This window comes from Anomaloglossus baeobatrachus, chromosome 10, assembly GCF_048569485.1.
Source record: "Anomaloglossus baeobatrachus isolate aAnoBae1 chromosome 10, aAnoBae1.hap1, whole genome shotgun sequence".
Lineage (NCBI taxonomy): Eukaryota > Metazoa > Chordata > Amphibia > Anura > Aromobatidae > Anomaloglossus > Anomaloglossus baeobatrachus.
This window is the reverse complement of record NC_134362.1, coordinates 212,670,271-212,742,359: the sequence shown is the minus strand read 5'-3', so window position 1 is coordinate 212,742,359 and position 72,089 is coordinate 212,670,271. Positions and strand designations below refer to the sequence as shown.

Genomic DNA, 72,089 nt, shown 5'->3' with positions numbered 1-72,089 from the left:
CTCCCGACACTCTCCAAAACACAACAAGAATCCCTGACAAAACCGTTTTCTCGTGCTGAGGTTCAGTCCACCCTGTCCAAATGCCCCCTGGGAAGAGCACCAGGCCCGGACGGCCTACCAACCATTTATTATAAAAAAAAATTTGATATCTTGGGGGATCACATCCTGGCAACATGCAATGCTTTACTTCTCGGTGATCCTATTCCCAAACAAGCCCTGGAAGCCCACATATCATTAATACATAAGGAGGGGAAAGACCCGGAAAGCTGTGGAAGCTATAGGCCCATCTCACTTCTGAATGTGGACCTAAAAATCTACGCTAGCTTAATCACTAACCGGGTTGTGGAAATCCTCCCTGACCTCATATCTCCGGAGCAATCCGGATTTATACGGGGAAGAGAAGGGAAAGATAATGCGCTACGCTTACTTCATCTAATGCAATATGCTAGGGCCCAGAACTTGCCCCTTGTGCTTTTGGGAACGGATGCTGAGAAGGCATTCGATAGGGTGGACTGGACCTTCTTGCGGGGCACATTGGAAGCTTTTCACTTTCCTCCGACTGTCATACATGCAATACTACAGATGTACACATCCCCTACAGCCAGAATCAAAATAAACAACACGCTGACCGACCCCTTCGATATTAGGAATGGAACCAGGCAGAGTTGCCCCTTGTCCCCCCTACTCTTTGTCATGGTAATGGAGCCATTAATATGCTCCATCCAACGAAACCAGGAAATTGAGGGGATTAACCTACAGGGGACTCACCACAAGTCCGCCGCCTTTGCTGATGACTTGTTGGTAGTAATGTCCAGACCGGAAAGGGGCTTCCCTGCCTTCATGAACACACTAGAAGAATACAGCCAATGGTCCAACTTCAAAATCAATCTCTCCAAATCTGAAGCGCTGAGTCTAAACATCCCGGGCAATGTCACTAAACTTCTTCAGCAGTCGTTCCCATTCAGGTGGCCAAAAAGCCACATTACCTATCTCGGCATCAAAATAGGGAAAGCCCCCAAATCCCTTTTTGACCTGAATTACAAGCCTCTCCTTCCCAAACTTACCACGCAAATAGCCTCTTGGAAAGCACCTTTTATCTCTTGGATAGGCCGGAAAAATCTAATCAAAAGCATCATAGTCCCAAAACTCATATACCTCTTTCAAATGTTACCTATACCAGTCCCCAAATCATTCCTTTCTCAATGTAATTCTTTAATTTCCAATTACATCTGGAACAAACAAAAACCAAGAATCAATTTTCACACTCTGAGCCTCCCAAAGGACAAAGGGGGTATGGGACTCCCCAATATATCCACATGCTATAAAGCCGCCGTCATCTCTAGAGCAGTAGACTGGGTCAGACGCCCTCCGAATAAGTTATGGACGACAATAGAGGAACACCTGGCCCCCACCCTCTTACTCGCTCCCTCCTGTCAGGGAAATAAAAGAACCTTTACCAACGAACTGACTAGAACACTTCTGGACAATTGGAGCCATAACGTGGAGCTCCTGGCCCCCCCTCTCTCCCCACTAACCCTAATCTCCGATATTCTAGACTCCAGCCTGAATCTTGCCAACACCGCGAAATCCACGCACCTGAGTAATGCTAAGATCCCAGCAACGGATCTCTTGGAGGACGGCTCTCTGGTCTCGAGGCAGGAGATGGGTGAGATCCCCCTCCTCTCTAAACTCACATTTCTCCATTACATGAAAATAAAACATACAATCCAACCACTACTGTCACATTCCAACCTCGCCAGACCCCTAACCACATTTGAATCCTATTGCTCGCAAACAAGGTCTCCCAAAAAAATCCTATCTCGCCTATATAACACTCTACTTACAAAAGAATTAGCAGTAAAGAGAGCATACATACTGAAATGGGAAAAAGATCTGAGCACCACATTTACCGACGCTCAAACGAGCCAAATCTACGGGGCCTCGCACGGACCATCATGTTGTGTGAGGGTCCAAGAGAATTCTTTCAAAGTAGTTGCGAGATGGTACATAGTCCCTACCACGGTTGGCACATGGAACCCCGCCTCTTCGGATCTCTGCTGGAGATGCGAGGGGGACAAGGGACGTATCTCCACATATGGTGGACGTGCCCTCGCCTCCAGATATTCTGGAAGACAGCAACCCAGCTGATCTCTGACCTTACAAGCAAACAGGGGGACCCAGAACCCATGCATCTGCTACTAAATTTCCCACTGTGGCCTAATGATAAGGCTAACTCGAGACTAGTGTCATTTGTGAGCTCAGCCTGTAAACTGCTGATTGCCCAACTGTGGCGCACAACTATGATACCCACCATCTCGCAGCTACTACTGAAAATTGACCAATTATACTACGCGGAAGAGCTCTCAGCCCTCTCACGACAGAATATGTTCTCCTTTATGCAAGTTTGGAATGCCTGGAAGGACTACAAGTCCAAACCCCCTTTTCTGGCAGCTATTGCGCAGAGGATGCCATAAAGGACTCTAAGTCATCTCCTCCCCCCCATTAGGGGACTGAACGAGCTGATGACTTAGCACCGATTATATGGACATATGATGAGTGGACCCTAGACCAACACCCTCTTCCTACTCCACCTCCCCCCGTCTCTTCCCCCTTTCTCCAATCTCTTGCACCCCCTATCTCTCTTACTAAAACTGAGTTTCAAGTGTTAAAAGGCTTCTCTCAGGAATCTCAGTGACACCCCCCCCCTTTTTCTATTTTCTAGTTTCTCTTATTTGTTTTTTTTTTTTTGAATAAGTAAAAGGATAAAGAAGGGAATTTTGTTACTTACCGTAAATTCCTTTTCTTCTAGCTCCTATTGGGAGACCCAGACGATTGGGTGTATAGCACTGCCTCCGGAGGCCACACAAAGCAATTACACTAAAAAGTGTAAGGCCCCTCCCCTTCTGGCTATACACCCCCAGTGGGATCACTGGCTCACCAGTTTTAGTGCAAAAGCAAGAAGGAGGAAAGCCAATAACTGGTTTAAACAAATTCACTCCGAAGTAACGTCGGAGAACTGAAAACCATTCAACATGAACAACATGTGTACCCGAAAAACAACCAAAAATCCCGAAGGACAACAGGGCGGGTGCTGGGTCTCCCAATAGGAGCTAGAAGAAAAGGAATTTACGGTAAGTAACAAAATTCCCTTCTTCTTCGGCGCTCCATTGGGAGACCCAGACGATTGGGACGTCCAAAAGCTGTCCCTGGGTGGGTAAAGAAATACCTCATGTTAGAGCTGCAACGACAGCCCTCCCCTACGGGGAGGCAACTGCCGCCTGCAGGACTCTTCTACCTAGGCTGGCGTCCGCCGAAGCATAGGTATGCACCTGATAATGTTTGGTGAAAGTGTGCAGACTCGACCAGGTAGCTGCCTGGCACACCTGTTGAGCCGTAGCCTGGTGTCGTAATGCCCAGGACGCACCCACGGCTCTGGTAGAATGGGCCTTCAGCCCTGATGGAACCGGAAGCCCAGCAGAACGGTAGGCTTCAAGAATTGGTTCTTTGATCCATCGAGCCAGGGTGGCTTTGGAAGCCTGCGACCCTTTGCGCTTACCAGCGACAAGGACAAAGAGTGCATCCGAGCGGCGCAGGGGCGCCGTGCGGGAAATGTAGATTCTGAGTGCTCTCACCAGATCCAACAAATGTAAATCCTTTTCATACCGATGAACTGCATGAGGACAAAACGAAGGCAAAGAGATATCCTGATTAAGATGAAAAGAGGATACCACCTTCGGGAGAAACTCCTGAATGGGGCGCAGCACTACCTTGTCCTGGTGGAACACCAGGAAAGGAGCCTTGGATGACAGCGCTGCTAGTTCGGACACTCTCCGAAGAGACGTGACCGCTACCAGAAAGGCCACTTTCTGTGAGAGTCGAGAAAGTGACACATCCCTCAGAGGCTCGAAGGGCGGCTTCTGGAGAGCAACAAGGACCTTGTTTAGATCCCACGGATCTAACGGCCGCCTGTACGGAGGTACGATATGACAAACCCCCTGCAGGAACGTGCGCACCTGAGAAAGTCGTGCTAGACGCTTCTGAAAAAACACGGATAGTGCCGAGACTTGCCCTTTAAGGGAGCCGAGCGACAAGCCCTTTTCCAACCCAGATTGCGGGAAGGAAAGAAAGACAGGTAACGCGAATGGCCAGGGGGATACTCCTTGTGCAGAGCACCAGGATAAGAAAATCTTCCACGTTCTGTGGTAGATCTTAGCTGAAGTGGACTTCCTAGCCTGTCTCATGGTGGCCACGACCCCTTGGGATAATCCTGAAGACGCTAGGATCCAGGACTCAATGGCCACACAGTCAGGTTCAGGGCCGCAGAATTCTGATGGAAAAACGGCCCTTGGGACAGTAAGTCTGGACGGTCTGGTAGTGCCCACGGTTGGCCGACCGTGAGATGCCACAGATCCGGGTACCACGACCTCCTCGGCCAGTCTGGGGCGACGAGTATGACGCGGCCGCAATCGGATCTGATCTTGCGTAACACTCTGGGCAAAAGTGCCAGAGGTGGAAACACATAAGGGAGCCGGAACTGCGACCAATCTTGCACTAAGGCGTCTGCCGCCAGAGCTCTTTGATCGCGAGACCGCGCTATGAAGGTCGGGACCTTGTTGTTGTGCCGAGACGCCATTAGGTCGACGTCCGGCACCCCCCAGCGGCGGCAGATTTCCTGAAACACGTCCGGGTGAAGGGACCATTCCCCTGCGTCCATGCCCTGGCGACTGAGGAAGTCTGCTTCCCAGTTTTCTACGCCCGGGATGTGGACTTCTGATATGGTGGATGCTCTTTCCTCTACCCACATCAGAATCCGCCTGACTTCCTGGAAGGCTTGCCGACTGCGTGTCCCTCCTTGGTGGTTGATGTATGCCACCGCTGTGGAGTTGTCCGACTGAATTCGGATCTGTTTTCCTTCCAGCCACTGCTGGAAGGCTAATAGGGCAAGATACACTGCCCTGATCTCCAGAACATTGATCTGAAGGGTGGACTCCTGCTGAGTCCACGTCCCTTGAGCCCTGTGGTGGAGAAAAACTGCTCCCCACCCTGACAGACTCGCGTCTGTCGTGACCACTGCCCAGGATGGGGGCAGGAATGATCTTCCCTGCGATAATGAGGTGGGAAGAAGCCACCATTGCAGAGAGTCCTTGGCCGTCTGGGAAAGGGAGACTTTCCTGTCTAGGGAAGTTGTCTTCCCGTCCCATTGGCGGAGAATGTCCCATTGAAGTGGACGCAGATGAAACTGCGCGAACGGGACTGCCTCCATTGCCGCCACCATCTTCCCTAGGAAGTGCATGAGGCGCCTTAAGGGGTGCGACTGACCCTGAAGGAGAGACTGCACCCCTGTCTGTAGAGACCGCTGCTTGTCCAGCGGAAGCTTCACTATCGCTGAGAGAGTATGAAACTCCATGCCAAGATACGTTAGTGATTGGGTCGGTGACAGATTTGACTTTGAAAAGTTGATGATCCACCCGAAAGTCTGGAGAGTCTCCAGCGCAACATTCAGGCTGTGTTGGCATGCCTCTTGAGAGGGTGCTTTGACAAGTAGATCGTCCAAGTAAGGGATCACCGAGTGTCCCTGAGAGTGCAAGACTGCTACCACTGCCGCCATGACCTTGGTGAAAACCCGTGGGGCTGTCGCCAGACCAAATGGCAGAGCTACGAACTGGAGATGGTCGTCTCCTATCACGAAACGTAGAAAACGTTGGTGCTCTGTAGCAATCGGCACGTGGAGATAAGCATCTTTGATGTCTATTGATGCAAGGAAATCTCCTTGAGACATTGAGGCAATGACAGAGCGGAGGGATTCCATCCGGAACCGCCTGGCGTTCACATGCTTGTTGAGCAGCTTTAGGTCCAGAACAGGACGGAACGAGCCGTCCTTTTTTGGAACCACGAAGAGATTGGAGTAAAAACCTTGCCCTTGTTCCTGCAGAGGAACAGGGATCACCACTCCTTCTGCTCTTAGTGAGCACACCGCCTGCAGAAGGGCATTTGCTCGGTCGGGATGTGGGGAGGTTCTGAAGAACCGAGGCGGAGGATGAGAACTGAATTCTATCCTGTACCCGTGAGACAAAATGTCTGCTACCCACCGGTCTTTGACCTGTGGCAGCCAAATGTCGCAAAAGCGGGAGAGCCTGCCACCGACCGAGGATGCGGAGGGATGAGGCCGAAAGTCATGAGGCAGCCGCCTTGGAAGCGGTTCCTCCGGTTGTTTTCTTGGGGCGTGAATGAGCCCGCCAGGAATCTGAGCTCCTTTGCTCCTTCTGAGTCCCTTTGGACGAGGAGAATTGGGTCTTGCTGGAGCCTCGAAAGGACCGAAACCTCGACTGCCACTTCCTCTGTTGAGGTTTGCTCGATCTGGGCTGGGGTAAGGAGGAGTCCTTACCCTTGGACTGTTTAATGATCTCAGCCAATTGCTCACCAAACAGTCTGTCTCCAGATAGTGGCAAGCTGGTTAAACATTTCTTGGAAGCAGAATCTGCTTTCCATTCCTTTAACCACAAGGCTCTGCGCAAAACCACAGAGTTGGCAGACGCCATTGAGGTACGGCTCGTAGAGTCCAGGACAGCGTTGATAGCGTAAGTCGCAAACGCAGACATTTGCGAGGTTAGGGACTCCACTTGCGGCACTGCTGGACGTATGATAGAGTCCACCTGTGCCAGGCCAGCTGAAATAGCTTGGAGTGCCCACACGGCCGCGAATGCTGGAGCAAACGACGCGCCGATAGCTTCATAGACAGACTTTAACCAAAGGTCCATCTGTCTGTCATTGGCATCTTTAAGTGAAGCCCCATCTTCCACTGCAACTATGGATCTAGCCGCAAGCCTGGAGATTGGGGGATCCACCTTTGGACACTGGGTCCAGCGTTTGACCACGTCAGGGGGAAAGGGATAACGTGTATCCTTAAGACGTTTGGAGAAACGCTTATCTGGATAAGCATGGTGTTTCTGGACTGATTCTCTGAAGTCAGCGTGGTCCAGAAAAGTACTCAATTTACGCTTGGGATACCTGAAATGGAACTTCTCCTGCTGTGCAGCTGCCTCTTCTGCAGAAGGGGCTGGGGGAGAAATATCCAACAGTCTATTGATGGCCGCTATAAGGTTATTTACCATGGCGTCACCATCAGGAGTATCCAGATTGAGAGCGGTGTCAGGATTAGATTCCTGATCACCCACCTCTGTCTCCTCATACAGAGCCTCGTCTCGCTGAGACCCTGACCAGTGTGATGACGGCGAGGGTCTTTCCCAGCGAGCTCGCTTAGGCTGCCTGGGACTGTCATCCGAGTCAGAGTCTTCAGCCTGAGATGCCTGGGACCCCCTTGAAGTACGGATTAGTTCCAACTGAGGGGGACCGGGGAGCATAGACACAGCAGTGTCCATGGTCTGAGAAACTGGCCTGGATTGCAAGGTTTCCAGGATTTTTGTCATAGTCACAGACATCTTATCAGCAAAAACTGCAAAGTCTGTCCCCGTCACCGGGGCAGGGTTCACAGGCGTCTCTGCCTGGGCCACTACTACCATAGACTCTGGCTGCCGAAGTGGCACAGGGATTGAACATTGCACACAATGGGGGTCATTGGAACCTGCCGGTAGATCAGCCCCACATGCGGCACAAGCAGTGCGTACCGCCTGTGCCTTGGCACCCTTGCGTTTTGCGGATGACATGTTGTTGTCTCCTCAGAGCAATGAGGGTATAAGCCAAGAAGCGACTGTACAGTGCAATATATATATATATGGTACAGGGAAAAAATGCACCAAATAACACTGTGGCACTAGTGGGGCCAGCACTTATGTGCAGCTTACCGCCCGCATAAACGCGGGTGTGTGGTCGCCAGAGTCCCTTGTCTGAGTCCCCCAGAGCCTGTGTCCGTTCTCCAGCCAGACTGCATGTAGGAATGGCTGCCGGCGTCCTGTGGAGAGGGGCGGGCCCTGGGCGTGTTGAGACCAAGAGCGGGAAACTTGCGTCCCCACTGTGCCCAGTGAGAGGGCTGGAGTATGTAAATAAGACTCCAGCCCTCGGCGCTGGCTATAGAACAGCGTCTCTCCCTTTCCCTGATTGACAGGGTGGGGGCGGGAACGAACCGTAACTAGGCCGCAAAAGCCGGGGACTAGATTTATGAGCGCTGCCGCCGTAAAAGCGCGGGCAGCGCGAGTCCCCGGCGCACTACAAGTCCCAGCGGCGCCGCCGCTCCCGGAGCGGCCGGCGCGGTAGTTCCCAAGACATAAAATCACTCAGCTAAGCTGCAGTGACTCTAACCCGAGCGCGCAGCGCTAGTGCCCCCGGCGCACTAGCACACCCAGCAAGCCTGGAGTGTGCGTGGCCTGTCTGTGCGGGGACACAGAGTACCTGAACGTTGCAGGGCCTTGTCCCTGACTGTACTCAGCTCCTCCAGCAGGGTCTCTGGGTCTGTGGATGGAGCTCGGCCTCAGGGTTTGGGGGCCGGTAAGATCCCACTTCACCCAGAGCCCTGAGGGGGGATGGGGAAGGAAAACAGCATGTGGGCTCCCGCCTCCGTACCCGCAATGGGTACCTCAACCTTACAAACCGCAAGTGGGGTGAGAAGGGAGCATGCTGGGGACCCCATATGGGCCCTCTTTTCTTCCATCCGACATAGTCAGCAGCTGCTGCTGACTAAACAGTGGAGCTATGCGTGGATGTCTGACCTCCTTCACACAAAGCAGAAAACTGGTGAGCCAGTGATCCCACTGGGGGTGTATAGCCAGAAGGGGAGGGGCCTTACACTTTTTAGTGTAATGCTTTGTGTGGCCTCCGGAGGCAGTGCTATACACCCAATCGTCTGGGTCTCCCAATGGAGCGCCGAAGAAACTGTTTTTTATAATATTTCGAGGGCAAGGTATGGTCTCGCTCGCCTTCCATCCCTCGCCTGATATAATGACTATCAATCGACTTGAGACGCCACCCCACAGACGACATCAGACCTGGAAGGCGGTTCAATGCAAATTAGTGTAATAGCGACACTAGATCTGTCTATGCTCTCTGATATTTGTATTCAATAAACAAAACAGACCCTCCCCCGCTGTCCACAGAGCTGTGCCCCTTCCCGACCCTCCCCCGCTGTCCACAGAGCTGTGCCCCTTCCCGACCCTCCCCCGCTGTCCACAGAGCTGTGCCCCTTCCCGACCCTCCCCCGCTGTCCACAGAGCTGTGCCCCTTCCCGACCCTCCCCCGCTGTCCACAGAGCTGTGCCCCTTCCCGACCCTCCCCTGCTGTCCACAGAGCTGTGCCCCTCCTTCCCGACCCTCCCCCGCTGTCCACAGAGCTGTGACCCTCCTTCCCGACCCTCCCCCGCTGTCCACAGAGCTGTGACCCTCCTTCCCGACCCTCCCCCGCTGTCCACAGAGCTGTGCCCCTTCCCGACCCTCCCCCGCTGTCCACAGAGCTGTGCCCCTTCCCGACCCTCCCCCGCTGTCCACAGAGCTGTGCCCCTTCCCGACCCTCCCCCGCTGTCCACAGCACTATGTTCCCTCCTACCCCTCTGTCACAAACCACCGGGGGGGTCACTCAGAAATCCCCCGCGCTGGCTACCAGTACGTCACAATCGGGGGGTAACAAGTGGGGGTCACCCCTACTTTATACCTCCCGACCGACAGACAGAGCACGTGACGCGCTCTCTAGCGCCCCTCTTATAGTCAGGCCAATTATGGAATTGCCCGACAATAAGCAAGGAGGCCGCTATACTACTTATGCCGATTATTGAAGGGTCCCCGGTGAGAGTAGGGTATATCTTCCCCCGACCTCCGCGGGCGGAATATATAAAATCTCCCCGAATCTCACTGGCCTCCCCACAATAATCCTTGGCACAAACTCGCTGCCACCAACCGCTTCACGGTAACTATTAGCCGAACACACAGACGTGGGATTCAAGATCGAGATAACAGAACAGCCCAAGATTAATTATATAATTTAATCAGCCTAAAGCCACACTAGAAACTACAATATATACAATAGGGAATCTACAGAATATACATATGTCAGAGTACAGTTACAAGCAAAGCATGGGTTACAAACAGGCATACACAGTTCCAGCAGTTACCTTGTTGCGTCTGGCCACAGGGGGGCGCTGTAGACCAGGTTTCCAGGAACTCCCACAGATGTTTCCTACACGTGCCCCCAGCGAGAAGAACGCTGGAAAATGGCCGAAGTAGGGTTATCAACCTGGGCAGATCCAGGTCCCCTCCTACCTTAGTGACCTCACAGGGAAGCACTGCCACTCCCCCTGCATGGATCAGAATTATCCAGCAAAGGGGATTTTGGCTATAACTTTGCCTGGGAGCGTCGTAGGCAGACGCCAATGCTCTCATTGTGACAGTTATGAATTTAGCTACAGAACGAGGGGACTCATGACCTGTCTGCCAGTTCCCCATTGGCTGATATCACGCCTGGGGCATTTCCCAATGTCCTGTTCCCATAAAAAGGGGGTGCCGGCATCGTCCACATGCGGAGACACCATTTTTATGGTTGCCATATTTATCGGAAATATGGCTTGCGAGATATGAACCATTTTTTACTGGAGTCGTTCTGTCTGGCTATTTCCATAGCCTTGCTAACTAGCTAGCAGCTCCTACTACAGGGTGACGGCAGGGAGTCATCCTGTGTCCATTGTCCCTAAGCCACCTCATTTCCATATCACAGGACATGGCCATGGATTTGTTGCTAAACCAGTTGTGTGAAGGGAAGGGGGGGGGGGGTGACACCAGGAGAGGGCTTCCTGACATGACTTGAATGTCATGATTTATCGTCATATCTCCGGATTTACCTCACACCTCCCCCCTTTTGAGGGCGCTAGGGGGCAGCACACTCCGGTGTTCCCCCGTGCGCCCGTCCGCGACCTCTCCTTGTCGGGACAGCCCGTCTGCGTTACCGTGGTCACGGCCCCTTTTGTGGCGAATGGTGAAGTTGTATTGCTGGAGCGCAAGGCTCCATCGCAACAATCGCCCATTCGTCCCAGAGACGGTGTGCAACCAGCTGAGGGGATTGTGGTCCGTCTCCACGATGAAGTGGCGCCCGTATAGATAGGGTTGCAGACGCTGCAGGGCCCACACTATGGCCAGGCACTCCTTCTCCATCGTGGAATAGGCAACTTCCCTTGGTAACAGCTTCCTGCTCAGGTACAAGACTGGGTGCTCTTGGCTCGCAGAGTCCACCTGGCTGAGCACCGCACCGAGGCCGAAGTCACTGGCGTCGGTCTGTACTACAAACGGCCGCGTGAAGTCGGCTGCCTGTAGCACGGGCGGGCTGGACAGGGCGTCCTTTAGGGCCCGGAAGGCTGTCTCGCAGTCCACTGTCCAATCGACTGCAGAGGGCAGCTTCTTCTTGGTGAGGTCCGTCAAGGGCTTTGCCAGGCTACTATAGCATGGAACAAACCTCCTATAGTACCCAGCGGTCCCCAAGAAGGACATCACCTGCTTCTTGGTCCTGGGGGTGGGCCAGGATGCGATGGCCTCCACCTTCTCAGGCTCGGGCTTCAGCGTTCCCCCACCTACCCGGTGACCGAGGTACTGGACCTCGCTCATGGCCAGCTGACACTTTCCCGGCTTGATGGTCAAACCTGCCCGGTGGATCCGCCTGAGCACCTGTGCTAGATGCTCTAGGTGGTCCTCCCAGGTGGGACTGAAGACGGCAATGTCATCCAGGTACGCGGCCGCGTACCCTTCAAGTCCCTTGAGCAGGGTGTTGACCATCCGCTGGAAAGTGGCAGGGGCATTCCTCATCCCGAATGGCATCACCGTGGACTCGTACAGTCCAAATGGGGTAATAAAGGCAGAGCGTTCCCTGGCCTTGCGAGTCAGGGGGATCTGCCAATATCCCCGGCTCAGGTCCATGATGGTCAGGTACTGAGCCCCGGCCAACTGATCGAGCAGGTCATCGATGCGTGGCATTGGGTACGCATCGGCGACCGTGACAGCATTGAGCCCCCTGTAGTCCACGCAGAACCGAGTGGTTCGGTCCTTCTTAGGGACGAGGACTACAGGCGAGGCCCAAGCGCTGTTGGATGCCTGGATCACCCCCAGCTCCAGCATCTCGTCAATCTCCTGGCGCATGTGTTGCTGCACCTCCAGGGAGACCCGATATGCTGAACGCCGGATCGGGGGATGATCCCCAGTGTCCACGTGATGGACAGCCAAGTCAGTCCTTCCGGGCTGGTTGGTAAACAACCCCCGGAAGGGGTGTAGGGTGGCCCACAGCTGGGACCGTTGGTCCTCCAAGAGCTGGTGGCCAACCTCCACATCCTCAATGGATCCGCCTGCCCTAACCTGGGCTAGCATATCCAAGAGGGTTTCCGCTTCTCCCTCCTCGGGCAGGTTGCACACGGGGAGCGCACATGCCTCCCGCTCATGATGTGCCTTCATCATGTTCACATGGAAGGGCTTCCGCCTTCCACGGGCAGGGTCCAGGGTGACCAGGTACGTCACAGGGTTGAGCTGCTGGTACACGAGGTATGGGCCTTCCCAGGCTGCCTGAAGCTTGTCCTGTGGTACGGGGACCAGTACCCACACCTCTTGACCCACTTGGTAGGTCCTCTCACAAGCGTTCTGGTCGTACCAACGCTTCTGATCGGCCTGGGCTTGAGCCATATTGTCGTGTACCAGTTGCGTCAAGGCCTGCATTTTGTCCCGGAAGCGCATGACATACTCGATAACCGACACTCCAGGGGTGGCCAAATCCCCTTCCCAAGCCTCTTTCACCAGAGCCAGGGGGCCCCGCACACGTCGCCCGTACAGGAGCTCAAACGGTGAGAATCCTGTTGAGGCCTGTGGAACCTCCCGGTAAGCAAATAACAGGTGTGGGAGATACCGCTCCCAGTCACGCCCATGGGAGTCGACCAACATCTTAAGCATCTGCTTTAAGGTGCCATTGAACCGCTCGCACAGGCCATTAGTCTGTGGATGGTACGGGCTGGCCACCAGATGTCGCACCTGGACTTGCTTACAGAGGGCCTCCATCAGCTGGGACATGAATTGGGTCCCCCGGTCAGTGAGCATTTCCTGGGGAAAACCCACTCGGGAGAAAATCTCCAGCAATGCGGTGGCCACCTTGTCAGCCCGAATGGACGACAAGGCCACTGCTTCTGGGTACCGGGTGGCATAGTCCACTACCGTCAGTATGAAGCGTTTCCCGGAGCTGCTGGGGATGGCCAGCGGGCCGACCAGATCCACAGCCACCCTCCTGAAAGGCTCATCGATGATGGGCAGAGATACCAGTGGGGCTTTGGGGCGTGGCCCCGCCTTCCCCACTCTCTGACAGGTTTCACACGAACGGCAGTAGGCAGCCACATCGGCCCCCATTTTTGGCCAGTAGAAATGCTGGTTTAACCTGGCCTTGGTCTTAGCGATCCCTAGGTGTCCGGCCATCGGAATCTCATGTGCGATCCGCAACAACTCCGTCCGGAACGGATAGGGTACCACCAACTGTCGGTCCCTGGGCCACGCCTCCGGTGAACCCTGCTGGACCGTGGCCCGGTACAGCCGTCCTTGGTCCCAGACCACTCGCTCCGGGCCCGAGTCCGAGGGAGGCTGTGCCGCCTGCTCCTTTAGAGCTTTCAGGCTGTCGTCAGCTTCTAACGCTGCCTGAAACCCCTGACTAGATGTGGCCAGAATCGACGAGACTGTCACATCTTCAGTCAGTACCCCGGGACCTGTGTCCTGGCCTCCACCTGACTCGGCTGCCACTTGGTCAGAAGGGGAAGAGCTATCGGACCTCCGGGAGGCCCCTTGGCTTCCAGCACTCCCACTGCGGGTGACAGCGGCCACAGCCGCTGCGACCGTGGGTCGTGCCTGCTCCTCCTCCGTTCCTGACCAAGTCGCCGGTTCAGGCAGACCTACCTGGCTTCCTGACACCCCGGTTGTGGGGGAACCATGCACCGAGATCTTACCTGGGAGCACTTCCGCTCCTGGACCGGCCCCAATCTCACCTGCCTGTTCCCCTCCTGCAGCAACAGAACCCCGCTGTGAAATCTCTGGGGACCCCACATTTGCTGTGGTAGCCCCCACCCCACACACTGGTCCTCCCCCTGCAGCACCCTGCTCTCTGCTTATCCCTGCAGAGGGCAACAGATCCCAGCTCACAGGCTGGTTACTTGTAGAGGCATTGTCACACCTTTCTCTGACCCCCTCCCCTGTCACAGCTGCAGCTGTGTGTGTGTCTATGGTGTCTGTGCAAGCAGAAATATCAGAGTTCACTCCCTCCTCCCTTACATCATTCATAGATAACACATTAACATTGTCCGGAGGCACGTCAGCACTGGCTGAAGGTTCAGCCTTTGGGGCGGGGCCAAACTGGGAGGTTATTTGCCCCAAATCTGTCCCAAGTAGCACGTTTGCAGGGATCCGATCAGTTACCCCCACCTCCCTCACCCCTCGCCCTGCGCCCCAGTCCACATAAATGTCAGCAACAGGCAGCGCCGGGTCAATGCCTCCAATCCCGGAGACAGCGAGGGTTTTTCCAGGGATCAAGTCTTGGGGGGACACCATCTCAGGCCGCACCAGAGTCACCTCCGAGGCGCTGTCTCGCAGTCCTATGGTCACAGACCGGCCGACGGTGACAGGTTGGAAGCTGTCCAGGGACCTACCACCACCCCCACCCACACAATACACCTTGGGCGGCCCTTGGGACGGGGACGGAGCCGGGGCCTTGGGACGCTGAGGGCACATGGCCTTGAAGTGTCCAGGTAGGTTGCACTGGTGGCACCGTCTTGGTTCCGCCACGGGCCTGGAGAGGGGAGTTGAGGGGGACACCCCCTGCAGTCTAGGGGCAGGTGGGGCAGTCGCAGAGTTCATCTTACCCCCTCTCCAGGTGCTGCTGGTGGCTGCTCTCCTGGCTTCAGGAGCCCGATTGTTGGTGTAGTCATCTGCCAGGGCAGCTGTAGCCGTGGATCCCTTTGGCTTCTGGTCTCGGATGAACTGGCGGAGATCCTCAGGGCAGTTCCACAAGAGTTGCTCCGTGATGAACAAGTCCAGGATCTCCGGTCCGGTGGAAAGCTGCAGGCCTTGGGTCCAGTGGTCGGCAGCTCGGGCAAGTGCCCGCCGGTGGTCAGCCCAGGAGTCCTTTGGTCCCTTCTGCAGCGTCCGGAACTTCTTGCGGTAGGACTCCGGGGTGAGGTTGTACTGTTGGATCAGGGCCCGCTTGATGGTGTCGTAGCCCTGATCCGCCTCAGCAGGCAAGTCCCCAAGGATATCCAGGGCCTTACCCCTTAAACGGGGGGTCAGGTATTTGGCCCACTGGTCCTTGTTCAGATGATGCTGCAAGCAAGTCCGTTCAAAAGCAGTCAAGAAAGAGTCCAAGTCTCCATCCTTCTCCAGCACTGGGAAGTCCTCAACACGGACCTTTGGAAGTTTGGTGTCTGGAAGGTCACGGGTGGCTGATGAGGGCCGGAGCTGAGCTAGCTGCAGCTGGTAGTTACGCTCTGCCTGGCGCTCTTCACGCGCTGCTTGCCGCTCACGCTCGGCCATGAGTTCCTTGTAGCCCTCCCGGTCTCCAGCCTGGCGTAGGGCCATAGCCATTTGAAGAAGGCTATCCGAGCCTCCCAGGCTCGGTGGAATGGCACGTGGTGATCTGCGGCCCGCTGCGGAGCCTGGTGATTCACTGTCCATGGCAGAGCGGAGGGCTGGCATCTGGCTCGTTGAGGACCCTTGGGCGAGCTGCTCCTCATCTTGTCCAGCAGTGCCCGGTTGTGCAATGTCCTCTGCAGAGCTGTTTTCTGGCGTCGAGCTCCTGGAGGACTCGTGGACAACCTCTTCATCGTCTCTGGCCTGAGCATCGGCCATTCCTTTGGCTTTGCTCCTGGTGCTCTCAGCCATTCTTGCAGACTTTTGGTCACTGACACAGAACTGACACCTGATGCCTCCACACACCTTACAGTATCTGCACTCTGACACTCTAGTGTTGAGCTAGTCTGAAGACCCCAGCAGCCACAGCTGCTGCAGGCAGTCTTTAGTGTCTGGGAGTATGGGTCTCACACTCACACACACTATTATCTCGATCCCACCGCTTGCCACCAATATGTCACAAACCACCGGGGGGGTCACTCAGAAATCCCCCGCGCTGGCTACCAGTACGTCACAATCGGGGGGTAACAAGTGGGGGTCACCCCTCCTTTATACCTCCCGACCGACAGACAGAGCACGTGACGCGCTCTCTAGCGCCCCTCTTATAGTCAGGCCAATTATGGAATTGCCCGACAATAAGCAAGGAGGCCACTATACTACTTATGCCGATTATTGAAGGGTCCCCGGTGAGAGTAGGGTATATATTCCCCCGACCTCCGCGGGCGGAATATATAAAATCTCCCCGAATCTCACTGGCCTCCCCACAATAATCCTTGGCACAATTCGCTGCCACCAACCGCTTCACGGTAACTATTAGCCGAACACACAGACGTGGGATTCAAGATCGAGATAACAGAACAGCCCAAGATTAATTATATAATTTAATCAGCCTAAAGCACACTAGAACTACAATATATACAATAGGGAATCTACAGAATATACAGTTATGTCAGAGTACAGTTACAGATAAAGCATGGGTTACAAACAGGCATACACAGTTCCAGCAGTTACCTTGTGCGTCTGGCCACAGGGGGGCGCTGTAGACCAGGTTTCCAGGAACTCCCTCACAGGTCTTTCCCAACCAGGCCCCCGAGCAGAAGAACACTGGAAAATGGCCGAAGTAGGGTTATCAACCTGGGCAATCCAGGTCCCCTCCTACCTTCGTGACCTCACAGGGAGCACTGCTCCACCCCTGGCTTGAGTTATGGACAATCCACAACATGGAATATGGGCCATAACTTTGCCTGGGAGCGTCGTAGGCGGACGCCAATGCTCTCATTGTGACAGTTATGAATTTAGCTACAGAACGAGGGGACTCATGACCTGTCTGCCAGTTCCCCATTGGCTGATATCACGCCTGGGGCATTTCCCAATGACCTGTTCCCATAAAAAGGGGGTGCCGGCATCGTCCGCATGCGGAGACACCATTTTTATGGTTGCCATATTTATCGGAAATATGGCTTGCGAGATATGAACCATTTTTTACTGGAGTCGTTCTGTCTGGATACTTCCATAGCCTTGCTAACTAGCTAGCAGCTCCTACTACAGGGTGACGGCAGGGAGTCATCCTGTGTCCATTGTCCTAAAGCCACCTAATTTCCATATCACAGGACATGGCCATGGATTTGTTGCTAAACCAGTTGTGTGAAGGGAAGGGGGGGGGGGGTGACACCAGGAGAGGGCTTCCTGACATGACTTGAATGTCATGATTTATCGTCATATCTCCGGATTTACCTCACACCCTCTAATAGGATTACTCTACCCCAAACCATTAGCTCAGTGGTTAGCACTGTACTCGTGGCTCAGTGGTTAGCACTGTACTCGTGGCTCAGTGGTTAGCACTGTACTCGTGGCTCAGTGGTTAGCACTGTACTCGTGGCTCAGTGGTTAGCACTGTACTCGTGGCTCAGTGGTTAGCACTGTACTCGTGGCTCAGTGGTTAGCACTGTTGACTTGCAGCACTGGAGTCCTGGGTTCTAATCCCTCCAAAAATCTTCTGCCAGGAGTAGATTGTGAGCCCCAATGGAGACAGGACGATGTCTGTACAGCGCTGTGGAATATGATGGCGCTATATCAGTGAGTACAATAAATACACCACTAAAACGTCTCCCCCCGCACCTGACGCTGGAAGCAGAGTGTAGGGACCGCGCTCCAGACTCCTCTGCGGGGCCCACATGTGACCACGGGGTCTGCTAATTATGGGACCTGCACTGATATCACAGCGGGCGACACCTGACTGACAACACAACCGGAACCGCCAGAGCATCGCTCCATCCATGAGATTACTCCGGATCAGTAATGTAACGAGTGCAGCTCTGAAGTATAATACAGGAGGTAACTCAGGATCAGTAATGTAATGTATGTACACAGTGACTGCACCAGCAGAATAGTGAGTGCAGCTCTGGGGTATAATACAGGAGGTAACTCAGGATCAGTAATGTAATGTATGTACACAGTGACTGCACCAGCAGAATAGTGAGTGCAGCTCTGGGGTATAATACAGGAGGTAACTCAGGATCAGTAATGTATGTACGCAGTGACTGCACCAGCAGAATAGTGAGTGCAGCTCTGGAGTATAATACAGGAGGTAACTCAGGATCAGTAATGTATGTACACAGTGACTGCACCAGCAGAATAGTGAGTGCAGCTCTGGAGTATAATACAGAAGGTAACTCAGGATCAGTAATGTATGTACACAGTGACTGCACCAGCAGAATAGTGAGTGCAGCTCTGGAGTATAATACAGGAGGTAACTCAGGATCAGTAATGTATGTACACAGTGACTGCACCAGCAGAATAGTGAGTGCAGCTCTGGAGTATAATACAGGAGGTAACTCAGGATCAGTAATGTATGTACACAGTGACTGCACCAGCAGAATAGTGAGTGCAGCTCTGGAGTATAATACAGAAGGTAACTCAGGATCAGTAATGTATGTACACAGTGACTGCACCAGCAGAATAGTGAGTGCAGCTCTGGAGTATAATACAGGAGGTAACTCAGGATCAGTAATGTATGTACACAGTGACTGCACCAGCAGAATAGTGAGTGCAGCTCTGGAGTATAATACAGGAGGTAACTCAGGATCAGTAATATATGTACACAGTGACTGCACCAGCAGAATAGTGAGTGCAGCTCTGGAGTATAATACAGAAGGTAACTCAGGATCAGTAATGTATGTACACAGTGACTGCACCAGCAGAATAGTGAGTGCAGCTCTGGAGTATAATACAGGAGGTAACTCAGGATCAGTAATGTATGTACACAGTGACTGCACCAGCAGAATAGTGAGTGCAGCTCTGGAGTATAATACAGAAGGTAACTCAGGATCAGTAATGTAATGTATGTACACAGTGACTGCACCAGCAGAATAGTGAGTGCAGCTCTGGAGTATAATACAGAAGGTAACTCAGGATCAGTAATGTAATGTTATGTACACAGTGACTGCCCCAGCAGAATAGTGAGTGCAGCTCTGGAGTATAATACAGGAGGTAACTCAGGATCAGTAATGTATGTACACAGTGAATGCACCAGCAGAATAGTGAGTGCAGCTCTGGAGTATAATACAGAAGGTAACTCAGGATCAGTAATGTAATGTATGTACACAGTGACTGCACCAGCAGAATAGTGAGTGCAGCTCTGGAGTATAATACAGAAGGTAACTCAGGATCAGTAATGTAATGTATGTACACAGTGACTGCACCAGCAGAATAGTGAGTGCAGCTCTGGAGTATAATACAGGAGGTAATTCAGGATCAGTAATGTATGTACACAGTGACTGCACCAGCAGAATAGTGAGTGCAGCTCTGGAGTATAATACAGAAGGTAACTCAGGATCAGTAATGTAATGTATGTACACAGTGACTGCACCAGCAGAATAGTGAGTGCAGCTCTGGAGTATAATACAGAAGGTAACTCAGGATCAGTAATGTAATGTTATGTACACAGTGACTGCCCCAGCAGAATAGTGAGTGCAGCTCTGGAGTATAATACAGGAGGTAACTCAGGATCAGTAATGTATGTACACAGTGACTGCACCAGCAGAATAGTGAGTGCAGCTCTGGAGTATAATACAGAAGGTAACTCAGGATCAGTAATGTAATGTATGTACACAGTGACTGCACCAGCAGAATAGTGAGTGCAGCTCTGGAGTATAATACAGAAGGTAACTCAGGATCAGTAATGTAATGTTATGTACACAGTGACTGCCCCAGCAGAATAGTGAGTGCAGCTCTAGAGTATAATACAGGAGGTAACTCAGGATCAGTAATGTATGTACACTGTGACTGCACCAGCAGAATAGTGAGTGCAGCTCTGGAGTATAATACAGGAGGCAACTCAGGGTCAGTAATGTATGTACACAGTGACCGCACCAGCAGAATAGTGAGTGCAGCTCTGGAGTATAATACAGGAGGTAGCTCAGGATCAGTAATGTAATGTTATGTACACAGTGACTGCACCAGCAGAATAGTGAGTGCAGCTCTGGAGTATAATACAGGAGGTAACTCAGGATCAGTAATGTAATGTATGTACACAGTGACTGCACCAGCAGAATAGTGAGTGCAGCTCTGGAGTATAATACAGAAGGTAACTCAGGATCAGTAATGTAATGTTATGTACACAGTGACTGCCCCAGCAGAATAGTGAGTGCAGCTCTGGAGTATAATACAGGAGGTAACTCAGGATCAGTAATGTAATGTATGTACACAGTGACTGCACCAGCAGAATAGTGAGTGCAGCTCTGGAGTACAGTGCAGGATAAGGTATGTGCTGTGGATACATTGGGCCCTGAGTACACTGACATAAAAAATGAATGGATTTACTATAAAATTCTGACAATATAATCTCATTAGAAAAATAAATGTCTGTGATGAGCGCGGCGCTGTTGTAGGATGCTTCCAGGATTCGCCTCTTTCCTGCGCTGTCGCTTCCGGTCCCTGGGCCTCGGCTCAGTCATATCCACACATCCAGGATGGCCGGACGCCATGACACCAGTGTGAGCGGGATAACGAGATCCTATCAGACCATTGGCGCCATTCGTGAGAGCTGCAGCAGTGTAAAGCACACGGATGTCATCCCCACTATGCGATGTCACAAGCAGGGGTCGGTGGGGTCCTCCCTCTAACAGGACGGCCTGTGCGCAGTATCGGGGCCGGGCACAGTGCCGAGAGGGCAGAGTGCGTCCTGGAGCGCTGAGCTGGGCAGGCAGAGCGCACACGCCTCCTGGTACAACACGTCCAGCACTCGCAGGCAGTCATCCAGCAGATCCCGCGGAGAGACGCCGATCACTGCACCTCCCGGTGTCCACAATCGCCCCACAATGTCCTTCACACGGTCACTCAGGTCCAACTGCAAGAGCAGGACACAGCGATGAAGACATATGCAAAGACTACAGCATCCAGTCCCCTCCAGAGCTGCACTCACTATTCTGCTATTACATCAGGTCTTATCCTCCAGTCCCCTCCAGAGCTGCACTCACTATTCTGCTGTTACATCAGGTCTTATCCTCCACTCACCTCCAGAGCTGCAGTCACTATTCTGCTGTTACATCAGGTCTTATCCTCCAGTCCCCTCCAGAGCTGCACTCACTATTCTGCTATTACATCAGGTCTTATCCTCCAGTCCCCTCCAGAGCTGCACTCACTATTCTGCTGTTACATCAGGTCTTATCCTCCAGTCACCTCCAGAGCTGCACTCACTATTCTGCTATTACATCAGGTCTTATCCTCCACTCACCTCCAGAGCTGCACTCACTATTCTGCTGTTACATCATGTCTTATCCTCCAGCCACCTCCCGAGCTGCACTCACTATTCTGCTGTTACATCATGTCTTATCCTCCAGTCACTTCCAGAGCTGCGGTCACTATTCTGCTGTTACATCATGAATTATCCTCTAGTCACCTCCAGAGCTGCAGTCATAATATATAGGGTCACAGTGAGCACCGTGGTGGCAGTCATATGGCCATTTCTTACAGTCCAGTCACTCCACTTAATATAATTATGAGACAACCTCACCTTATTGTTAGTCATCATGCAGAGGACATGGCGGCTGAGCAGAGTACATGGCGGCTGAGCAGAGGACATGGCGGCTGAGCAGAGGACATGGCGGCTGAGCAGAGGACATGGCGGCTGAGCAGAGGACATGGCGGTTGAGCAGAGGACATGGCGGCTGAGCAGAGGACATGGCGGCTGAGCAGAGGACATGGCGGCTGAGCAGAGGACATGGCGGATGAGCAGAGTACATGGCGGATAAGCAGAGTACATGGCGGATAAGCAGAGTACATGGCGGATAAGCAGAGTACATGGCGGATAAGCAGAGTACATGGCGGATAAGCAGAGGACATGGCGGATAAGCAGAGGACATGGCGGATAAGCAGAGTACATGGCGGATAAGCAGAGTACATGGCGGCTGAGCAGAGGACATGGCGGCTGAGCAGAGGACATGGCGGATAAGCAGAGTACATGGCGGATAAGCAGAGTACATGGCGGATAAGCAGAGTACATGGCGGATAAGCAGAGTACATGGCGGATAAGCAGAGTACATGGCGGATAAGCACAGACATGGCGGCTGAGCAGAGTGCATGGCGGCTGAGCAGAGTCTGCGGTGCTTAGTGAATCATGCAGGAGGCACAAAACAAGCTGAATGAGACAAAACTCTATATGTGTAATGTGAGACGACAAAGCCTGAGAGCGCCCCCCGCTGATCGTAACGGGGAACTCCACCGATGAGACCGACCTCCATATAACACCCCTGGACATCACCTGCTTCTCTACGATGACTCCCATGCATACACTCCTCTGTCCTCCCTCCTCCTCCAGACTCCTCTGTCCTCCCTCCTCCTCCAGACTCCTCTGTTCTCCCTCCTCCTCCAGACTCCTCTGTGCTCCCTCCTCCTCCAGACTCCTCTGTCCTCCCTCCTCCTCTGTCCTCCCTCCTCCTCCAGACTCCTCTGTGCTCCCTCCTCCTCCAGACTCCTCTGTCCTCCCTCCTCCTCTGTCCTCCCTCCTCCTCCAGACTCCTCTGTCCTCCCTCCTCCTCCAGACTCCTCTGTCCTCCCTCCTCCTCCAGACTCCTCTGTCCTCCCTCCTCCTCCAGACTCCTCTGTCCTCCCTCCTCCTCCAGACTCCTCTGTCCTCCCTCCTCCTCCAGACTCCTCTGTGCTCCCTCCTCCTCCAGACTCCTCTGTGCTCCCTCCTCCTCCAGACTCCTCTGTCCTCCCTCCTCCTCCAGACTCCTCTGTCCTCCCTCCTCTGTCCTGCTCTATCCCCATGCTCTTTCAGACTCCTCTGTCCTCCCTCCTCCTCCAGACTCCTCTGTCCTCCCTCCTCCTCCTCTGTCCTCCGTCCTGCTCTATCCCCATGCTCTTTCAGACTCCTCTGTCCTCCCTCCTCCTCCTCTGTCCTCCTTCCTGCTCTATCCCTGTGCTCTTTCAGACTCCTCTGTCCTCCCTCCTCCTCCTCTGTCCTCCGTCCTGCTCTATCCCCATGCTCTTTCAGACTCCTCTGTCCTCCCTCCTCCTCCTCTGTCCTCCTTCCTGCTCTATCCCTGTGCTCTTTCAGACTCCTCTGTCCTCCCTCCTCCTCTGTCCTCCCTCCTCCTCCTCTGTCCTCCTTCCTGCTCTATCCCTGTGCTCTTTCAGACTCCTCTGTCCTCCCTCCTCCTCCTCTGTCCTCCTTCCTGCTCTATCCCCATGCTCTTTCAGACTCCTCTGTCCTCCCTCCTCCTCCAGATTCCTCTGTCCTCCCTCCTCCTCCAGACTCCTCTGTCCTCCCTCCTCCTCCTCTGTCCTCCGTCCTGCTCTATCCCCATGCTCTTTCAGACTTGTCTGTACTCCCTCCTCCTCCTCTGTCCTCCTTCTTGCTCTATCCCTGTGCTCTTTCAGACTCCTCTGTCCTCCCTCCTCCTCCTTTGTCCTCCGTCCTGCTCTATCCCCATGCTCTTTCAGACTCATCTGTACTCCCTCCTCCTCCTCTGTCCTCCGTCCTGCTCTATCCCTGTGCTCTTTCAGACTCCTCTGTCCTCCCTCCTGCTCCAGACTCCTCTCTCCTCCCTCCTCCCCCAGGCTCCTCTGTCCTCCCTCCTCCTCCTCTGTCCTCCTCTATCCCCATGCTCTTTCAGAGTCCTCTGTCCTCCCTCCTCCTCCTCTGTCCTCCGTCCTGCTCTATCCCCATGCTCTTTCAGACTCCTCTGTCCTCCCTCCTCCTCCAGGCTCCTCTGTCCTCCCTCCTCCTCCTCTGTCCTCCGTCCTGCTCTATCCCCATGCTCTTTCAGACTCGTCTGTCCTCCCTCCTCCTCCTTTGTCCTCCGTCCTGATCTATCCCCATGCTCTTTCAGACTCCTCTGTACTCCCTCCTCCTCCTCTGTCCTCCTTCCTCCTCCTCTGTCCTCCGTCCTGCTCTATCCCTGTGCTCTTTCAGACTCCTCTGTCCTCCCTCCTCCTCCTCTGTCCTCCCTCCTCCTCCAGACTCCTCTGTCCTCCATCCTGCTCTATCCCTGTGCTCTTTCAGACTCCTCTGTACTCCCTCCTCCTCCTCTGTCCTCCTTCCTGCTCTATCCCCATGCTCTTTCAGACTCCTCTGTCCTCCCTCCTCCTCCTCTGTCCTCCTTCCTGCTCTATCCCTGTGCTCTTTCAGACTCCTCTGTACTCCCTCAGGCTCCTCTGTCATCCCTCCTCCTCTGTACTCCCTCCTCCTCCTCTGTACTCCCTCCTCCTCCTCTGTCCTCCATCCTGCTCTATCCCTGTGCTCTTTCAGACTCCTCTGTACTCCCTCCTCCTCCTCTGTCCTCCTTCTTGCTCTATCCCTGTGCTCTTTCAGACTCCTCTGTCCTCCCTCCTCCTCCAGACTCCTCTGTCCTCCCTCCTCCTCCTCTGTCCTCCGTCCTGCTCTATCCCTGTGCTCTTTCAGACTCCTCTGTACTCCCTCCTCCTCCTCTGTCCTCCTTCTTGCTCTATCCCTGTGCTCTTTCAGACTCCTCTGTCCTCCCTCCTCCTCCAGACTCCTCTGTCCTCCCTCCTCCTCCTCTGTCCTCCGTCCTGCTCTATCCCTGTGCTCTTTCAGGCTCCTCTGTCCTCCCTCCTCCTCCAGACTCCTCTGTCCTCCCTCCTCCTCCTCTGTCCTCCTTCTTGCTCTATCCCTGTGCTCTTTCAGACTCCTCTGTACTCCCTCCTCCTCCTCTGTCCTCCTTCTTGCTCTATCCCTGTGCTCTTTCAGACTCCTCTGTCCTCCCTCCTCCTCCAGACTCCTCTGTCCTCCCTCCTCCTCCTTTGTCCTCCGTCCTGCTCTATCCCCATGCTCTTTCAGACTCCTCTGTACTCCCTCCTCCTCCTCTGTCCTCCTTCTTGCTCTATCCCTGTGCTCTTTCAGACTCCTCTGTCCTCCCTCCTCCTCCAGACTCCTCTGTCCTCCCTCCTCCTCCTCTGTCCTCCTTCCTGCTCTATCCCTGTGCTCTTTCAGGCTCCTCTGTCCTCCCTCCTCCTCCTCTGTCCTCCTTCCTGCTCTATCCCTGTGCTCTTTCAGACTCCTCTGTCCTCCCTCCTCCTCCTCTGTCCTCCGTCCTGCTCTATCCCCATGCTCTTTCAGACTCCTCTGTACTCCCTCAGGCTCCTCTGTCATCCCTCCTCCTCTGTACTCCCTCCTCCTCCTCTGTACTCCCTCCTCCTCCTCTGTCCTCCGTCCTGCTCTATCCCCATGCTCTTTCAGACTCCTCTGTCCTCCCTCCTCCTCCAGACTCCTCTGTCCTCCCTCCTCCTCCTCTGTCCTCCGTCCTGCTCTATCCCTGTGCTCTTTCAGGCTCCTCTGTCCTCCCTCCTCCTCCTCTGTCCTCCCTCCTCCTCTGTCCTCCGTCCTGCTCTATCCCTGTGCTCTTTCAGACTCCTCTGTCCTCCCTCCTCCTCCTCTGTCCTCCGTCCTGCTCTATCCCTGTGCTCTTTCAGACTCCTCTGTCCTCCCTCCTCCTCCTCTGTCCTCCGTCCTGCTCTATCCCTGTGCTCTTTCAGACTCCTCTGTCCTCCCTCCTCCTCCTCTGTCCTCCGTCCTGCTCTATCCCTGTGCTCTTTCAGACTCCTCTGTCCTCCCTCCTCCTCCTCTGTCCTCCGTCCTGCTCTATCCCTGTGCTCTTTCAGACTCCTCTGTACTTCCTCAGGCTCCTCTGTCCTCCCTCCTCCTCTGTCCTCCCTCCTCCTCCAGACTCCTCTGTCCTCCCTCCTCCTCCTCTGTCCTCCTTCTTGCTCTATCCCTGTGCTCTTTCAGACTCCTCTGTCCTCCCTCCTCCTCCTCTGTCCTCCATCCTGCTCTATCCCTGTGCTCTTTCAGGCTCCTCTGTCCTCCCTCCTCCTCCTCTGTCCTCCCTCCTCCTCCAAACTCCTCTGTCCTCCCTCCTCCTCCTCTGTCCTCCGTCCTGCTCTATCCCTGTGCTCTTTCAGACTCCTCTGTCCTCCCTCCTCCTCCTCTGTCCTCCATCCTGCTCTATCCCTGTGCTCTTTCAGGCTCCTCTGTCCTCCCTCCTCCTCCTCTGTCCTCCCTCCTCCTCCAGACTCCTCTGTCCTCCCTCCTCCTCCTCTGTCCTCCGTCCTGCTCTATCCCTGTGCTCTTTCAGGCTCCTCTGTCCTCCCTCCTCCTCCTCTGTCCTCCCTCCTCCTCCAGACTCCTCTGTCCTCCCTCCTCCTCCTCTGTCCTCCGTCCTGCTCTATCCCCATGCTCTTTCAGACTCCTCTGTCCTCCCTCCTCCTCTGTCCTGCTCTATCCCCATGCTCTTTCAGACTCCTCTGTGCTCCCTCCTCCTCCAGACTCCTCTGTCCTCCCTCCTCCTCCTCTGTCCTGCTCTATCCCCATGCTCTTTCAGACTCCTCTGTGCTCCCTCCTCCTCCAGACTCCTCTGTCCTCCCTCCTCCTCCAGACTCCTCTGTGCTCCCTCCTCCTCCAGACTCCTCTGTGCTCCCTCCTCCTCCAGACTCCTCTGTCCTCCCTCCTCCTCCAGACTCCTCTGTCCTCCCTCCTCTGTCCTGCTCTATCCCCATGCTCTTTCAGACTCCTGTCCTCCCTCCTCCTCCAGACTCCTCTGTCCTCCCTCCTCCTCCTCTGTCCTCCCTCCTCCTCCAGACACCTCTGTCCTCCCTCCTCCTCCTCTGTCCTCCGTCCTGCTCTATCCCTGTGCTCTTTCAGGCTCCTCTGTCCTCCCTCCTCCTCCTCTGTCCTCCCTCCTCCTCCAGACTCCTCTGTCCTCCCTCCTGCTCCTCTGTCCTCCGTCCTGCTCTATCCCTGTGCTCTTTCAGACTCCTCTGTCCTCCCTCCTCCTCCTCTGTCCTCCGTCCTGCTCTATCCCTGTGCTCTTTCAGACTCCTCTGTCCTCCCTCCTCCTCCAGGCTCCTCTGTCCTCCCTCCTCCTCCTCTGTCCTCCTTCTTGCTCTATCCCTGTGCTCTTTCAGACTCCTCTGTCCTCCCTCCTCCTCCAGACTCCTCTGTACTCCCTCCTCCTCCTCTGTCCTCCCTCCTCCTCTGTCCTCCTTCTTGCTCTATCCCTGTGCTCTTTCAGACTCCTCTGTCCTCCCTCCTCCTCCAGACTCCTCTGTCCTCCCTCCTCCTCCTCTGTCCTCCGTCTTGCTCTATCCCTGTGCTCTTTCAGACTCCTCTGTCCTCCCTCCTCCTCCTCTGTCCTCCTCCTCCTCTGTCCTCCGTCCTGCTCTATCCCTGTGCTCTTTCAGACTCCTCTGTCCTCCCTCCTCCTCCTCTGTCCTCCCTCCTCCTCTGTCCTCCTTCTTGCTCTATCCCTGTGCTCTTTCAGACTCCTCTGTCCTCCCTCCTCCTCCAGACTCCTCTGTCCTCCCTCCTCCTCCTCTGTCCTCCTTCCTGCTCTATCCCTGTGCTCTTTCAGACTCCTCTGTCCTCCCTCCTCCTCCAGACTCCTCTGTCCTCCCTCCTCCTCCTCTGTCCTCCGTCCTGCTCTATCCCTGTGCTCTTTCAGACTCCTCTGTCCTCCCTCCTCCTCCTCTGTCCTCCCTCCTCCTCCAGACTCCTCTGTCCTCCCTCCTCCTCCTCTGTCCTCCCTCCTCCTCCAGACTCCTCTGTCCTCCCTCCTCCTCCTCTGTCCTCCCTCCTCCTCCTCTGTCCTCCCTCCTCCTCCTCTGTCCTCCGTCCTGCTCTATCCCTGTGCTCTTTCAGACTCCTCTGTCCTCCCTCCTCCTCCTCTGTCCTCCTTCTTGCTCTATCCCTGTGCTTTTTCAGACTCCTCTGTCCTCCCTCCTCCTCCTCTGTCCTCCCTCCTCCTCCTCTGTCCTCCGTCCTGCTCTATCCCTGTGCTCTTTCAGACTCCTCTGTCCTCCCTCCTCCTCCTCTGTCCTCCGTCTTGCTCTATCCCTGTGCTCTTTCAGACTCCTCTGTCCTCCCTCCTCCTCCAGACTCCTCTGTCCTCCCTCCTCCTCCAGACTCCTCTGTCCTCCCTCCTCCTCCTCTGTCCTCCCTCCTCCTCCAGACTCCTCTGTCCTCCCTCCTCCTCTGTCCTCCGTCCTGCTCTATCCCTGTGCTCTTTCAGACTCCTCTGTCCTCCCTCCTCCTCCTCTGTCCTCCCTCCTCCTCCAGACTCCTCTGTCCTCCCTCCTCCTCTGTCCTCCTTCTTGCTCTATCCCTGTGCTCTTTCAGACTCCTCTGTCCTCCCTCCTTGTGAGGATTATGCGGAAATGATGATGAGACTTATGACAGTGATTCAGGTCAGTCAGCTTCTCGGTGAGGTCACCCCTGCCTTCCTGCTGCTTGGAGACCCAGCAATGTAAAACGCAAGGTGTCAGAATCCCATTAGGCCAGGCCTTGGTCCAGCACCCCCTTGCGGAGGGAATTGCCCTACACAGGAGGTGGGAGGGGAGCTCCAGGTTTATAACCTAACTTCAGTCAGAATGCCGCAGTCTTTTGGTGCTGTTAGAAATGTTTCATTATTGGGGAGTGCGTCGCCCAAACACATTAGACAGGCACATTTTCATATTCCTGGGGGCCAGACGCACGTAACACACATTTAGGCAAAATTGTATCATGTGCGTAGCCCACAATAATAACTGGCCACAGGAAGCCGCAGGACTCTCATATTTCCTATCAAAAAGGAGATCAATTCACAACAACAACAATGAGGGTCATTTCTTCCGTGTGAGAAGCTCCGGGGCAGAGTTATGAACAAAAAGTGGAAATCCATACTTTCCCTGGGTAGGTAGAAGACCATCCCAGCGAGGTCACCAGGTGGGGGGGACATGGATTGTAGCCAGTTTGATAAACACAGTACAGACATTTTTGGATGTTCTTCTTCGGGCGGTCTCGTGTGGTGCACGTGGGGGAAGATCCAGGAACCGTGTAGCCACACAGCGTCCCCCTGTGTCCGCTAGGGAATAAGGTAATTGATACAACTGATATCTGCTTGTGATCCAGAACTTACCTGTAAATGTACTCTGACATTATATATATATATATTTTCTAAATTCTACCTTGTATATATTGTAGTATCTAGTGAGCCCTTAAGGCGATTAAATATATATAATTTAATTTTGGGCTGTTCTGTTATCTCGATCCTGAATCCAACGTCTGTGAGCTCGGCGTAATAGTTATCATAATCGATTGGTGGCAGCGAGTTTATGCCAAGGATCATTGTGGGGCAACCAGTGAGATCAGGGGCGGATTAGATATATTCCGCTCGCAGGAGTCGGGGGAATATATACCTTACTCTCACCGGGAGCTCTTCAATCATCGGCATAGAATAGTGGGCTCCTTGCTTATTGTCGGGCAATTCCATAATTGGCCTGACTATAAGAGGGGCGCTAGAGAGCGAGTCACGTGCTCTTTCTGGTGGAAAGGGGGGGGGGTGTAACTTCCACTTCCTCCCCCTTTTCCTGACATATTGGTAGCCAGCGGTGGGATCGAGATAATAGTGTGTGTGAGTGTGAGACCCATACTCCCAGACACTAAAGACTGCCTGCAGCAGCTGTGGCTGCTGGGGTCTTCAGACCAGACCAACACTAGAGTGTCAGAGTGCAGATACTGTAAGGTGTGTGGAGGCATCGGGTGTCAGTGACCAAAGTCTGCAACAATGGCAGAGAGCACCAGGAGCAAAGCTAAAGAACTGGCCGAGGCTCTGGCCAGAGGCGAGGAGGTGGAGGACGGTGCTGTGGACCGCGATGAGGAGGTCGTCCACGAGTCCTCCAGGAGCCCGACGCCAGAGAACAGCTCTGCAGAGGACATGGCGAGGAGGAGCCCACCCAAGGGTTCTCAAGAAGCCAGATGCCAGTCCTCCGCCATGCAATGGACCGTGCAGCACCCGGCTCTGCAGCGGGTCTCTCATCACCTGGCTCTGCAGCGTGCCGCAGCTCCCCACTTGCCAATCCACCGAGCCCGGCAGGCTCGGATGCCCTTCTACAAATGGCTATGGCCCTACTACAGGCTGGAGACCGGGAGGGCTACAAGGAACTCATGGCAGAGCGCAGGGCAGAGCGTCTGAAAGAGCGTGAGGCTGCGGAGTGACAGGCAGAGCGTGAGGCTGCGGAGTGACAGGCAGAGCGTGAGGCTGCTGAGTGACAGGCAGAGCGTGAGGCTGCTGAGTGACAGGCAGAGCGTGAGGCTGCGGAGTGACAGGCAGAGCGTGAGGCTGCGGAATGACAGGCAGAGCGTGAGGCTGCGGAATGACAGGCAGAGCGTGAGGCTGCGGAGTGACAGGCAGAGCGTGAGGCTGCGGAGCGACAGGCAGAGCGTGAGGCTGCGGAATGACAGGCAGAGCGTGAGGCTGCGGAATGACAGGCAGAGCGTGAGGCTGCGGAGTGACAGGCAGAGCGTGAGGCTGCGGAATGACAGGCAGAGCGTGAGGCTGCGGAGCGACAGGCAGAGCGTGAGGCTGCGGAGTGACAGGCAGAGCGTGAGGCTGCGGAGTGACAGGCAGAGCGTGAGGCTGCGGAGTGACAGGCAGAGCGTGAGGCTGCAGAGTGACAGGCAGAGCGTGAGGCTGCTGAGTGACAGGCAGAGCGTGAGGCTGCAGAGTGACAGGCAGAGCGTGAGGCTGCGGAGTGACAGGCAGAGCGTGAGGCTGCGGAGTGACTGGCAGAGCGTGAGGCGGCAGAGCGCAGGGCAGAGCGTGAGGCTGCTGAGTGACAGGCAGAGCGTGAGGCTGCAGAGTGACAGGCAGAGCGTGAGGCTGCAGAGTGACAGGCAGAGCGTGAGGCTGCAGAGTGACAGGCAGAGCGTGAGGCTGCAGAGTGACAGGCAGAGCGTGAGGCTGCAGAGTGACAGGCAGAGCGTGAGGCTGCGGAGTGACAGGCAGAGCGTGAGGCTGCGGAGTGACTGGCAGAGCGTGAGGCGGCAGAGCGCAGGGCAGAGCGTGAGGCTGCTGAGTGACAGGCAGAGCGTGAGGCTGCAGAGTGACAGGCAGAGCGTGAGGCTGCAGAGTGACAGGCAGAGCGTGAGGCTGCAGAGTGACAGGCAGAGCGTGAGGCTGCAGAGTGACAGGCAGAGCGTGAGGCTGCGGAGTGACAGGCAGAGCGTGAGGCTGCGGAGTGACTGGCAGAGCGTGAGGCGGCAGAGCGCAGGGCAGAGCGTGAGGCTGCTGAGTGACAGGCAGAGCGTGAGGCTGCAGAGTGACAGGCAGAGCGTGAGGCTGCGGAGTGACAGGCAGAGCGTGAGGCTGCGGAGTGACAGGCAGAGCGTGAGGCTGCGGAGTGACAGGCAGAGCGTGAGGCTGCGGAGTGACAGGCAGAGCGTGAGGCTGCGGAGTGACAGGCAGAGCGTGAGGCTGCAGAGTGACAGGCAGAGCGTGAGGCTGCAGAGTGACAGGCAGAGCGTGAGGCTGCGGAGTGACAGGCAGAGCGTGAGGCTGCAGAGTGACAGGCAGAGCGTGAGGCTGCTGAGTGACAGGCAGAGCGTGAGGCTGCGGAGTGACAGGCAGAGCGTGAGGCTGCGGAGTGACAGGCAGAGCGTGAGGCTGCGGAGTGACAGGCAGAGCGTGAGGCTGCGGAGTGACAGGCAGAGCGTGAGGCTGCGGAGTGACAGGCAGAGCGTGAGGCTGCGGAGTGACAGGCAGAGCGTGAGGCTGCTGAGTGACAGGCAGAGCGTGAGGCTGCGGAGTGACAGGCAGAGCGTGAGGCTGCAGAGTGACAGGCAGAGCGTGAGGCTGCGGAGTGACAGGCAGAGCGTGAGGCTGCGGAGTGACAGGCAGAGCGTGAGGCTGCAGTGACAGGCAGAGCGTGAGGCTGCGGAGTGACAGGCAGAGCGTGAGGCTGCGGAGTGACAGGCAGAGCGTGAGGCTGCGGAGTGACAGGCAGAGCGTGAGGCTGCGGAGTGACAGGCAGAGCGTGAGGCTGCAGAGTGACAGGCAGAGTGTGAGGCTGCAGAGTGACAGGCAGAGCGTGAGGCTGCAGAGTGACAGGCAGAGCGTGAGGCTGCGGAGTGACAGGCAGAGCGTGACCACCAGCTGCAGCTAGGTCAGCTCCAGCCCTCATCATCCACCCGGGACAATCAAGCCTCCAAAGGTCCGTGTTGAGGACTTCCCAGTGCTGGAGAAGGATGGAGACTTGGACTCTTTCCTGACTGCTTTTGAACGGACTTGCCTGCAGCACCATCTGGACAAGGACCAGTGGGCCAAATACCTGACCCCCCGTTTAAGGGGTAAGGCCCTGGATATCCTTGGGGACTTGCCTGCTGAGGCGGTTCAGGGCTATGACACCATCAAGCGGGCCCTGATCCAACAGTACAACCTCACTCCGGAGTCCTACCGCAATAAGTTCCGGAGCCGGCAGAAGAGAACAAAGGACACCTGGGCTGACCACCGGCGGGCACTTGCCAGAGCTGCCGACCACTGGACCCAAGGCCTGCAGCCTCCCACCTAATATGTCAGGAAAAGGGGGAGGAAGTGGAAGTTACACCCCCCCTTTCCACCAGACAGACAGAGCACGTGACGCGCTCTCTAGCGCCCCTCTTGTAGTCAGGCCAATTATGGAATTGCCCAACAATAAGCAAGGAGACCGCTATTCTACTATGTCGAGCTTGAAGGGTTCCTGGTGAGAGTAATGTATATATTCCCCTGACTCCTGCAGGCAGAATATATCTAATCTTCCCGATATCTCACTGGTCGCCCCACAATGATCCTTGGCATAAACTCGCTGCCACCAATCGATTACGATAACTATTACGCCGAGCACACAGACGTGGAATTCAGGATCGAGATAACAGAACAGCCCAAGATTAAATTATATATATTTAATCGCCTTAAGGGCACACCAGAAACTACAATATAAACAAGGTGGAATTTACAATATATATATATGTCAGAGTACATTTACAGGTAAGTTCTGGATCACAAGCAGATATCAGTTGTATCAATTACCTTATTCCCTAGCGGACACAGGGGGGGCGCTGTGTGGCTACACGGTTCCTGGATCTTCCCCCACGTGCACCACACGAGACCGCCCGAAGAAGAACATCCAAAAATGTCTGTTCTGTGTTTATCAAACTGGCTACAATCCATGTCCCCCCCACCTGGTGACCTCGCCGAGATGGTCTTCTACCTACCCAGGGAAAGTATGGATTTCCACTTTTTGTTCATAACTCTGCCCCGGAGCTTCTCACACGGTTGATATGTCCCTCATTTTTGTCGTTGTGAATTGATCTCAGTTTTGATAGGAAATATGAGAGTCCTGCGGCTTCCTGTGGCCAGTTATTAATTATTGAGGGCTACGCACATCATACTGTTTTGCCAAAATGTTTGTTACGTGCGTCTGGCCCTCAGGAGTATGAAAATGTGCCCCCTCCAGACTACTCTCTCCTCCGTACTCCCCCAGGCTCCTCTGTCCTCCCTCCACCTCTGTCCTCCGTCCTGCTCTATCCCCGTGCTCTTTCAGACTCCTCTGTCCTCCTTCCTCCTCCTCTGTCCTGCTCTATCACCATGCTCTTTCAGAATTGTCTGTACTCCCTCCTACAGCCTCCTCTGTCCTCTCTCCTGCTCTATCCCCGTGCTCTTTCAGACTCCTCTTTCCTCCCTCCTTCTCTATCCCTATGCTCTTTCAGACTCCTCTGTCCTCTCTCCTTCTCTGTCCTCCCTCCTGCTCTATCCCTGTGCTTTTTCAGACTCCTCTGTCCTCCCTCATCTGTCCTCCTTCCTGCTCTATCCCTGTGCTCTTTCAGACTCCTCTGTCCTCCCTCCTCTGTTTTCCTTCTTGCTCTATCCCTGTGCTCTTTGAGACTCCTCTGTTCTCCCTCCTGCTCTATCCCTATGCTCTTTCAGACTCGTCTGTCCTCCCTCTTCCTCTGTCCTCCCTCCTCCCCCAGGCTCCTCTGTCCTCCCTCCTCCCCCAGACTCCTCTGTCCTCCCTCCTCCCCCAGGCTCCTCTGTCCTCCCTCCTCCCCCAGGCTCCTCTGTCCTCCCTCCTCCCCCAGGCTCCTCTGTCCTCCCTCCTCCCCCAGACTCCTCTGTCCTCCCTCCTCCCCAGACTCCTCTGTCCTCCCTCCTCCCCCAGGCTCCTCTGTCCTCCCTCCTCCCCCAGGCTCCTCTGTCCTCCCTCCTCCCCCAGGCTCCTCTGTCCTCCCTCCTCCCCAGGCTCCTGTGTCCTCCCTCCTCCCCCAGGCTCCTCTGTCCTCCCTCCTCCCCCAGGCTCCTCTGTCCTCCCTCCTCCTCCAGGCTCCTCTGTCCTCCCTCCTCCTACTCCAGACATCTGTGTCCTCCCTCCTCCCCCAGGCTCCTCTGTCCTCCCTCCTCCCCCAGGCTCCTCTGTCCTCCCTCCTGCTCTATCTCCGTACTCTTTCAGACTCCTCTGTCCTCCCTCCTCCCCCAGGCTCCTCTGTCCTCCCTCCTCCCCCAGGCTCCTCTGTCCTCCCTCCTCCCCCAGGCTCCTCTGTCCTCCCTCCTCCCCCAGGCTCCTCTGTCCTCCCTCCTCCCCCAGGCTCCTCTGTCCTCCCTCCTCCCCCAGGCTCCTCTGTCCTCCCTCCTCCCCCAGGCTCCTCTGTCCTCCCTCCTCCCCCAGGCTCCTCTGTCCTCCCTCCTCCCCCAGGCTCCTCTGTCCTCCCTCCTCCCCCAGGCTCCTCTGTCCTCCCTCCTCCCCCAGGCTCCTCTGTCCTCCCTCCTCCCCCAGGCTCCTCTGTCCTCCCTCCTCCCCCAGGCTCCTCTGTCCTCCCTCCTGCTCTATCTCCGTACTCTTTCAGACTCCTCTGTCCTCCCTCCTCCCCCAGGCTCCTCTGTCCTCCCTCCTCCCCCAGGCTCCTCTGTCCTCCCTCCTCCCCCAGGCTCCTCTGTCCTCCCTCCTCCCCCAGGCTCCTCTGTCCTCCCTCCTCCCCCAGGCTCCTCTGTCCTCCCTCCTCCCCCAGGCTCCTCTGTCCTCCCTCCTCCTCCAGGCCCCTCTGTCCTCCCTCCTCCCCCAGGCTCCTGTGTCCTCCCTCCTCCCCCAGGCTCCTCTGTCCTCCCTCCTCCAGACTCCTCTGTCCTCCCTCCTCCTCCAGACGCCTCTGTCCTCCCTCCTCCAGACTCCTCTGTCCTCCCTCCTCCAGACTCCTCTGTCCTCCCTCCTCCTCCAGACTCCTCTGTCCTCCCTCCTCCCCCAGGCTCCTCTGTCCTCCCTCCTCCCCCAGGCTCCTCTGTCCTCCCTCCTCCCCCAGGCTCCTCTGTCCTCCCTCCTCCCCCAGGCTCCTCTGTCCTCCCTCCTCCCCCAGGCTCCTCTGTCCTCCCTCCTCCCCCAGGCTCCTCTGTCCTCCCTCCTCCCCCAGGCTCCTCTGTCCTCCCTCCTCCCCCAGGCTCCTCTGTCCTCCCTCCTCCCCCAGGCTCCTCTGTCCTCCCTCCTCCCCCAGGCTCCTCTGTCCTCCCTCCTCCCCCAGGCTCCTCTGTCCTCCCTCCTCCCCCAGGCTCCTCTGTCCTCCCTCCTGCTCGATCTCTGTACTCTTTCAGACTCCTCTGTCCTCTAGTCTGTAGACTCTTCCGCCTCGGTGTTATCTCTGGTGGGTTAGGTGTGTGGATTCCTTTCTACAGTCAGACCAGCAGCGGTCAGTGACCCCTCTATGGCCATCCATGGTGTATGACCCTGACATTGCAGGACTACATGATGTTCCGCCCCTCATGTCTCAGGTAGAGTTCCCCTTTACCCCTGGTAGAGAGCATCCGCAGGGCTTCTTACCCGATCGCCGACGTGCAGCACATGGAATATGGTCTTCAGGTCATTGACGTAGGTGCGGGAGGGATGTCTCTGCGGCAGCACGCGCCATATGCTCAGCAGCACGTTCTCACTGACAATGCCCCACAGGAAGCGCAGCTCATCCACCGACACCCCTTTACTGACCTGCGGGGAAAAGCTGGTTAGTATTGTAGTGTCGCCACCACGAAATGACATGAAAGACGCACAATATAAACCGCGGAGGAGACATGAGGGATATGTGGAGTTTTCACCGCTTGTTCGGGACGGTTTGTGTTGTTCATGTTGTGGGGCAGGAGGGGACGTGCAGTGGTGAGAGCCCCAAGTGCCGGCTCCTTCCAACCAACAGCTTGACAATCCTTCACCTGGCAGCTTGTGTGTTGTTAAAAAAAGGTATGGAGTATGCGGATTGTGTGACGCCCTGGCACCGCCAGGTGGTGACACAGAATAGGCCCCCGCATAACACAATCCCTCACCAGGTTACATCATGCCAACAAAAACCCTAGTCATCGCCCCAGGGAAGGAAAGGCACACCAGCGGGCGGGACCAGGCCGATGGAGAACACCCACCTAAGGGTCTGGAGAGCCCAAGGCGGGAAAAGCAGTAGTTGAAAGTTGTAGTTCAAGTGGAAAGGTGACAGTCCAGTGGAGTGGAGTAGTTGAGAGGAGAAAGTGAAGGCTGAGACAGAAAGGAAAGGCGTCGGGGTTGGAGTCCCGGCGTGCTGGCTAGGTGGCAGATGGTGGTTCGTGTCTGTCAGGAGACGGGAAGATGGCTGCTGGACTTCCGAGGTGGACCGGGACAAGGTAGTAGCCCGCCGGTACCGACACCGGAGAACCGACCCGGAAACCGTGCACAGAGGGGCTACTTGGACCCTGAGCCAGGACCGGAACCAACGGCCTAGCTAATTAACTAATTGAGGGCAGGATTATAGGTCCTGTTCCAACCAAAGTCCCAAAAGCAGACAACAGCCCACCTCGGGGGATAGGGCATCCGCCAGGGCCCGGTAGATCCCAAGGGCTAGCGTCAGCGGGCAAGGCTCCCAACACCAAAGTACCGGGAGCGGACTCCCGTGTTCCACACCGGGAAGTGCACCACACCGAAAAGTGCAGAGGAAAAGTGACACAGACCACCAGCCCGGGTGAGGGACCAGAATACACCCGGTCGCGGCGGCCGGCCACCAGCACCTTGGTTTACCATTGGACTTGTGTGATTTATTAAAAAATGACTAAACAAACATCCCCCGGTCTGACCGGGCGCGCCGTCCCCTGCAATCACCATCCTCAGCACAGAGACACTGGGCTCCGGGGCATCCATCCCTACCCTCGGAGGGGTTAACATCCAGCTGCCATCCCATCGCCCCCGGGTGCCCCACAACAGCAGCGGTGGTGCCACACTTCACCACACACCGTGGGTGGCGTCACAGACAGTTTGCGGCAAATCCCGTACAAATACGTCCCCTTTTATTCGAAGTGTCCGCGCGACCACCGGGTCCGGAAGAATCCCTCGAGCCACACTGCGGATCCGGATCCGAGCAGCCCGGCTGCTGGCACGGGGGCGGTACAATTGTACATAGGCTATTCCTTTATTCTTAAAGGAGACAAGTCTGGAAGGAGTGACAGAAACAAGGGATTCTTGAAGGGAAGGAGGACAGTGGAGTCTGATGTAGAAGAAGGAGTCTGAAGAAGAAAGATGGAGGTGTCTGGAGGAGAAGGATGGAAGAGTAGTAATAAGAAGATGGAGTCTGGAGTAGAAGAAGGAGGAGGATGGAGGTGTCTGGAGAAGAAGGATGGAAGAGTAGTAAGAAGAAAGATGGGGATGGAGGAGTCTGATGTAGAAGGAGGAGTTTGAATAAGAAAGATGGAGGTGTCTGGAGGAGAAGGATGGAAGAGTAGTAAGAAGAAAGAGGAGGATGGAGGAGTCTGATGTAGAAGTAGGAGTCTGAAAAAGAAGTAGGATGGAAGTGTCTGGAGGAGAAGAAGCATGGAAGAGTAGTAAGAAGAAGATGGAGTCTGGAGTAGAAGGAGGATGATGAGTGAGTCTGAATAAGAAAGATGGAGGTGTCTGGAGAAGAAGGATGGAAGAATAGAAAGAAGAAAGATGAGGGTGGAGTAGTCTGAAGAAGGATGAAGGAATCTGAATAAAGAGAAGTCTGGGGGAGGAGAAGAAGGAGGATGGAGGATGGAGGAATCTGGAGAAGCATTATTAGTCTGGGGAAGGAGGATGGAAGAGCCTGAAGGAGTAGATGAATTAGGTCAGGGAAGTCTGAAGAACAAAGTTAGAGAATTCTAAAGGAGTAGGATGAAAATGTTTGAAGAAGGATAGCGGAGTCTGATGGAAAAAAAGGCAGAAGGAGGAGTCTGAAGAAGAAGTGGAGTCTGAAGAAGAAGTATGATGGATGAGTCTGGAGGAGAAGAAGGAGGATGGAAGAGTAGTAAGAAGAAGATGGAGTCTGGAGTAGAAGAAGGAGGAGGATGGAGGAGTTTGAAGAAGAAAGATGGAGGTGTCTGGAGGAAAAGAAGGATGGAAGAGTAGTAAGAAGAAAGAGAAGGATGGAGGAGTCTCATGTAGTAGGAGGAGTCTTTAAAAGAAGTAGGATGGAAGTGTCTGGAGGAGAAGGATGGAAGAGTAGTAAGAAGAAGATGGAGTCTGGAGCAGAAGAAGAAGGAGGAGGAGGATGGATGAGTCTGAAGAAGAAGAAAGATGGAGGTGTCTGCAGGAGAAGGATGGAAGAGTAGCAAGAAGAAAAATGAGGATGGAGGAGTCTGAAGAAGGATGAAGGAATCTGAATAAAGAGAAGTCTGGTGGAGGAGAAGAAAGAAGATGGAGGAATCTGGAGAAGCATTATTAGTCTGGGGAAGGAGGATGGAAGAGCCTGAAGGAGTAAACGAATGAGGACAGGGAAGTCTGAAGAACAAAGTTAGAGAATTAGATGAGATCATGAGGGGAGGTGACACAGAGAAGAGATCCTGAGGGGAGGAAACATGGAGAGGAGATCCTGAGGGGAGGAAACACGGATGATATCTTGAGAAGAGGCAACACAGAAAGCAGATCGCAAGGGGAAGCGACACACAGAGGAGATCCCGAGGGGAGGAGACAGAGTAGATTTCAAGGATGGGAAACATGGAGAGGAGATCTTGAGAGGAGGAAACACATAGAGAAGTATCTAAGGAGGGGAAACAGAGAGGCAATCTTTAGGGGAGGCGACACAGAGGAGATTTCAAGGGGGTGGAACATGGAGAGGAGATCCCGAGAGATGTAAAGGAGATTCCAAAGGGAGGAGACACAGAGGAGATCTTGAGGGGAGACACAGAGGAGATTCTGTTGAGGATAAAGAATTGAGTATCCAAAAATACTTAATTCAGCCATTTCATAGACTCAGTTATATAGTTCAGTAGATGTGAACTAACACACATATTTGTGAATGCTTTTGTTTCTTACTAACATGTATATATGTATATTGCACATTCAGTGTATTTTCCTTAAACACAGTATATACCACCACATGTGATTGTAAAGATGGCTGCTATTTCCTGTTCTACACCCAAGACAGATCGACAAAGAAATTCCTGGAGCCTAGACTGACCAATCCAAGGGGAATATGCAGATCTCTCTACGTCATGAAGCCCTGACTTACGATACTTGATTGGACTAAAACTTTTGTTCACACCCCCTTACTGTTGGGTCTAGAGTCTCTTTCAAACAATAAAGAACACACTTGGTTAAGAGCCAGTCATGGAGATAGACATAACTGACTTTGCTGTGCAGTTATTCATTCTCGTGTGCACACATGACATTTTAATTAGAAGCAGCAGCCGGATATCAAGAGATCCTTTGAGTCTCATCATCATCGTCATTCTGACCTTGACAATTCCAAAGGGAGGCGACACATAGAGGAGATCTCGAGGGGATGAAACAAATAGAGAAGATCCCAAGGGGAGGAAGGAAACAGAGAAGATCCCGAGGAGAGGAAACAAATAGAGAAGATCCCGAGGGTAGGAGACATACAGAGGGGATCCCAAGGGGAGGAAACATGGAGATGAGATCCCGAGGGGAGGAGATATATAAAGGAGATTCCAATGGGAGGCAACAGAGGAGATCTTGAGGGAAGGAAACACAGAGAGGCGATCCTGAGGGACGAAACAAATAGAGAAGATCCTGAGGGGAGGAAGCAAATGGAGAAGATCCCGAGGAGAGGAAATAGAGAAGATCCCGAGTTTAGGAAACATACAGAGGGTATTCCAAGTGAAGGAAACATGGAGAGTAGATCCCGAGGGGAAGACATACAGAGTGGATTCCGAGGGAAGGAAACATGGAGATGAGATCCTGAGGGGAGGAGACACAGAGGGGATTCCAAGGGAAGGACACACAGAAGATATTCGAAGGTGTGAAACCTGGAGATGGGGAGCTGCCAAAATGAAATAACATGGACAGAAGGAGGTCCTGAGGGAACATGGAAATGGCGGTCACTTAGGGGCATCCGGACTTCTGCATCCACAGGAAGAACATTCATGTCCATATTGTGCCCAGATCCTGAGGTCAGTTATCCATAATGTCCCACTCCTCTATCACACGATGACCCGTCCTCTACTGTGCCCTGTCCAGCACCATCGCCGCCTCCATAGAGCGGAGCAGACAACCTACTAGACGATGATCATGGTCACAGGTTGTCAGGTCGGAGGAATCCGCATCTTATGAAAGGGACAGCAGCTCACATGGCGGGAGGTGACAGGCTCTTAAAGGGGCTACCCTGACTGCGCTATATTGTGAAGGGAAACCTAGGCTATAAAACGCACAGCACAGACGGACGGACGCGCGGCGCGCCCATACCAGGCTGGTGATGTTCTGGCAGCGCAGGATCTCCTCGTGCTTCACAGGCAGCTGATAATCTGTCGGGAAGTACTCATGCTGCAAAAAGAAGAGAGAGGTGGGATCAGGTGACCTAGCGCCATATACAGCCCCGCAACATCATGGCGGATGCACCCTCACCCCAAACTCTGCTGTGTCTCATCCTCAAAAAGTAATGCCCCCCTCCAAATCAGGATCTGCCCATCAGCCACAAAAGGGGTGGACCGTGAGAAAGTAAGTGCCCCCCTCCAGATCAGGATCTGCTCATCAGCCACAAAAGGGGTGGACCGTGAGAAAGTAAGTGCCCCCCTCCAGATCAGGATCTGCTCATCAGCCACAAAAGGGGTGGACCGTGAGAAAGTAAGTGCCCCCCTCCAGATCAGGATCTGCTCATCAGCCACAAAAGGGCTGGACTGTGAGAAAGTAAGTGCCCCCCTCCAGTTCAGGATCTGCTCATCAGCCACAAAAGGGCTGGACCGTGAGAAAGTAAGTGCCCCCCTCCAGTTCAGGATCTGCTCATCAGCCACAAAAGGGGTGGACCGTGAGAAAGTAAGTGCCCCCCTCCAGATCAGGATCTGCTCATCAGCCACAAAAGGGGTGGACCATGAGAAAGTAAGTGCCCCCCTCCAGTTCAGGATCTGCTCATCAGCCACAAAAGTGCCCCCCTCCAGATCAGTATCTGCTCATCAGCCACAAAAGAGCTGGACCATGAGAAAGTAAGTGCCCCCCTCCAGATCAGGATCTGCTCATCAGCCACAAAAGGGGTGGACTGTGAGAAAGTAAGTGCCCCCCTCCAGATCAGGATCTGCTCATCAGCCACAAAAGAGCTGGACCATGAGAAAGTAAGTGCCCCCCTCCAGATCAGGATCTGCTCATCAGCCACAAAAGGGGTGGACTGTGAGAAAGTAAGTGCCCCCTCCAGATCAGGATCTGCTCATCAGCCACAAAAGTGCCCCCCTCCAGATCAGTATCTGCTCATCAGCCACAAAAGGGGTGGACTGTGAGAAAGTAAGTGCCCCCCTCCAGATCAGGATCTGCTCATCAGCCACAAAAGTGCCCCCCTCCAGATCAGGATCTGCTCATCAGCCACAAAAGAGCTGGACCATGAGAAAGTAAGTGCCCCCCTCCAGATCAGGATCTGCTCATCAGCCACAAAAGGGGTGGACTGTGAGAAAGTAAGTGCCCCCCTCCAGATCAGGATCTGCTCATCAGCCACAAAAGGGCTGGACCATGAGAAAGTAAGTGCCCCCCTCCAGATCAGGATCTGCTCATCAGCCACAAAAGGGGTGGACCGTGAGAAAGTAAGTGCCCCCCTCCAAATCAGGATCTGCTCATCAGCCACACCTTCTACAAAGCCTGTTACAATGAAGAGTTTATATTGGCAGAACTCTACCACCATGCTTTACACTGCAGCTATCAGCTTCTAGTGAAATGCCACCTATGGTTCTTATGCTGCCATCTCCTCCACCACCATGCTTTACACTACAGCTATCAGATCCTTCTGCTCATGTCTGGTCTCTGCAAAGATTGTTGCTCCATAGGTTCTGCTGTGTCCTAGTGCATTATGGGTAAACTTTCTCACCTCTGATGTTCCTCCTGGCAACGCCCATGTATGGTATGTAAATATAGGGGGGCACTTACTTATCTCACAGAAGACATGGCAGCTCTCTGCGGTCTTAATATTCCATGATGGCGGCTTATTATTCTAATGCAGTGCCCTATGGGCACGTGTTCTATGTCCACGGGGGGCCCGGCTTTGTGACCCCCTCGCACTCACCATATACAGGATGCGGTTTTCATACTGTAGTTTACGACTTAACAGTTCTACGATCCGACACTTGTCCTGAATCACGGCCGTCCTCCCCAGAACCAGAACCCCTGCAATACAGAAGGCCGTCACCTCCAAACCCAGACGTAGCGGCTGTCCTAACATTGTGTTCATGAACCAGAAGGCCCAGGATGAACTCAACTATAGGCCACCGCATAGTGGAGAGAGAGATTGTGGGAAGATGACATCTGAGGGTGGGAGGATGGGGGACTCGGTATGGGAGGTGTGTACTGGGGGGGTGACGTCCCAAGACCACAATACTCACAGAGGAAGAAGACGACTCCTCTCTGCACGGCCATCCTGCTCAACGTCTGAAGAAAGAGAAGAGAAACGTGAAAAGGTCCAAACATCATCCCCTGAAGACCATCAACCAAGAACAGACCAGGGCCCAGCACCAAACACCAAGAACAGACCACTGCCCAGAGCCCAGCACGAAACCAGACCACCCCACAGAGCCCAACACCAAGACCAGACCACCCCACAGAGCCCAACACCAAGACCAGACCACCCCACAGAGCCCAACACCAAGACCAGACCATCCCACAGAGCCCAGCACCAACAACAGACCATCCCACAGAGCCCAACACCAAGACCAGACCACCCCACAGAGCCCAACACCAAGACCAGACCACCCCACAGAGCCCAACACCAAGACCAGACCACCCCACAGAGCCCAACACCAAGACCAGACCACCCCACAGAGCCCAACACCAAGACCAGACCACCCCACAGAGCCCAGCACCAACAACAGACCATCCCACAGAGCCCAGCACCAAACCAGACCACCCCACAGAGCCCAACACCAAGACCAGACCACCCCACAGAGCCCAACACCAAGACCAGACCACCCCACAGAGCCCAACACCAAGACCAGACCACCCCACAGAGCCCAACACCAAGACCAGACCACCCCACAGAGCCCAGCACCAACAACAGGCCATCCCACAGAGCCCAGCACCAAACCAGACCACCCCACAGAGCCCAACACCAAGACCAGACCACCCCACAGAGCCCAGCACCAACAACAGACCACCCCACAGAGCCCAGCACCAAGACCAGAGCACCGCACAGAGCACAGCACCAAGACCAGACCACCCCACAGAGCCCAGCACCAAGACCAGACCACCCCACAGAGCCAGCACCAACAACAGACCACCTCACAGAGCCCAGCAGCAAACACCAAGAACAGACCGGAGCCCAGCACCCTACACCAAGAATAGACCACTGCCCAGAGCCCAGCACCAAACCAGACCACCCCACGGAGCCCAACACCAAGACCAGACCACCCCACAGAGCCCAGCACCAAACCAGACCACCCCACGGAGCCCAACACCAAGACCAGACCACCCCACAGAGCCCAGCACCAAGAACAGACCACCCCACAGAGCCCAAGACCAGACCACCACACAGAGCCCAGCACCAAACCAGACCACCCCACAGAGCCCAGCACCAAGACCAGACCTCCCCACAGAGCCCAGCACCAAGACCAGACCACCCCACAGAGCACAGCACCAAGACCAGACCACCGCACAGAGCCCAGCACCAAGTACAGACCACCCCACAGAGCCAGCACCAAGACCAGACCACCCCACAGAGCCCAGCACCAAGACAAGACCACCCCACAGAGCCCAACACCAAACCAGACCACCCCACAGAGCCCAGCACCAAGACCAGAGCACCGCACAGAGCACAGCACCAAGACCAGACCACCCCACAGAGCCCAGCACCAAGACCAGAGCACCGCACAGAGCACAGCACCAAGACCAGACCACCCCACAGAGCCCAGCACCAAGACCAGACCACCCCACAGAGCCAGCACCAAGTACAGACCACCCCACAGAGCCAGCACCAAGACCAGAGCACCCCACAGAGCACAGCACCAAGACCAGAGCACCGCACAGAGCCCAACACCAAGACCAGACCACCGCACAGAGCCCAGCACCAAGACCAGACCACCCCACAAAGCCCAGCACCAAGACCAGACCACCCCACAAAGCCCAGCACCAAGACCAGACCACCCCACAGAGCCCAGCACCAACAACAGACCACCCCACAGAGCCCAGCACCAAGAACAGACCACCCCACAGAGCCCAAGACCAGACCACCCCACAGAGCCCAGCACCAAACCAGACCACCCCACAGAGCCCAACACCAAGACCAGACCACCCCACAGAGCCCAACACCAAGACCAGACCACCCCACAGAGCCCAACACCAAGACCAGACCACCCCACAGAGCCCAGCACCAAGACCAGACCACCCCACAGAGCCAGCACCAAGAACAGACCACCCCACAGAGCACAGCACCAAGACCAGACCACCCCACAGAGCACAGCACCAAGACCAGACCACCGCACAGAGCCCAGCACCAAGTACAGACCACCCCACAGAGCCAGCACCAAGACCAGACCACCCCACAGAGCCCAGCACCAAGACAAGACCACCCCACAGAGCCCAACACCAAACCAGACCACCCCACAGAGCCCAGCACCAAGACCAGACCACCCCACAGAGCACAGCACCAAGACCAGACCACCCCACAGAGCCCAGCACCAAGACCAGACCACCCCACAGAGCCAGCACCAAGTACAGACCACCCCACAGAGCCAGCACCAAGACCAGAGCACCCCACAGAGCACAGCACCAAGACCAGACCACCCCACAGAGCCCAGCACCAAGAACAAAATAACCCAGAACCCAGCCCCCAACCATAAGACCATGCCCCTGAGCACAGCACCCAAGCCCAAATACAAACTAGCCCCAAAACCCAATGTCATGTAAAGACCACCTGCCAGAGTCCAGCACCAATTACACAACACCACCCCCAGAGTCCAGCACCGAATGCAAAGTTACAGTGGGTACGGAAAGTATTCACACCCCTTTTAATTTTTCCCTCTTTCTTTCATTGCAGCCATTTGGTAAATCCTCATTAATGTGCACTCTGCTCCCAGCTCCCATCCCCCATCCCCCATCCCCCATCCCCCATCGTGACAGAAAAAAAAAACGAGAAATGTAGAAATTTTTGCAAATTTATTAAAACAAGAAAACCTGAAATCTCACATGTTCATAAGTATTCAGCCCCTTTGCTCAGTATAACACATGGTGATAAGTATTCAGCCCCTTTGCTCAGTATAACACATGGTGATAAGTATTCAGCCCCTTTGCTCAGACGCTCATATGTAAGTCCCATGCTGTCCATTTCCTTGTGATCCTCCTTGAGATGGTTCTCCTCCTTCATTGGGGTCCAGCTGTGTGTAATTACACTGATAGGACATGATTTGGAAAGGCGCACACCTGTCTATATAATACCTCACAGCTCACACTGCAGGTCACTCCAAAAGAGAATCATGAGGTCAAAGGAACTGTCCAAGGAGCTCAGAGACAGAATTGTGGCAAGGCACAGATCTGGCCAAGGTTACAGAAGAATTTCTGCAGTTTTCAGGGTTCCTAAGAGCACAGTGGCCTCCATAATCCTTACATGGAAGAAGTTTGGGACCAGCAGAACTCTTCCTAGGCCCGGCCGTCCAGCCAAACTGAGCAATCGTGGGAGAAGAGCCTTGGGGAGAGGTAAAGAAGAACCCCAAGATCACTGCGGCTGAGCTCCAGAAATGCAGTAGGGAGATGGGAGAAAGATCCACAAAGTCACCTATCACTGCAGCCTCCACCAGTCGGGCCTTTATGGCAGAGTGGCCGACGGAAGCCTCTCCTCATGCAAGACATAGGAAAGCCGCATAGAGATTGCAAAAAATACATGACGGATCCCAGACTATGAGGAATAAGATTCTCTGCTCTGATGAGACCAAGATAGAACTTTCTGGTGATAATTATAAGCGATATGTGTGGAGAAAACCAGGCACTGCTCATCACCTGCCCAATACCATCCCCACAGTGAGACATGGTGGTGGCTGCATCATGCTATGGGGGCAGGGACAGGACGACTGGCTGCAATTGAAGGAAAGATGAATGCGGCCAAGTACAGAGATATCCTGGAAGAAAACCTCCTCCAGATGCTCTGGACCTCAGACTTGGCCGAAGGTTCATCTTCCAACAAGACAATGACCCTAAGCACACAGCTAAAATAACAAAGGAGCGGCTTCAGAACAACTCTGTGACCGGCCCAGCCAGAGCCCTGACCTAAACCCAACTGAGCATCTCTGGAGAGGCCTGAAAATGGCGTCCACCAATGTTCACCATCCAACCTGACGAAACTGGAGAGGATCTGCAAGGAAGAATGGCCGAGGATCCCCAAATCCAGGATCCCAAGAAAACTCATGGCTGTACTAGCTCAAAAGGGAGGCGTCTACTCAATACTGAGCAAAGGGGCTGAATACTTATGACCATGTGATATACTGAGCAAAGGGGCTGAATACTTATGACCATGTGTTATACTGAGCAAAGGGGCTGAATACTTATGACCATGTGATATACTGTGCAAAGGGGTTGAATACTTATGACCATGTGATATACTGAGCAAAGGGGTTGAATACTTATGACCATGTGATATACTGAGCAAAGGGGCTGAATACGTATGACCATGTGTTATACTGAGCAAAGGGGCTGAATACGTATGACCATGTGTTATACTGAGCAAAGGGACCGAATACTTATGACCATGTGTTATACTAAGCAAAGGGGCTGAATACTTATGACCATGTGTTATACTAAGCAAAGGGACTGAATACTTATGACCATGTGATATTTCAGATTTTCCTGTTTAATAAATTTACAAAAATTTCTACATTTATGTTTTTTTTTTCTGTCAAGATGGGGGATGGGGGGTGCAGAGTGCACAATAATGAGAATTTACCAAATGGCTGCAATGAAACAAAGAGGGAAAAATGTAAAGGGGTGTGAATACTTCCCGTACCCCCTGTATATAATTATATACAGGAGATGCCCAGGTTATACCGGCTGTACATATATAATTATATACAGGAGATGCGTGGGTTATACCGGCTGTACATATATAATTATATACAGGAGATACCCAGGTTATACCGGCTGTACATATATAATTATATACAGGAGATGCCCGGGTTATACTGGCTGTACATATATAATTATATACAGGAGATGCCCAGGTTATACCGTCTGTACATATATAATTATATACAGGAGATGCCCAGGTTATACCGGCTGTACATATATAATTATATACAGGAGATGCCCAGGTTATACCGGCTGTACATATATAATTATATACAGGAGATGCCAGGTTATACCGGCTGTGCATATATAATTATATACAGGAGATGTCCGGGTTATACCGGCTGTACATATATAATTATATACAGGAGATGCCCAGGTTATACCGGCTGTACATATATAATTATATACAGGAGATGCCCGGGTTATACTGGCTGTACATATATAATTATATACAGGAGATGCCCAGGTTATACCGTCTGTACATATATAATTATATACAGGAGATGCCCAGGTTATACCGGCTGTACATATATAATTATATACAGGAGATGCCCAGGTTATACCGGCTGTACATATATAATTATATACAGGAGATGCCAGGTTATACCGGCTGTGCATATATAATTATATACAGGAGATGTCCAGGTTATACCGGCTGTACATATATAATTATATACAGGAGATGCCCGGGTTATACTGGCTGTACATATATAATTATATACAGGAGATGCCCAGGTTATACCGGCTGTACATATATAATTATATACAGGAGATGCCCAGGTTATACCGGCTGTACATATATAATTATATACAGGAGATGCCCAGGTTATAGCAGCTGTACATATATAATTATATACAGGAGATGCCCAGGTTATACCGGCTGTACATATATAATTATATACAGGAGATGCCCGGGTTATACCAGCTGTACATATATAATTATATACAGGAGATGCCCGGGTTATACCGGCTGTACATATATAATTATATACAGGAGATGCCCAGGTTATACCGGCTGTACATATATAATTATATACAGGAGATGCCCAGGTTATACCAGCTGTACATATATAATTATATACAGGAGATGCCCAGGTTATACCGGCTGTACATATATAATTATATACAGGAGATGCCCAGGTTATACCGGCTGTACATATATAATTATATACAGGAGATGCCCAGGTTATACCGGCTGTACATATATAATTATATACAGGAGATGCCCAGGTTATACCGGCTGTACATATATAATTATATACAGGAGATGCCCAGGTTATACCGGCTGTACATATATAATTATATACAGGAGATGCCCAGGTTATACCGGCTGTACATATATAATTATATACAGGAGATGCCCAGGTTATACCGGCTGTACATATATAATTATATACAGGAGATGCCCAGGTTATACCGGCTGTACATATATAATTATATACAGGAGATTCCCAGGTTATACCGGCTGTACATATATAATTATATACAGGAGATGCCCAGGTTATACCGGACGTACATATATAATTATATACAGGAGATGCCCAGGTTATACCAGCTGTACATATATAATTATATACAGGAGATGCCCAGGTTATACCGGCTGTACATATATAATTATATACAGGAGATGCCCAGGTTATACCGGCTGTACATATATAATTATATACAGGAGATGCCCAGGTTATACCAGCTGTACATATATAATTATATACAGGAGATGCCCAGGTTATACCGGCTGTACATATATAATTATATACAGGAGATGTCCAGGTTATACCAGCTGTACATATATAATTATATACAGGAGATGCCCAGGTTATACCAGCTGTACATATATAATTATATACAGGACATGCTCAGGTTATACCGGCTGTACATATATAATTATATACAGGAGATGTCCAGGTTATACCGGCTGTACATATATAATTATATACAGGACATGCTCAGGTTATACCGACTGTACATATATAATTATATACAGGAGATGCCCAGGTTATACCAGCTGTACATATGTAATTATATACAGGAGATGTCCAGGTTATACCGGCTGTATATATATATAATTATATACAGGAGATGCCCAGGTTATACCGGCTGTACATATATAATTATATACAGGAGATATCCAGGTTATACCGGCTGTACATATATAATTATATACAGGAGATGCCCAGGTTATACCGGCTGTACATATATAATTATATAAAGGAGATGTCCAGGTTATACTGGCTGTACATATATAATTATATACAGGAGATGTCCAGGTTATACCAGCTGTACATATATAATTATATACAGGCGATGCTCAGGTTATACCAGCTGTACATATATAATTATATACAGGAGATGCCCAGGTTATATCGGCTGTACATATATAATTATATACAGGAGATGCCCAGGTTATACCGGCTGTACATATATAATTATATACAGGAGATGCCCAGGTTATACCGGCTGTACATATATAATTATATACAGGAGATGCCCAGGTTATACCGGCTGTACATATATAATTATATAAAGGAGATGTCCAGGTTATACCGGCTGTACATATATAATTATATACAGGAGATGTCCAGGTTATACCAGCTGTACATATATAATTATATACAGGCGATGCTCAGGTTATACCAGCTGTACATATATAATTATATACAAGAGATGCTGTGAGGCAAACCCTGGGATATGAAGATGAATTATGACTTCCAGTCATAATCGCTCTCATCACTCCCTGGCAGTGCCCCCTCCCTTCTTGTTCTCAGATGTCCAGCATCTGTGAAGGTGTCACATCCCAGCAACACATCCCATGGCCATCTCCTGTGATATGGAGATTAGGTGATGTGGGAACAATGGACACAGGATGACTCCCTGCCGTGACCCTGTAGTAGGGGCTGCTATCTAGTTAGCAAGCTTGGAAGTATCCAGACAGAACGACTCCAGTAAAAAATGGTTCATATCTCGCAAGCCATATTTCCGATAAATATGGCAACCATAAAAATGGTGTCTCCGCATGCGGACGATGCTGGCACACCCTTTTTATGGGAGCAGGACCTGGGGAAATACCCCAGGCGTGATATCAGCCAATGGGGAACTAGTAGACAAGTCATGAGTCCTCTCGTTCTGTAGCTAAATTCATAGCTGTCACAATGAGAGCGTTGGCGTCCGCCTACGACGCTCCCAGGCCAAGTTATGGCCATATTCCATGTTGTGGATTTTGTCCATAACTCCAGCCAGGGGTGGAGCAGTGCTCCCTCTGAGGTCACTAAGGTAGGAGGGGACCTGGATTTGCCCAGGTTGATAACCCTACTTCGGCCATTTTCCAGGGTTCTTTTGCTCGGGGGCCTGGTTGGGAAAGACCTGTGAGGGAGTTCCTGGAAACCTGGTCTACAGCGCCCCCCTGTGGCCAGACGCACAAGGTAACTGCTGGAACTGTGTATGCCTGTTTGTAACCCATGCTTTGATTGTAACTGTACTCTGACATATGTATATTCTGTAGATTCCCTATTGTATATATTGTAGTTTCTAGTGTGCTTTAGGCTGATTAAATTATATAATTAATCTTGGGCTGTTCTGTTATCTCGATCTTGAATCCCACGTCTGTGTGTTCGGCTAATAGTTACCGTAAAGCGGTTGGTGGCAGCGAGTTGTGCCAAGGATTATTGTGGGGAGGCCAGTGAGATTCGGGGAGATTTTATATATTCCGCCCGCGGAGGTCGGGGGAATATATACCTTACTCTCACCGGGGACCCTTCAATAATCGGCATAAGTAGTATAGCGGCCTCCTTGCTTATTGTCGGGCAATTCCATAATTGGCCTGACTATAAGAGGGGCGCTAGAGAGCGCGTCACGTGCTCTGTCTGTCGGTCGGGAGGTATAAAGGAGGGGTGACCCCCACTTGTTACCCCCCGATTGTGACGTACTGGTAGCCAGCGCGGGGGATTTCTGAGTGACCCCCCCCGGTGGTTCGTGACATATTGGTGGCATAGCGGTGGGATCGAGATAATAGTGTGTGTGAGTGTGAGACCCATACTCCCAGACACTAAAGACTGCCTGCAGCAGCTGTGGCTGCTGGGGTCTTCAGACTAGCTCAACACTAGAGTGTCAGAGTGCAGATACTGTAAGGTGTGTGGGTGCATCAGGTGGCAGTTCTGTGTCAGTGACCAAAGTCTGCAAGAATGGCTGATGGCACCAGGAGCAAAGCCAAAGGAAGGGCCGATGCTCAGGCCAGAGACGATGAGGAGGTTGTCCACGAGCCCTCCAAGAGCCCGACGCCAGAGAACAGCTCTGCAGAGGACATTGCACAACCTGGCACTGCTGGACAAGATGAGGAGGAGCTCGCCCAAGGGTCCTCAACGAGCCAGATGCCAGTCCTCAGCTCTGAAATGGACAGTGAATCACCTGGCTCTGCAGCGTGCCGCAGATCACCACTTGCCAATCCCTCCGGCCTGAGAGGTGCAGAGGCCCTCCTTCAAGCTGCCTTGGCCAGGCTTATGGCTGGAGACCGGGATACCTACGAGATACTCATGGCCGAGCGTGAGCGACAGGCAGCGCGTGACGCTGAGGCTGCGGAGCGGCAAGCAGCGCGTGACGCTGAGGCTGCGGAACGGCAGGCAGCGCGTGAAGAGCGAGAGCGACAGGCAGACCGTGACTACCAGCTGCAGCTAGCTCAGCTCCGGCCCTCATCAGCCACATGTGACCTTCAAAACACCAAACTTCCAAAGGTCCGTGTTGAGGACTTCCCAGTGCTGGAGAAGGATGGAGACTTGGACTCTTTCCTGACTGCTTTTGAACGGACTTGCTTGCAGCACCATCTGGACAAGGATCAGTGGGCCAAATACCTGACCCCCCGTCTAAGGGGTAAGGCCCTGGATATCCTTGGGGACTTGCCTGCTGAGGCAGATCAGGGCTACGACACCATCAAGCGGGCCCTGATCCAACAGTACAACCTCACTCCAGAGTCCTACCGCAAGAAGTTCCGGACCCTGCAAAAGGGACCAAAGGACTCCTGGGCTGACCACCGGCGGGCACTTGCCCGAGCTGCCGACCACTGGACCCAAGGCCTGCAGCTTTCCACCGGACCGGAGATCCTGGACTTGTTCATCACGGAGCAACTCTTGTGGAACTGCCCTGAGGATCTCCGCCAGTTCATCCGAGACCAGAAGCCAAAGGGGTCCACGGCTACAGCTGCCCTGGCCGATGACTACACCAACAATCGGGCTCCTGAGGCCAGGAGAGCAGCCACCAGCAGCACCTGGAGAGGGGGTAAGATGAACTCTGCGACTGCCCCACCTGCCCCTAGACTGCAGGGGGTGTCCCCCTCAACTCCCCTCTCCAGGCCCGTGGCAGAACCAAGACGGTGCCACCAGTGCAACCTACCTGGACACTTCAAGGCCATGTGCCCTCAGCGTCCCAAGGCCCCGGCTCCGTCCCAAGGGCCGCCCAAGGTGTATTGTGTGGGTGGGGGTGGTGGTAGGTCCCTGGACAGCTTCCAACCTGTCACCGTCGGCCGGTCTGTGACCATAGGACTGCGAGACAGCGCCTCGGAGGTGACTCTGGTGCGGCCTGACATGGTGTCCCCCCAAGACTTGATCCCGGGAAAAACCCTCGCTGTCTCCGGGATTGGAGGCATTGACCCGGCGCTGCCTGTTGCTGACATTTATGTGGACTGGGGCGCAGGGCGAGGGGTGAGGGAGGTGGGGGTAACTGATCGGATCCCTGCAAACGTGCTACTTGGGACAGATTTGGGGCAGATAACCTCCCAGTTTGGGCCCCCCCCAAGGGCTGAACCTTCAGCCCGTACTGACATGACTCCTAACAATGTTAATGTGTTCTCTATGAATGATGTAAGGGAGGAGGGAGTGAACTCTGATATTTCTGCTTGCACAGACACCATAGACACACACTCAGCTGCAGCTGTGACAGGGGAGGGGGTCAGAGAAAGGTGTGACAATGCCTCTACAAGTGATCAGCCAGTGAGCTGGGATCTGTTGCCCTCTGCAGGGATAAGCAGAGAGCAGGGTGCTGCAGGGGGAGGACCAGTGTGTGGGGTGGGGGCTACCACAGCAAATGTGGGGTCCCCAGAGATTTCACAGCGGGGTTCTGTTGCTGCAGGAGGGGAACAGGCAGGTGAGATTGGGGCCGGTCCAGGAGCGGAAGTGCTCCCAGGTAAGATCTCGGTGCAGGGTTCCCCCACAACCGGGGTGTTAGGAAGCCAGGTAGGTCTGCCTGAACCGGCGACTTGGTCAGGAACGGAGGAGGAGCAGGCACGACCCACGGTCGCAGCGGCTGTGGCCGCTGTCACCCGCAGTGGGAGTGCTGGAAGCCAAGGGGCCTCCCGGAGGTCCGATAGCTCTTCCCCTTCTGACCAAGTGGCAGCCGAGTCAGGTGGGGGCCAGGACACAGGTCCCGGGGTACTGACTGAAGATGTGACAGTCTCGTCGATTCTGGCCACATCTAGTCAGGGGTTTCAGGCAGCGTTAGAAGCTGACGACAGCCTGAAAGCTCTTAAGGAGCAGGCGGCACAGCCTCCCTCGGACTCGGACCCGGAGCGAGTGGTCTGGGACCAAGGACGGCTGTACCGGGCCACGGTCCAGCAGGGTTCACCGGAGGCGTGGCCCAGGGACCGACAGTTGGTGGTACCCTATCCGTTCCGGACGGAGTTGTTGCGGATCGCACATGAGATTCCGATGGCCGGACACCTAGGGATCGCTAAGACCAAGGCCAGGTTAAACCAGCATTTCTACTGGCCAAAAATGGGGGCCGATGTGGCTGCCTACTGCCGTTCGTGTGAAACCTGTCAGAGAGTGGGGAAGGCGGGGCCACACCCCAAAGCCCCACTAGTATCTCTGCCAATCATCGATGAGCCTTTCAGGAGGGTGGCTGTGGATCTGGTCAGCCCGCTGGCCATCCCCAGCAGCTCCGGGAAACGCTTCATACTGACGGTAGTGGACTATGCCACCCGGTACCCAGAAGCAGTGGCCTTGTCGTCCATTCGGGCTGACAAGGTGGCCACCGCATTGCTGGAGATTTTCTCCCGAGTGGGTTTTCCCCAGGAAATGCTCACTGACCGGGGGACCCAATTCATGTCCCAGCTGATGGAGGCCCTCTGTAAGCAAGTCCAGGTGCGACATCTGGTGGCCAGCCCGTACCATCCACAGACTAATGGCCTGTGCGAGCGGTTTAATGGCACCTTAAAGCAGATGCTTAAGATGTTGGTCGACTCCCATGGGCGTGACTGGGAGCGGTATCTCCCACACCTGTTATTTGCTTACCGGGAGGTTCCACAGGCCTCAACAGGATTCTCACCGTTTGAGCTCCTGTACGGGCGACGTGTGCGGGGCCCCCTGGCTCTGGTGAAAGAGGCTTGGGAAGGGGATTTGGCCACCCCTGGAGTGTCGGTTATCGAGTATGTCATGCGCTTCCGGGACAAAATGCAGGCCTTGACGCAACTGGTACACGACAATATGGCTCAAGCCCAGGCCGATCAGAAGCGTTGGTACGACCAGAACGCTTGTGAGAGGACCTACCAAGTGGGTCAAAAGGTGTGGGTACTGGTCCCCGTACCACAGGACAAGCTTCAGGCAGCCTGGGAAGGCCCATACCTCGTGTACCAGCAGCTCAACCCTGTGACGTACCTGGTCACCCTGGACCCTGCCCGTGGAAGGCGGAAGCCCTTCCATGTGAACATGATGAAGGCACATCATGAGCGGGAGGCATGTGCGCTCTCCGTGTGCAACCTGCCCGAGGAGGGAGAAGCGGAGACCCTCTTGGATATGCTAGCCCAGGTTAGGGCAGGCGGATCCATTGAGGATGTGGAGGTTGGCCACCAGCTCTTGGAGGACCAACGGTCCCAGCTGTGGGCCACCCTACACCCCTTCCGGGGGTTGTTTACCAACCAGCCCGGAAGGACTAACTTGGCTGTCCATCACGTGGACACTGGGGATCATCCCCCGATCCGGCGTTCAGCATATCGGGTCTCCCTGGAGGTGCAGCAACACATGCGCCAGGAGATTGACGAGATGCTGAAGCTGGGGGTGATCCAGGCATCCAACAGCGCTTGGGCCTCGCCTGTAGTCCTCGTCCCTAAGAAGGACCGAACCACTCGGTTCTGCGTGGACTACAGGGGGCTCAATGCTGTCACGGTCGCCGATGCGTACCCAATGCCACGCATCGATGACCTGCTCGATCAGTTGGCCGGGGCTCAGTACCTGACCATCATGGATCTGAGCCGGGGATATTGGCAGATCCCCCTGACTCGCAAGGCCAGGGAACGCTCTGCCTTTATTACCCCATTTGGACTGTACGAGTCCACGGTGATGCCATTCGGGATGAGGAATGCCCCTGCCACTTTCCAGCGGATGGTCAACACCCTGCTCAAGGGACTTGAAGGGTACGCGGCCGCGTACCTGGATGACATTGCCGTCTTCAGTCCCACCTGGGAAGATCACCTAGAGCATCTAGCACAGGTGCTCAGGCGGATCCACCAGGCAGGTTTGACCATCAAGCCGGGAAAGTGTCAGCTGGCCATGAGCGAGGTCCAGTACCTCGGTCACCGGGTAGGCGGGAGAACACTGAAGCCCGAGCCTGAGAAAGTGGAAGCCATCGCATCCTGGCCCACCCCCAGGACCAAGAAGCAGGTGATGTCCTTCTTGGGGACCGCTGGGTACTATAGGAGGTTTGTTCCATGCTATAGTAGCCTGGCAAAGCCCTTGACGGACCTCACCAAGAAGAAGCTGCCCTCTGCAGTCGATTGGACAATGGACTGCGAGACAGCCTTCCGGGCCCTAAAGGACGCCCTGTCCAGCCCGCCCGTGCTACAGGCAGCCGACTTCACGCGGCCGTTTGTAGTACAGACCGACGCCAGTGACTTCGGCCTCGGTGCGGTGCTCAGCCAGGTGGACTCTGCGAGCCAAGAGCACCCAGTCTTGTACCTGAGCAGGAAGCTGTTACCACGGGAAGTGGCCTATTCCACGATGGAAAAGGAGTGCCTGGCCATAGTGTGGGCCCTGCAGCGTCTGCAACCCTATCTATACGGGCGCCACTTCATCGTGGAGACGGACCACAATCCCCTCAGCTGGTTGCACACCGTCTCTGGGACGAATGGGCGATTGTTGCGATGGAGCCTTGCGCTCCAGCAATACAACTTCACCATTCGCCACAAAAGGGGCCGGGACCACGGTAACGCAGACGGGCTGTCCCGACAAGGAGAGGTCGCGGACGGGCGCACGGGGGAACACCGGAGTGTGCTGCCCCCTAGCGCCCTCAAAAGGGGGGAGGTGTGAGGCAAACCCTGGGATATGAAGATGAATTATGACTTCCAGTCATAATCGCTCTCATCACTCCATGGCAGTGCCCCCTCCCTTCTTGTTCTCAGATGTCCAGCATCTGTGAAGGTGTCACATCCCAGCAACACATCCCATGGCCATCTCCTGTGATATGGAGATTAGGTGATGTGGGAACAATGGACACAGGATGACTCCCTGCCGTGACCCTGTAGTAGGGGCTGCTATCTAGTTAGCAAGCTTGGAAGTATCCAGACAGGACGACTCCAGTAAAAAATGGTTCATATCTCGCAAGCCATATTTCCGATAAATATGGCAACCATAAAAATGGTGTCTCCGCATGCGGACGATGCTGGCACACCCTTTTTATGGGAGCAGGACCTGGGGAAATACCCCAGGCGTGATATCAGCCAATGGGGAACTAGTAGACAAGTCATGAGTCCTCTCGTTCTGTAGCTAAATTCATAGCTGTCACAATGAGAGCGTTGGCGTCCGCCTACGACGCTCCCAGGCCAAGTTATGGCCATATTCCATGTTGTGGATTTTGTCCATAACTCCAGCCAGGGGTGGAGCAGTGCTCCCTCTGAGGTCACTAAGGTAGGAGGGGACCTGGATTTGCCCAGGTTGATAACCCTACTTCGGCCATTTTCCAGTGTTCTTTTGCTCGGGGGCCTGGTTGGGAAAGACCTGTGAGGGAGTTCCTGGAAACCTGGTCTACAGCGCCCCCCTGTGGCCAGACGCACAAGGTAACTGCTGGAACTGTGTATGCCTGTTTGTAACCCATGCTTTGCTTGTAACTGTACTCTGACATATGTATATTCTGTAGATTCCCTATTGTATATATTGTAGTTTCTAGTGTGGCTTTAGGCCGATTAAATTATATAATTAATCTTGGGCTGTTCTGTTATCTCGATCTTGAATCCCACGTCTGTGTGTTCGGCTAATAGTTACCGTGAAGCGGTTGGTGGCAGCGAGTTGTGCCAAGGATTATTGTGGGGAAGCCAGTGAGATTCGGGGAGGTTTTATATATTCCGCCCGCGGAGGTCGGGGGAATATATACCCTACTCTCACCGGGGACCCTTCAATAATCGGCATAAGTAGTATAGCGGCCTCCTTGCTTATTGTCGGGCAATTCCATAATTGGCCTGACTATAAGAGGGGCGCTAGAGAGCGCGTCACGTGCTCTGTCTGTCGGTCGGGAGGTATAAAGGAGGGGTGACCCCCACTTGTTACCCCCCGATTGTGACGTACTGGTAGCCAGCGCGGGGGATTTCTGAGTGACCCCCCCCGGTGGTTCGTGACAGATGCCCAGGTTATACCGGCTGTACATATATAATTATATACAGGAGATGCCCAGGTTATACCGGCTGTACATATATAATTATATACAGGAGATGCCCAGGTTATACCGGCTGTACATATATAATTATATACAGGAGATGTCCAGGTTATACCGGCTGTACATATATAATTATATACAGGAGATGTCCAGGTTATACCGGCTGTACATATATAATTATATACAGGAGATGTCCAGGTTATACCGGCTATACATATATAATTATATACAGGAGATATCCAGGTTATACCGGCTGTACATATATAATTATATACAGGAGATGTCCAGGTTATACCGGCTGTATATATATAATTATATACAGGAGATGCCCAGGTTATACCGGCTGTACATATATAATTATATACAGGAGATGCCCAGGTTATACCAGCTGTACATATATAATTATATACAGGAGATGTCCAGGATATACCAGCTGTACATATATAATTATATACAGGAGATGCCCAGGTTATACCGGCTGTACATATATAATTATATACAGGAGATGCCCAGGTTATACCAGCTGTACATATATAATTATATACAGGAGATGCCCAGGTTATACCGGCTGTACATATATAATTATATACAGGAGATGCCCAGGTTATACCGGACGTACATATATAATTATATACAGGAGATGCCCAGGTTATACCAGCTGTACATATATAATTATATACAGGAGATGCCCAGGTTATACCGGCTGTACATATATAATTATATACAGGAGATGCCCGGGTTATACCGGCTGTACATATATAATTATATACAGGAGATGTCCAGGTTATACCGGCTGTACATATATAATTATATACAGGAGATGTCCAGGTTATACCGGCTGTACATATATAATTATATACAGGACATGCTCAGGTTATACCGACTGTACATATATAATTATATACAGGAGATGCCCAGGTTATACCAGCTGTACATATGTAATTATATACAGGAGATGTCCAGGTTATACCGGCTGTATATATATATAATTATATACAGGAGATGCCCAGGTTATACCGGCTGTACATATATAATTATATACAGGAGATATCCAGGTTATACCGGCTGTACATATATAATTATATACAGGAGATGCCCAGGTTATACCGGCTGTACATATATAATTATATAAAGGAGATGTCCAGGTTATACCGGCTGTACATATATAATTATATACAGGAGATGTCCAGGTTATACCAGCTGTACATATATAATTATATACAGGCGATGCTCAGGTTATACCAGCTGTACATATATAATTATATACAGGAGATGCCCAGGTTATACCGGCTGTACATATATAATTATATACAGGAGATGCCCAGGTTATACCGGCTGTACATATATAATTATATACAGGAGATGCCCAGGTTATACCGGCTGTACATATATAATTATATACAGGAGATGTCCAGGTTATACCGGCTGTACATATATAATTATATACAGGAGATGTCCAGGTTATACCGGCTGTACATATATAATTATATACAGGAGATGTCCAGGTTATACCGGCTATACATATATAATTATATACAGGAGATATCCAGGTTATACCGGCTGTACATATATAATTATATACAGGAGATGTCCAGGTTATACCGGCTGTACATATATAATTATATACAGGAGATGCCCAGGTTATACCGGCTGTACATATATAATTATATACAGGAGATGCCCAGGTTATACCAGCTGTACATATATAATTATATACAGGAGATGTCCAGGATATACCAGCTGTACATATATAATTATATACAGGAGATGCCCAGGTTATACCGGCTGTACATATATAATTATATACAGGAGATGCCCAGGTTATACCAGCTGTACATATATAATTATATACAGGAGATGCCCAGGTTATACCGGCTGTACATATATAATTATATACAGGAGATGCCCAGGTTATACCGGCTGTACATATATAATTATATACAGGAGATGCCCAGGTTATACCGGACGTACATATATAATTATATACAGGAGATGCCCAGGTTATACCAGCTGTACATATATAATTATATACAGGAGATGCCCAGGTTATACCGGCTGTACATATATAATTATATACAGGAGATGTCCAGGTTATACCGGCTGTACATATATAATTATATACAGGAGATGCCCAGGTTATACCAGCTGTACATATATAATTATATACAGGAGATGTCCAGGTTATACCGGCTGTACATATATAATTATATACAGGACATGCTCAGGTTATACCGACTGTACATATATAATTATATACAGGAGATGCCCAGGTTATACCAGCTGTACATATGTAATTATATACAGGAGATGTCCAGGTTATACCGGCTGTATATATATATAATTATATACAGGAGATGCCCAGGTTATACCGGCTGTACATATATAATTATATACAGGAGATATCCAGGTTATACCGGCTGTACATATATAATTATATACAGGAGATGCCCAGGTTATACCGGCTGTACATATATAATTATATAAAGGAGATGTCCAGGTTATACCGGCTGTACATATATAATTATATACAGGAGATGTCCAGGTTATACCAGCTGTACATATATAATTATATACAGGCGATGCTCAGGTTATACCAGCTGTACATATATAATTATATACAGGAGATGCCCAGGTTATACCGGCTGTACATATATAATTATATACAGGAGATGCCCAGGTTATACCGGCTGTACATATATAATTATATACAGGAGATGCCCAGGTTATACCGGCTGTACATATATAATTATATACAGGAGATGCCCAGGTTATACCGGCTGTACATATATAATTATATAAAGGAGATGTCCAGGTTATACCGGCTGTACATATATAATTATATACAGGAGATGTCCAGGTTATACCGGCTGTACATATATAATTATATACAGGCGATGCTCAGGTTATACCAGCTGTACATATATAATTATATACAGGAGATGCCCGGGTTATACCGGCTGTACATATATAATTATATACAGGAGATGCCCGGGTTATACCGGCTGTACATATATAATTATATACAGGAGATGCCCAGGTTATACCGGCTGTACATATATAATTATATACAGGAGATGCCCAGGTTATACCGGCTGTACATATATAATTATATACAGGAGATGCCCAGGTTATACCGGCTGTACATATATAATTATATACAGGAGATGTCCAGGTTATACCAGCTGTACATATATAATTATATACAGGCGATGCTCAGGTTATACCAGCTGTACATATATAATTATATACAGGAGATGCCCAGGTTATACCGGCTGTACATATATAATTATATACAGGAGATGCCCAGGTTATACCGGCTGTACATATATAATTATATACAGGAGATGCCCAGGTTATACCGGCTGTACATATATAATTATATACAGGAGATGCCCAGGTTATACCGGCTGTACATATATAATTATATAAAGGAGATGTCCAGGTTATACCGGCTGTACATATATAATTATATACAGGAGATGTCCAGGTTATACCGGCTGTACATATATAATTATATACAGGCGATGCTCAGGTTATACCAGCTGTACATATATAATTATATACAGGAGATGCCCGGGTTATACCGGCTGTACATATATAATTATATACAGGAGATGCCCGGGTTATACCGGCTGTACATATATAATTATATACAGGAGATGCCCAGGTTATACCGGCTGTACATATATAATTATATACAGGAGATGCCCAGGTTATACCGGCTGTACATATATAATTATATACAGGAGATGCCCAGGTTATACCGGCTGTACATATATAATTATATACAGGAGATGTCCAGGTTATACCGGCTGTACATATATAATTATATACAGGAGATGTCCAGGTTATACCGGCTGTACATATATAATTATATACAGGAGATGTCCAGGTTATACCGGCTATACATATATAATTATATACAGGAGATATCCAGGTTATACCGGCTGTACATATATAATTATATACAGGAGATGTCCAGGTTATACCGGCTGTATATATATATAATTATATACAGGAGATGCCCAGGTTATACCGGCTGTACATATATAATTATATACAGGAAATGCCCAGGTTATACCAGCTGTACATATATAATTATATACAGGAGATGTCCAGGATATACCAGCTGTACATATATAATTATATACAGGAGATGCCCAGGTTATACCGGCTGTACATATATAATTATATACAGGAGATGCCAGGTTATACCGGCTGTGCATATATAATTATATACAGGAGATGTCCAGGTTATACCGGCTGTACATATATAATTATATACAGGAGATGCCCGGGTTATACTGGCTGTACATATATAATTATATACAGGAGATGCCCAGGTTATACCGGCTGTACATATATAATTATATACAGGAGATGCCCAGGTTATACCGGCTGTACATATATAATTATATACAGGAGATGCCCAGGTTATAGCAGCTGTACATATATAATTATATACAGGAGATGCCCAGGTTATACCGGCTGTACATATATAATTATATACAGGAGATACCCGGGTTATACCGGCTGTACATATATAATTATATACAGGAGATGCCCAGGTTATACCGGCTGTACATATATAATTATATACAGGAGATGCCCGGGTTATACCAGCTGTACATATATAATTATATACAGGAGATGCCCGGGTTATACCGGCTGTACATATATAATTATATACAGGAGATGCCCAGGTTATACCGGCTGTACATATATAATTAATTACAGGAGATGCCCAGGTTATACCGGCTGTACATATATAATTATATACAGGAGATGCCAGGTTATACCGGCTGTGCATATATAATTATATACAGGAGATGTCCAGGTTATACCGGCTGTACATATATAATTATATACAGGAGATGCCCGGGTTATACTGGCTGTACATATATAATTATATACAGGAGATGCCCAGGTTATACCGGCTGTACATATATAATTATATACAGGAGATGCCCAGGTTATACCGGCTGTACATATATAATTATATACAGGAGATGCCCAGGTTATAGCAGCTGTACATATATAATTATATACAGGAGATGCCCAGGTTATACCGGCTGTACATATATAATTATATACAGGAGATACCCGGGTTATACCGGCTGTACATATATAATTATATACAGGAGATGCCCAGGTTATACCGGCTGTACATATATAATTATATACAGGAGATGCCCGGGTTATACCGGCTGTACATATATAATTATATACAGGAGATGCCCGGGTTATACCGGCTGTACATATATAATTATATACAGGAGATGCCCGGGTTATACCGGCTGTACATATATAATTAAATACAGGAGATGCCCAGGTTATACCAGCTGTACATATATAATTATATACAGGAGATGCCCAGGTTATACCGGCTGTACATATATAATTATATACAGGAGATGCCCAGGTTATACCGGCTGTACATATATAATTATATACAGGAGATGCCCAGGTTATACCAGCTGTACATATATAATTATATACAGGAGATGCCCAGGTTATACCGGCTGTACATATATAATTATATACAGGAGATGCCCAGGTTATACCGGCTGTACATATATAATTATATACAGGAGATGTCCAGGTTATACCAGCTGTACATATATAATTATATACAGGAGATGCCCAGGTTATACCAGCTGTACATATATAATTATATACAGGACATGCTCAGGTTATACCGGCTGTACATATATAATTATATACAGGAGATGTCCAGGTTATACCGGCTGTACATATATAATTATATACAGGACATGCTCAGGTTATACCGGCTGTACATATATAATTATATACAGGAGATGCCCGGGTTATACCGACTTTACATATATAATTATATACAGGAGATGCCCAGGTTATACCAGCTGTACATATGTAATTATATACAGGAGATGTCCAGGTTATACCGGCTGTATATATATATAATTATATACAGGAGATGCCCAGGTTATACCGGCTGTACATATATAATTATATACAGGAGATATCCAGGTTATACCGGCTGTACATATATAATTATATACAGTAGATGCCCAGGTTATACCGGCTGTACATATATAATTATATACAGGAGATATCCAGGTTATACCGGCTGTACATATATAATTATATACAGGAGATGTCCAGGTTATACCGGCTGTACATATATAATTATATACAGGAGATGTCCAGGTTATACCGGCTGTACATATATAATTATATACAGGAGATGTCCAGGTTATACCGGCTGTACATATATAATTATATACAGGAGATGTCCAGGTTATACCGGCTGTACATATATAATTATATACAGGAGATGTCCAGGTTATACCGGCTATACATATATAATTATATACAGGAGATATCCAGGTTATACCGGCTGTACATATATAATTATATACAGGAGATGTCCAGGTTATACCGGCTGTATATATATAATTATATACAGGAGATGCCCAGGTTATACCGGCTGTACATATATAATTATATACAGGAGATGCCCAGGTTATACCAGCTGTACATATATAATAATATACAGGAGATGTCCAGGATATACCAGCTGTACATATATAATTATATACAGGAGATGCCCAGGTTATACCGGCTGTACATATATAATTATATACAGGAGATGCCCAGGTTATACCGGCTGCACATATATAAATTATATACAGGAGATGCCCGGGTTATACCGGCTGTACATATATAATTATATACAGGAGATGCCCAGGTTATACCGGCTGCACATATATAATTATATACAGGAGATGCCCAGGTTATACCGGCTGTACATGTATAATTATATACAGGAGATGCCCGGGTTATACCGGCTGTACATCTATAATTATATACAGGAGATGCCTGGGTTATACCGGCTGTACATATATAATTATATACAGGAGATGCCCAGGTTATACCGGCTGTATATATATAATTATATACAGGAGATTCCCAGGTTATACCGGCTGTACATATATAATTATATACAGCAGATGCCCAGGTTATACCGGCTGTACATATATAATTATATACAGGAGATGCCCAGGTTATACCGGCTGTACATATATAATTATATACAGGAGATGCCCAGGTTATACCGACTGTACATATATAATTATATACAGGAGATGTCCAGGTTATACCGGCTGTACATATATAATTATATACAGGAGATGCCCAGGTTATACCGGCTGTACATATATAATTATATACAGGAGATGCCCAGGTTATACCGGCTGTACATATATAATTATATACAGGAGATGCCCGGGTTATACCAGCTGTACATATATAATTATATACAGGAGATGCCCAGGTTATACCGGCTGTACATATATAATTATATACAGGAGATGCCCGGGTTATACCGGCTGTACATATATAATTATATACAGGAGATGCCCAGGTTATACCGGCTGTACATATATAATTATATACAGGAGATGCCCGGGTTATACCGTCTGTACATATATAATTATATACAGGAGATGCCCGGGTTATACCGGCTGTGCATATATAATTATATACATGAGATGTCCAGGTTATACCGGCTGTACATATATAATTATATACAGGAGATGCCCAGGTTATACCGGCTGTACATATATAATTATATACAGGAGATGCCCAGGTTATACCAGCTGTACATATATAATTATATACAGGAGATGCCCAGGTTATACCAGCTGTACATATATAATTATATACAGGAGATGCCCAGGTTATACCGGCTGTACATATATAATTATATACAGGAGATGCCCAGGTTATACCGGCTGTACATATATAATTATATACAGGAGATGCCCAGGTTATACCAGCTGTACATATATAATTATATACAGGAGATGCCAGGTTATACCGGCTGTACATATATAATTATATACAGGAGATGCCCAGGTTATACCAGCTGTACATATATAATTATATACAGGAGATGCCCAGGTTATACCGGCTGTACATATATAATTATATACAGGAGATGCCCAGGATATACTAGCTGTACATATATAATTATATACAGGAGATGTCCAGGTTATACCGGCTGTACATATATAATTATATACAGGAGATGCCCAGGTTATACCAGCTGTACATATATAATTATATACAGGAGATGCCCAGGTTATACCAGCTGTACATATATAATTATATACAGGAGATGTTAGGGTTATACCGGCTGTACATATATAATTATATACAGGAGATGCACAGGTTATACCGGCTGTACATATATAATTATATACAGGAGATGTTAGGGTTATACTGTCTGTACATATATAATTATATACAGGAGATGCCCAGGTTATACCGGCTGTACATATATAATTATATACAGGAAATGCCCGGGTTATACAGGCTGTACATATATAATTATATATACAGGAGATACCCGGGTTATACCAGCTGTACATATATAATTATATACAGGAGATGTTAGGGTTATACTGTCTGTACATATATAATTATATACAGGAGATGCCCAGGTTATACCAGCTGTACATATATAATTATATACAGGAAATGCCCGGGTTATACCGGCTGTACATATATAATTATATATACAGGAGATACCCGGGTTATACCAGCTGTACATATATAATTATATACAGGAGATGTTAGGGTTATACTGTCTGTACATATATAATTATATACAGGAGATGCCCAGGTTATACCGGCTGTACATATATAATTATATATACAGGAGATACCCGGGTTATACCAGCTGTACATATATAATTATATACAGGAGATGTTAGGGTTATACTGTCTGTACATATATAATTATATACAGGAGATGCCCGGGTTATACCGGCTGTACATATATAATTATATACAGGAGATGCCCAGGTTATACCAGCTGTACATATATAATTATATACAGGAGATGTTAGGGTTATACTGTCTGTACATATATAATTATATACAGGAGATGCCCAGGTTATACCGGCTGTACATATATAATTATATATACAGGAGATACCCGGGTTATACCAGCTGTACATATATAATTATATACAGGAGATGTTAGGGTTATACTGTCTGTACATATATAATTATATACAGGAGATGCCCGGGTTATACCGGCTGTACATATATAATTATATACAGGAGATGTCCAGGTTATACCGGCTGTACATATATAATTATATACAGGAGATGTCCAGGTTATACCGGCTGTACATATATAATTATATACAGGAGATGCCCGGGTTATACCGGCTGTACATATATAATTATATACAGGAAATGTCCAGGTTATACCGGCTGTACATATATAATTATATACAGGAGATGTCCAGGTTATACCGGCTGTACATATATAATTATATACAGGAGATGCCCAGGTTATACCGGCCGTACATATATAATTATATACAGGAGATGCCCAGGTTATACTGGCTGTACATATATAATTATAAACAGGAGATGTCCAGGTTATACTGGCTTTACATATATAATTATATACAGGAGATGCCCAGGTTATACCAGCTGTACATATATAATTATATACAGGAGATGCCCGGGTTATACCGGCTGTACATATATAATTATATACAGGAGATGCCCAGGTTATACCGGCTGTACATATATAATTATATACAGGAGATGTCCAGGTTATACCGGCTGTACATATATAATTATATACAGGAGATGCCCAGGTTATACCGGCTGTATATATATATAATTATATACAGGAGATGCCCGGGTTATACCGGCTGTACATATATAATTATATACAGGAGATGTCCGGGTTATACCGGCTGTACATATATAATTATATACAGGAGATGTCCGGGTTATACCGGCTGTACATATATAATTATATACAGGAGATGCCCAGGTTATACTGGCTTTACATATATAATTATATACAGGAGATGCCCAGGTTATACCAGCTGTACATATATAATTATATACAGGAGATGCCCAGGTTATACCGGCTGTACATATATAATTATATACAGGAGATGCCCAGGTTATACCAGCTGTACATATATAATTATATACAGGAGATGCCCGGGTTATACCGGCTATACATATATACACAGGAGATGCCCAGGTTATACCGGCTGTACATATATAATTATATACAGGAGATGCCCAGGTTATACCGGCTGTACATATATAATTATATACAGGAGATGCCCAGGTTATACCGGCTGTACATATATAATTATATACAGGAGATGCCCGGGTTATACCGGACGTACATATATAATTATATACAGGAGATGTCCAGGTTATACCGGCTGTACATATATAATTATATACAGGAGATGTCCAGGTTATACCGGCTGTACATATATAATTATATACAGGAGATGCCCAGGATATACTAGCTGTACATATATAATTATATACAGGAGATGCCCAGGTTATACCAGCTGTACATATATAATTATATACAGGAGATGTCCAGGTTATACCGGCTGTACATATATAATTATATACAGGAGATGCCCAGGTTATACCGGCTGTACATATATAATTATATACAGGAGATGCCCAGGTTATACCGGCTGTACATATATAATTATATACAGGAGATGTCCAGGTTATACCGGCTGTACATATATAATTATATACAGGAGATGCCCAGGTTATACCGGCTATACATATATAATTATATACAGGAGATGCCCGGGTTATACCGGCTGTACATATATAATTATATACAGGAGATGCCCAGGGTATACCGGCTGTACATATATAATTATATACAGGAGATGTCCAGGTTATACCGGCTGTACATATATAATTATATACAGGAGATGCCCAGGTTATACCAGCTGTACATATATAATTATATACAGGAGATGCCCGGGTTATACCGGCTGTACATATATAATTATATACAGGAGATGCCCAGGTTATACCGGCTGTACATATATAATTATATACAGGAGATGCCCAGGTTATACCGGCTGTACATATATAATTATATACAGGAGATGCCCAGGTTATACCGGCTGTACATATATAATTATATACAGGAGATGTCCAGGTTATACCGGCTGTACATATATAATTATATACAGGAGATGCCCAGGTTATACCGGCTGTACATATATAATTATATACAGGAGATGTCCAGCTGAGCCCCACATTACTGCCAGCCTACATGCTTTCAGGTGTTAAGGCGATACTACACCTATTTTCATGTTTAGAGCAGGTGATGTTTTACTCCCTGTTATCAGCCATTGCTTTCTATCAGAGCTAGCGGTCTGTGTTCTGTGGACTCACTGGTCAGGGTCCTCGCTGTACCCTGGGATCTCCGGTACGGCTCTGGTTGGGGTCCTCGCTGTACCTTGGGGTCTTCGGTACGGCTCTGGTTGGGATCGTCGCTGTACCCTGGGGTCCTCGCTGTACCTTGGGGTCTTCGGTACGGCTCTGGTTGGGGTCCTTGCTGTACCCTGGGGTCTCCGGTATGGCTCTGGTTGGGGTCCTTGCTGTACCCTGGAGTCTCCGGTACGGCTCTGGTTGGGGTCCTTGCTGTACCCTGGGGTCCTCGCTGTACCCTGGGGGCTCCGGTACAGCTCTGGTTGGGGTCCTCGCTGTACCCTGGGGTCCTCGCTGTACCTTGGGGTCTTCGGTACGGCTCTGGTTGGGGTCCTCGCTGTACCCTGGGGTCTCCGGTATGGCTCTGGTTGGGGTCCTTGCTGTACCCTGGAGTCTCCGGTACGGCTCTGGTTGGGGTCCTTGCTGTACCCTGGGGGCTCCGGTACAGCTCTGGTTGGGGTCCTCACTGTACCCTGGGGTCCTCGCTGTACCTTGGGGTCTTCGGTACGGCTCTGGTTGGGGTCCTCGCTGTACCCTGGGGTCTCCGGTATGGCTCTGGTTGGGGTCCTCTCTGTACCCTGGGGTCCTCGCTGTACCCTGGGGTCTCCGGTACGGCTCTGTTTGGGGTCCGCTTTGTACCCTGGGGTCTCTGGTATTGCTCTGGTTGGGGTCCTCTCTGTACCCTGGGGTCCTCACTGTACCCTGGGGTCTCCGGTACGGCTCTGGGCTCTGGTTGGGGTCCTCGCTGTACCCTGGGGTCTCCGGTACGGCTCTGGTTGGGGTCCGCGCTGTACCCTGGGGTCTCCGGTACGGCTCTGGTTGGGGTCTGCTCTGTACCCTGGGGTCTCCGGCACGGCTCTGGTTGGGGTCCTCGCTGTACCCTGGGGTCCTCGCTGTACCCTGGGGTCTCCGGTATGGCTCTGGTTGGGGTCCTTGCTGTACCCTGGGGTCCTCGCTGTACCCTGGGGGGTCTCCGGTACGGCTCTGGTTGGTGTCCGCGCTGTACCCTGGGGTCTCTGGTATGGCTCTGGTTGGGGTCCACGCTGTACCCTGGGGTCTCCGGTACGGCTCTGGTTGGGGTCCGCGCTGTACCCTGGGGTCTCCGGTACGGCTCTGGTTGGGGTCCGCGCTGTACCCTGGGGTCTCCGGTACGGCTCTGGTTGGGGTCTGCTCTGTACCCTGGGGTCTCCGGCACGGCTTTGGTTGGGGTCCTCGCTGTACCCTGGGGTCCTCGCTGTACCCTGGGGTCTCCGGTATGGCTCTGGTTGGGGTCCTTGCTGTACCCTGGGGTCCTCGCTGTACCCTGGGGGGTCTCCGGTACGGCTCTGGTTGGTGTCCGCGCTGTACCCTGGGGTCTCTGGTATGGCTCTGGTTGGGGTCCACGCTGTACCCTGGGGTCTCCGGTACGGCTCTGGTTGGGGTCCGCGCTGTACCCTGGGGTCTCCGGTACGGTTTTGGGCGTCTGGTAGGTCTGCTGTGTACGAGTTCCTGTCTGGACCAGCGTGACTGCGGGTTACATCTGGGGTCGGGGCGGCGGAGCTGCAGCTGTTCCCTCCCTCCCTTATAAGTGGCAGATGTAAAGTGCAGACTCACAGCGCACTCACAATCCCACCCAAAGCTGCGGAGTCATCCACAGCTATGCACGGGGCACTACTGCACCCATCATACACTGCACTCAGATGTACAGCAGAATAGTGAGTGCAGCTCTGGAGGTGACTGGAGAATAAGACATGATGTAACAGCAGAATAGTGAGTGCAGCTCTGGAGTATAAGACATGATGTAACAGCAGAATAGTGAGTGCAGCTCTGGAGGTGTCTGGAGGATAAGACATGATGTAACAGCAGAATAGTGAGTGCAGCTCTGGAGGATAAGACATGATGTAACAGCAGAATAGTGAGTGCAGCTCTGGAGGTGACTGGAGGATAAGACCTGATGTAACAGAAGAATAGTGAGTGCAGCTCTGGAGGTGACTGGAGGATAATACACAATGTAACAGCAGAATAGTGAGTGCAGCTCTGGAGGATGATGGCTGATTGTCAGCCTCGTTGTGCACATGTTGGGTGGAGTAGTCGGTGATGGATTGGTGGTGGATGTGTCAGTGTTATGGGTTCCCGGCAGTTACATATTCGGACAGTCAGTCATAGATACGGCTGGGACATAGTGACGACCCCCCTGCTGTGCCGAAACCTCCACCGTGATGTCACCGGCCCGGAAACCTGACTCTCCTGAGAGGTGCAGATGGAGGAGACTTTGTTGTCTGCAGATGACGCCCGTGCTGCTCACTGGAAGCTCAGCTCTGTGTAATGAGCACAATGACCACAAGACAGGCGGATGTGTTCTACTATTCTCTGGTATCAACCACAAAGAAGAAACTGACTGGAGAAGTGAGCTGGCAGTAGAGTAGTCATAAGCGGGCAGAGCTGGACAGGCAGGGACGTCGCCAGGCTCAGGAGGCAAAATTGTCAGGCAAGAGAAGGGTTAAATCACACCAGGGGGCACATAAGAATACATGAAAGCGGGGCGACTTCCGAAATGTCCCAATAGATGTGGATGCTGCGCTCCATCACGCAGAATCTCTGCCAAGACTATACTTATACAGCCGACAGCCATACAGGGGCCAGAAAGGCACAGACTATACTGGGGATACAGCCGACAGCCATACAGGGGCCAGAAAGGCACAGACTATACTGAGGATACAGCCGACAGCCATACAGGGGCCAGAAAGGCACAGACTATACTGAGGATACAGCCGACAGCCATACAGGGGCCAGAAAGGCACAAACTATACAGGGGATACAGCCGACAGCCATACAGGGGCCAGAAAGGCACAGACTATACAGGGGATACAGCCGACAGCCATACAGGGGCCAGAAAGGCACAGACTATAC

The 72,089-nt window shown here is 51.4% G+C and overlaps 1 protein-coding gene across 2 annotated transcripts; it reads right to left on the bottom strand.

Moving 5' to 3' along the window:
- Positions 1–20,384: 20,384 nt before the first annotated feature.
- Positions 20,385–69,255, bottom strand: IL34 (interleukin 34). Of its 2 annotated transcripts, XM_075325335.1 has the most exons (6): positions 69,165–69,255; positions 42,632–42,677; positions 42,316–42,416; positions 40,521–40,598; positions 35,679–35,840; positions 20,385–20,913 (listed from the first exon to the last, which is right to left on the bottom strand). In XM_075325335.1, exons 2-6 carry the CDS (start codon positions 42,663–42,665, stop codon positions 20,686–20,688), a joined length of 603 nt encoding a protein of 200 aa, XP_075181450.1. In that variant the 5' UTR covers positions 42,666–42,677; positions 69,165–69,255; the 3' UTR covers positions 20,385–20,685. The 2 variants fall into 2 exon arrangements, with proteins under 2 accessions (XP_075181450.1, XP_075181451.1); XM_075325336.1 differs by lacking the exon at positions 40,521–40,598.
- Between the last annotated feature and the right edge of the window lie 2,834 nt (positions 69,256–72,089).

What these genes read in the sequence shown, in the direction of transcription:
- IL34 (XM_075325335.1), bottom strand. Translation starts at nt 42,665, where the DNA reads ATGGCCGTGCAGAGAGGAGTCGTCTTCTTCCTCT. An exon ending in AAAACCGCATCCTGTATATG is followed by an intron (nt 40,599 to 42,315) that starts GTGAGTGCGAGG and finishes TTCTTTTTGCAG; the next exon opens with CATGAGTACTTCCCGACAGA. An exon ending in GCCAGAACATCACCAGCCTG is followed by an intron (nt 35,841 to 40,520) that starts GTATGGGCGCGC and finishes TTTTCCCCGCAG; the next exon opens with GTCAGTAAAGGGGTGTCGGT.